Here is a 72,089-nt window from a genome sequence, read left to right as displayed (position 1 = left end):
TTATCGCATTATTTGGTTTGTGTGATGCGCTAGGCGTCGTGTGTGTTCATGTTAGAGCTAAACTTCCATAGTGGGAGTTCTATTTACTCAAGTTAGTGGTTTGTGTGTTTAGCATCCCATACCTCACTGAGTAACTCCCCTGTTACTCACCCCCTCTTCTTCCCCTTAAAGGTGAGCTTGCCGAGTGTTTCGATATCTGGACGGTTTGGTGTCTTGGAATCATTGTATTTTATTCGGTTTTAATTAACTTTTCGATTTTATATATTTGGTTTTAAATTATAAACTAGTTTTACTTGGAAATTATTTGATTAAAAGGTTTGACATTTTATTCGGTTTTATAAATCGGTTTAATTCACTATTTGTTTGGTTAGTAGCACGATGTTCTCGAGAGAGGAGGAGACGGGTGTTACAAATTTATTCTTTTTTGGATACATGCAAGATCAAACATAATTTTCAATTTTCGAAAAGAAATTTTGACAAAAAAAAAATTCAAAAAAAATTATAAAAAAGTTTGAATTTGAAAAAGTATAATTCGAAAACATTAAAAAAATTATTTTTTTTATTTTTTATTTGATATATATATATAGATAACAAGGGTACAAGAGTCTTTTGCCACTTAATGAAGAAGATATTTTTGAAAATGTCTATTTAGTGGTGGTAAGATGAAAGTGGTACCATGAAAGTGGTAAACATAAATTTTCTCTAAGGAAAACCGTATTGATGCAACAATTGACAGTTATCTTTTACAACACTGATTTTAGAATTTTATAAAAAAATATCATGGCCATATTGAATATATTGCAAAAAAGAGTTATAACACTGCAACTAAAAACTTATAAATAAAACCTTAATTAAATAACATAATATAAGAAAAACTAAAACTAATAAAATATTACTCAAAATTATTGTATTTTAGTTTTGAAAAAATACAAATGCCCGCGCATGGGCGCAGGTGAATCACCTAGTGAGTCACCTAGTATTATTAAAAATTGAATTACAATTTTTGAAATCCTCTTTATTTTGGTAATATTTACAGGAGTGTCCTCCTAAATTAATGGTAACTAGATGTTTACCCAGCAATTTTGCGGATAGTTTTATATTATATAAATAAATATATATTATCTTTACACTGTTATAATTTTTGAATAATAATTAGAAATTTAAAATTTTAATTTTTAGTTTCAAATATTTGGATAATCAAAAATTCCAGTATATATTTTTAGAAGATATGTGAAATTTCAAATAGTTTAAAAACATAAACCTTAGTCATTAAAAATCTTTATTTTACAGAAAAGAATATTATAATTAATTGAGATAATTGGTTGTAGAATTACTTTATATTTTAGTTTAATACATGAAAAACTAAAAATACCCTAGCTCTCAAGAGAGAAAAAAAAAGTGTTTTTTTTTTGTGTAACTCTAATATGACCAATACAATGATCAGATATTTTTTTCATGAAAGATCTTTTGTAAACTGTTTTGTGTGGGCTTTAAGAACATAAAAGTTATAATAATTTCTTACCTACAAATATAATTCTTTTATATAATAATACATAACCATTAAATTTATTTCTATAACAATCCTAAAGTATTTTATTTAATTATATATAACTAATTGATAAAAATAAAGAAATTGATAAAACATATATACTATTTCTCTAATTCTACAATTAGTTATCATAAATCATTATTTATAATATCATTTGTGTTATTTGTTAATCTGTATTAATTAGTTATAGAATTACCATTTATTTTTATATGTCATTAAAATAATAACAAATAAATGTTAACAACCAATCAAATTATAACTATTTTTTAAAACTTAACCTATTAAAGACACATATTCAAAAGTCAATTAAATGGCTTCTCAACTAATATATAGTAGAATTTATCTGTTTAAAACTAAGAATAAATTTGGTTAAGGTAAACATAAAAACATGTAGTAGAAAAATAGTAGTTTAAACCATTTTTCTCATAATTGTTTTCCAAATTACACTTTCTCACTCATTTTTTAAATTTAGTGTTTAGCATAAAACTCAAATGGGTTAAGAAAACAAATTCTTCCTTAAATTATCTCTGATCATCACACTATTTTATCAAACACTAACTCATTAAACCAAAAGTTTTTAATTAAAACTAATCATAGTTTACATAGCTTTTAAAATTATTATTTTTAATTTATTTTAAATTAAATTAAAACATACATATATTAATTAAATCTGATTAACTAATAAGAAAAAATAATATTTCAATTTTTAAATAACCAATGTCGTTATTTTAGGCATATATACTTAATATTAATGTGAGATCTATTCATATAATCTAATATTATATGAAATAAAATGTTTTTATTTGTATAAATTTTATAAAAAAAATTATTATCATACATTTTAAAATTTTATCATAGCGTAAAAATACATCTCATTAAGTTTTAAATAATTTTTTCTTACTTTCAATTTACATTATATTTTCCATCTTTGACTTTAACAATTGTAGAGATGGTCATTTTTATTGAACTTCTTTGCTAAATTTATCTTAACATTTTTAAAACACATAAAACTAATTAGTTCACATTTATAGTAACCCAAAAAAGTACATGTACCTCGACAAACCAATAAAAATTAAATACATAAGCATATAAAATACCAAGAACACAACAAACATATTTTATTATGCTTCCCTCTTGTTCTTTTTATTTATATATGTTTTTTTCCTATGAAAAATAAGCATGCTAATAGAGTATTAATAGAGTATCAAGCTATATGAATTATATTAATAGAGTATTAACTATAGAAAAATCCTGTGAAAAATACTTTGATTAATATAATTTAATGATGTACCATATAATAAATTAAATTAATTACCAAATAATATAATTTTAAATGACTTACCATATAATAATGTTAATTCATCTGTTTGTATTAATAGATGAATTAAATAAAAAATTTCTTGATCAATATACGTTTAAATAACTTACCATATAATTTTTATGTTTTAAAAAATAAAAATATTTTAATCATTTTTAAAACTAATAACGTATATATGACATCACATTGTCATTGGAAAATGATTGAAATTTTTTAGAATTATATATTTGATTGTTTTGCATTCATTTGACACATTTTTATACTATATATATAGTGAATGAGTGAATTTAATTAATATTATCAAGTTTAGATTAATTAGTTTTCTAAAATCTATGATTTATTTTAATCACTACTAATATAAACATAATAAAAACTGTTTTTATAATTATTTATATAGTATCATATGTATTTATATGTATCTTGTCAATTTATATATTGTAATCTAGATATTTAATTATTTATATAAACAAATTATGTTAATTCATCTATGTTTAAGATGCTTAATTGTTTGTATATTTGGAAACATATATTAGATTAGATAATTCTATGAATATTTTTCTTTTAAAAATTTTGATTAAATAAATGAAAAAGAAAATATAATCAACCAATCAAATCATAACAATTAATTGGAGAGCTTTTCTATGAGTGACACGTCAGTATAAATCACTAAAATGACTTCTCAATTAATATATAGGAAGATATTATTTTTAATTATTTATTAAGAACCATTAAAGTTAGTTTAGTCAATTTAATACTCTAATAGTTAATATAAATATATTTGTCGAATATATAAATACTTGAACATTAAGTAAAGCATATTCGTTTGTCGAAACTATATCCAATTCTAACGATTTTGTTAAATTGAGATTAACCAAAATGTCATCAGTTTGAGTTCGGCATATGTATATTGACAATGATCAGATGGATAGTGTGACTAAAAACATAATTTTTTTGGTAAAAAAAGTGTTTTCACCTCTTTACCGGGAGCTAAATCATTGTAAATAGTCTTTTCAAGTACGAATCGAATACACATGGTGGAAATTACAGTCACAACTCTCCTTTACCACCAGAGCTGATTCGTTCTCGTTAAAAAAAACATAATTTGTCAACTCAAATTTTTATATATGTGTTTATATATCTAGGGATTTATAAGCAAGCAGTAATATCAGTTTTTATTTTTTCTCAAATAGTATGTCTCGAAAATGTTGGAAATTTCTTTGACAAACATTACGATGGAGTGAAACTCATGGTATTTGTAATATTTATATGCCTACAAATATTGATTATATTTATATCTGATTTTAAAATTATTAAATATTCAAATTACTTATAAATTAAACTATTCAAAATGCCGGGTTATCCGATTAAATATTTAATTTGTTTAAATTTTCTTGAAAAAAATTATCCGATTAAATATTTCAAAACTTTTTAAAAGTCTAAATCTGGTTTTTATACTCAAACTATCCAAAATTATCAAAAAAGTGGAAACCAAGCTAGAATCAAATTAGACCCAAAATTATTTTGAGTTCCTAACATTATTATTCGAACCAAAACGAAAACCAAATAACCATATCGGAACCAAACCAAAATTCATAAATAACCGAATTATTCATATATCTATATAACAAAAAAATCACAATCGAATTAGAACCGAACCAAAAACAAAAAAAAAAGTTGAAACTAAACCACATTCCGAGGCTTGAACATATTAAACAAACATACGAGTTAATAAGTGTGTTAACAAAAAATAGTCCCGCCTTTTAAAGCGCAGATCAAAGTCTAATAACGCTTAAAACTAAAACCATCTGCATCCGCTAATCCGCAAACTCTCGTAACCAGTAGCAGCACCCGGAGACCCTAAGATGATGGCTTCAGGTTTCTTATTGCAGCAGCCATAATCTGAGAGATACCCCATGTAAAACTAAATTAAGTAGAAAAGAAATAAAATTATTCCAGTGAGAAGCACTTTAGTATAAATAAATATACGTACCCGGGCAGTTCCAGGATCAAACCTTCTTTCACCAACACTCGTGTTCCTGTCAGCTCTCCTTGTGGCTACACTTCTTTTACTATATTCTACACTGTAGTTCACTGTCGATTTTGTGTGATCTTCCACTTTGTTGCAGTTTCTGCTACATCCTTCTTCCATATTTGTGGTATGGTCAGAACCATCAACCGGGTTATATAGAGACTCTGCATCGTCTTCAGTAGCTATGCTCTGGCTTTTAGTTATGTAGTCACTGGTATCATCGGTTCGGGGACATTCTCCCTTGTTAGAAAATTGTGTAGCCGCTGCTCGTGCGCCCGCAATTGCAGCTGTGAGACTGTGAAGCTGTTCTGTGTTAAGTCTTTTCTTCAATTGTGTTGTAGAGGAAACAGAACCCGGTTTTAAAGAAAAGGTGCATGTTGGGTCTGGAAGCGGGAATTTCACCGCAAAAGGAGTTTGGGAATGCGTAAGACCTCTCGCTGCCGCGGCATGAATCTGTTTCATTAAATAAATAAAAACAGCAAGTAAATGTTGCTACTCTACGCACCCCAAATCGTATGCGTTAAACTTAGTTTATTACCTTATTTTCTAAGTTATAAACTCCCTGGTAGCCGCGCATCTCAAACGGAATAATCAGTTTCTACAGACATGGAAACAAATGATCGATAGCTTATCAAAATAAAACTGTAAAAACAAAAGATGAAGTGAGTATTCACCTGTGGCTTCTCACATAGCCAACAAAAATCGGTTTGTCCTTCAAGCCTCACCTGTTATACAGAAAACATTTATGGTTTGCTCATTATACTATTGAAATATCGACAAGGAAGGGATTTAATATTTAAAGAACAGAAATACAGTAAGAAGACAACAAAATTGTTCTACCCCTTGAGATAAAGCGTCCCAGTTCTTAAGTTCATCGCAGCTGACACAGCCAACAACATCCACACATCCTATACGAGCAAAACCGAATCATATAATATCCATGCGAATCTGGCCCACCTTAGACTCAAACATTGACCTATGCAATTCAAATACGCAAGATCTAAACAAGAACTTATTAATCTTTAGTAAAAATACCTATTAATCTTGAAACTGGGTAATGCTGGGGAAATTGAATATCGGTGATCCCGTCAAGAGTGTAAATTTCTTGATAAAACGCTTCCATTGCTTTGATTGTAGCTTCATCAGGAACTTTACTAGCAGCATGAATCCATAGACGACCTATAAAAGGTAAAAAAATTCCATCATTTTAGAACTGATTAACGTATCCAATCAAACAAAAATTCTTTCATACAAAGCTCAATTTCTGGGTGAAGTTTTTATTCTAAATTCAAATTATTGAAACCCTGTTTCGAAATTCTGAGTTTTATCTTACATCACAAAACGCAAATCCCAGACACAGCCAGCAAAATTCAGAGTTCAAAATCAGGGATAGGATTTTGTACTTTAGAGACATAAGCGTTTATCAGATTCAGATTCTCGTAATATCGGTGTATATAGTTTTATTCTGATCCCGATTATCTCAACAGCAACTCTGAAACCTGTGCTGTTACGGTCGGCGTTGATGCAACTAAACAATACAAAGCTAAATCTAATACGAAACACAGAGTTCAAAATCGGGATATGATTGTTTGAGATAAATTCAGGTTTCTACCTCGAATCGGCGCAGGCCAGGACCTGCCTTCGATGCGCTTAATACCATGGACTAGAAGCGAAGCCCATGGCTGATGCATAGTCAAACACGGGTTCTTGTAATTTCCACGACTCATCGCTGGATTTCTTTGCTGCAAAATCTAATACCTTAAACTTTCCCTAATTGGAGGAATCTAGGTTATGCTGAGAGCTTTAAAGTAATGTTCAGAAGTTGAAGGATCAGAAGTTAGGGTCCAAAAAAATCCGAATTAGACCATATCTTTTTCTTTTCATTTTATATTTAAATTTAAAGAGAAATTACCAAATATGGCAACTTTGAGCCTCTAATTACTAGTTGGCTCACTTTGAGTTTGAATTGAGAAATTGGGCAAGAGAAAATATTTGGCATACAATGTTAACTTTTTTCCCAATAAACTTGATAAGTTGTTGGTGGGACCCGCAGAGATTTTGCCAAAAGAAACATGGTCGTTTTATTCCGACATGCGCGCGCGACGAGCACGTGTACACCATGCAATTTTTTTTTAAAAAGCAAGTTTAAAACGAAAAAAATGAGTTTAAGCTTTTATTTTGGGCCAAATTGCCCAACAAATCGACCTACTTTCACTGTATTTTGCCCGGGAAATATGAGTGACACAATGGCGGAATGAGTAAAATTGAGTGCTTGGTTTGGAGAGCATTAATTGTGGTTAATTAAAAAAAAATATTACAGTAATTTGGCTAATAAAAAGCGACGAACCCTATCTCTTTGGGAAGGTATCGATTTTGCTATTGTTACAGACATCAGAGAAATAAGGTTGTAAAGTGGCATTGGTGGTATGATTAGCTTCAAAAATTATGACGAAGAAGGCAATTCGAAGGCGGATACATGCTGCGAAGACAACCAAGGTAATGAATCCAACATGCCATACACCACATCATTTATTACAATGTAGTAATGGCGAAGTTCATTTATTACAAATTTTGTCTTCAGATGTCCAATGTTTGTTTAAGGAATCTTCATTTATTGCGTCTTTTGCTTAATTTGGTTATAGTAAAGTTGGGTTTTGTTGTAGGTGTTCATCATTTTTATATCGTTGTCATGGCTGGGAGGTGGATTCAGTACGACAATGGTGATTGGGATTTCAAGATTGACAACGACAGAATGGGTAGGGCAATCGATGTGGAGCTTATAACCGGTGTAGATATGCTTAAACAAAAAAACATAGAGGAATACGGCCTCATAGGAGCGTCTCTTATGGTTGAGCTCTCGGATTGGCTTCATGGCGCTGTATCTGCTGTGACGGATGAAAGCCAATATCCACTTCAAATTTCCAACCCTGAGGACTTCCAAATATTTACTTCGGTCCGGAAGGTAGACAAGTCAGCAATTTTTTTTGTTACATTTAGGGAGATAGTTGATGGGAAACTGATATTCCTAAGGCCGAGGGGATGCGTTGGCACTGGTAATGGAGTTGATGACATGAATGAGCTGCGAGTTGGAAGTACATCAGGTGTTGTTGTAGGTGAGGTGGATGCCGTCACTGGTAATGAGATGGAAGAGTGTGAAACAGATGTGCTTGACGATGGTACTATTATGAGGCATGTTGCAGAAATAGAAGCGGTTTATGCTGCGAAGTCTTTCGAATTGTCGAACAGGGCTGCGACAGCCAGCAAAGTCGAGGAGAAGGTGGACAACAAAGATTGTGAGGTTCAGGAAGATGTTGAAGAGGAGGAGGAAGACAATGAAGACGAGGGTGAAGAGTATGAAGAGGATGAACAGGATGAATAGGATGAGGAAGATTATGATTGCAATGGTTGGAATGATTTTGTTTTAAGAAACTGTGAATGAGACGATGGGAAAGATGGGGAAAGAGGGGCAGATGGGCGTACGAACACAAAATATGTAGGTATGCGTGGTGAGATGGCTCCAAAAACGGGAGTGGGAGCAAAGTCAGTGGACAAATCTTCGAGAAAAGGCAGTGGGTCAGCTGGAAAGAAGCAGTGTACTTCAAATGAGAAATCTACATCATCATTTGAAGATTACATAGATGATGGTAGAGATTACATAGGGACGTCGAGGAGCGTTCCCGGCGGTATTGAAAAAGGTCCGAATAATAAGAAGGTCCGAAGAAAAAGAAACTAAACAAATGTATCAGGTGTTCCACAACAGGTCACAACAAAAAGTCACGTAAAGAACCCCTACCATGATGGGTTTTGAAGGGAAGAATATACTTTGTTTGATAACAAAGAATCGTGTCGTATGAACTAATTTATTTTGCGAACGGTGTACATATGCATATTGTCACTGTGGGAGTTATTTTGTAGTGTCAGTGTTGGAACTTATGGTGTTTATCTTTTCTAAATACTTATGGTATTTATTGTCTAATGGTGTACAAGATAAGGTGTACAGACGGAATTGTGTACACCATTAATATGGTACACAATTAATATGGCACACCATTTTATAATCAATAGTATTGATCTGGTGTACATGACTTGGTGTACAAGATCTGATGTACATTACTTGGTGTACAGACGAAACTCTGTACACCGTTATTATGTACAGCATTAATATGTACACCATTTTATAATTAATTGTGTAGAGATATGTACACCATTTATTTTGTAATTAATAGTGTAGAGATATAGTGGAGTGTTCTATAGTTGAACTTTACATATATGTTACTATCGATGTAAATAATAGCTGTTACCAGATCATGTATAAGAAGACCTGGTATACACGATCTTGTATACAAGACCTGGTGTACAAGATCTGGTGTACATTACTTGGTGTACAGACGAAACTCTGTACACCATTAATACCTGCACCATTTGATAATTAATAGCGTAGAGATATAGTGGAGTGTTCGATTGTTGAACTTTACATATCCGTTACTCTCGATGTAAATAATATCACTTATTATTTAAAAATTTAAAAATTTTAAAATGGTTCTAAATAGTGGAGTTTTCTATAGTCGAACTTTACATATCCGTCAGTATTGATCTAAAAAATATTGATTTTAAAAATAGCCGTTATAGCCGTTACCCAAAATTTAAAAATTTAGCCGTTAGGCACAATTTGAAATGTAGCCGTTACAACATATAGCCGTTGGGATCGGTGGCAAATATAGCCGTTAGGAGCAATGACAAACATAGGCGTTAGACATTCGCCTATTTAAGCCGAAAGGGTTGAGTTGTTTAAATCAAGCAGACATCTATTTCCATAAGCACAAAAAACAATTTCTCGTTCTTTCCTGTACTCAAGAATCGGCAATGGGAGATCCTTACTATGCTGATGTGAGCTGTAGAAAAGGGACAGCGACTGGCATGAGTTAGTCCTCTATGCTCATCATTGCATACCATAACGTTGTCCTTGAGGTGAACCGATCACAGTGGAAACCGACGTTAAGGGAAGGAGTTACTACGTCTGCAAAGATTTTAAGGTGACAATCTCATTAACTAAACAATGTTTTGTGACCATCTCACAAACGAAACAATCTCATAAACTAAAACAATTTTTTGTTCTCTTATCCAGGATGATGACGAGCACATTCGACATGACTGTATTACAGCCTTCGAGGAAGAGATAGATGAATTAAAGGAGGTGCATGAAGAGCTATAGACTAGAAGGAAGATGCAGCATGAAATTGCTCAACTGCGTGAAGAGCTGAAACATCTTAAGGAGTTACTTAAGGGTTTAGGTATAGGGTTAAGTTTAAGGGTTTAGGGTTGAGGGTTGAGGGTTGAGGGTTAAGAGGTGAGGGTTAAGGGTTGAGGGTTAAGAAATTTCTGAAATTATGTATTTGCTTTCCTTTTAATTAACTTTTGTTTAACTATGTTCGTGTCACGGCAAAAAATTATGTAATTGTTATCAGATTAGTGTTTTAAAAAATAAACAACAAATAAACAAACTGATTTGTAGCCAAACAACAGCTTATATACAACAAACATTATATAATATTCCGAGACATTGAAATTTATAAACAACAAACAACTGATTTGTAGCCAAACAACTGATTTATATACAACTGATTTGTAACCAAACAATTAGGATCATGCGTCCATTTCAATCAAACATTATAGATAGACAAGATTTTGTTATCTCAACCCTGTGTTTTAAATTAATCAAAGGAATAAAACCGGAAATGTGATAAGTTAAATAAACAACAAATAGGAATAAAACCAGAAATGTGATATGTAAACAATTGTAAATAGTTAATTATTAGTCCGATTCTGCACTAGACTCAGAACGTGACTTGTGATTATTCTGAAAGTATTCCTGATAGTCCTTAAGATCTACCTCATTGTCGGACGCCTCCTCACTCCCTTCTTCCAGCGTATTTGGTGTACACGACCCGCCAGCGTCATAGGAATGTTCGTCTTCTGGGTCCTCGTTATGCTTGTATTTTGTTCTAGTCTTCTTTTTCGGGCATTTTGACGAGTCATCTGATTCAGTCGGAGAACCCTTCGATTCAGACGAATCCTCACCTTCTTCAACTTGTAATGCTGCATGCATGATGTCATCAATGATCGAGAACTCAGATGAACTGATCGTCGACCGTATGTCCTCCCTTAAGCCATCTCGATACATCTTCACCAACGTTTCATGGTCGTGATTTTGAAGAAGACCCCTGCAAGAAACGATGTATTGTATTCTCGGACAGACGAATCTCCATGCTTCATTTTGCTCTCACCTTCTTCAACTTCTAATGCTGCATGCATGATGTCGTCGATGGTCGAGAACTCAGTTGAACTGATCGCCGACCGTATGTCCTCCCTTAAGCCATCTCGATTCATCTTCACCAATGTTTCATGGTCGTGATTTGAAGAAGACCCCCTGCAGAAACGATGTATTGTATTCTCGGACAGACGAATCTGCTTCATTTTTGCTTGTATTGAAATCTGTTGTGTAATATAATGATAGTGTTAGCGGGTATTTATATAGGGAAATAATATGGCGGAGCGATGAATATATGCGACCATTGGGAAAACTGAAATTCTTAACTGACATTGTCAAGGGTTGCGAACGGTTTATGATAACTGTTTTTGACTATTACATAAGTAACTCTCATTTTGGATACTTTACAAGCGGTGGTGTACAAAGTTATATTTTCTATGACAACCGGAACCATATATTTTCTCTATATTTATTAATTATTATATGTGTTATTAATCGTGGTGTACAAAGTTTACGCAAAACGGTGTACGAAAGGAGTTGTACACCACATTTTGTACACCGTAAGGTGCATAACTCGGTAAACAGGTTTAACGCATACATATAGGATAAAGAGGATTCTCAGGTACAAAAGAACCTTGCAAAATGTAACTTTTACAGCATGTGCGAAATATTTAAATAGATCCAATGGAGCCTGCAGTGTTTGCAAGTACCTTCAAAAGCGAAATTGATATCATGCACAAATTCACATGTAGGTGTCGGGTTTACCTCATCATCCGGAAATTTGAAGGTCGAAGCATATTTGTTCAGTGTCGGCGCATGTAACAATGACAATCTAAACTGTAGCTCATATGCCATTTCAAATACGTCGTCCACATAAGCACATTGTTATTGGGTCCAAACTGCTGAAACACATTGTTGGCTTCCTTATCTCGACCAAGTCATACATATAATATGCCCACCGCTAGGGTTGACAATCCATGCGTAGGAACATTGGTCTCCAAGACTTGGATACCCTCCTCAAGTCCGAAACTGTTGCTCAATGGAGCCCTTCGTAGTAGACGGCGGTTATGTTACCATCATTAACGCATTTGATGAAAAATTCCTAAACTTACCATATTTACCGATTTGACAAGAAGTGAAATCGAGCATAGGACTCACGTTGCACGTCTGTAATATAGATTGAGAATGGACAAGTCCGTATCCGACTTTCCCAACCCACATGAAACCTCCAAGGTAGGAAAAGGATCCCTGTCCAACAAGTTGAATAATTTTCAATATGACTTCGTGGGGAACATATGGGAGTTGTCGCTGTGGCATACTGTTTTCAAGATGAGAAATAGTTTTCTATGTGTAGATAGCGTTTATGAATCTACCTACTTAAATAGAGGAATAACTTAAAGATGTTGGGAGAGTTAAATACAAAATTTAATGTTACCACCAATACAAAAGTAAAGTTGGGTGACTTATTTTATAATAATATTTGGTGTACAGATCCTTATAAATGATAATATTGTTGGTACATATGTCTCGAATACGGTGTACAGATTTATAGAATACGGTGTACAAAGTCGTACACCCTAATATACATTATACGGTGTACACCCTAATATACGGTGTACAAAGTCGTACACCCTAATATACAATGCTTTACGGAGATATCATTAAAAGGGAGATAACATTTTCAACATTAAAACAGATATAACATTAAAACGGAGCTAACATTAAAACAGAAACTTCCTAAAAGGCTTTGTTTAAAGCATATGAGAAATATTGAAACATATCCAAAATAGCCTGCAGTTTTTGCAGATTCCTTCAAAATCCACCATGTAATCATGGCCATAGAGGCAGCGTGGAGTCTTGATAACGTCATTATCCGGAAATTTGAATGTTGCATCGTGTGAGTTCAAATATCGCACATGGAACGAAGACAATCTGGACTCTAGCTCATCTCCCATCTCAAATATGGCGTCCGACCTAAGGTCAACATGATTCACGGCGAACTGCTGAAACACATGGCTGGCTTTCATATCTTCACCAATGCATACATAGAATATTCCCACAACTAGGGTTGATAGTCCATGCGTGGGGACATTGGGCTCCAAAAATTTGATTCCCACCTCGACCCCTAGGCTTGTTGATCGGTGGAGGCCTTCATAGTACACAGCGTCTATGTTTCCAACTTCAACGCACTTTAGGAAGAACTGGCGAAACTTACCATAATTGCCGATTTCACAGGGAGTCACGTTGACCATAGAAGTCACGTTGCTTTTCTTTAAGATGGATGGTTTATGGGCAAGTTTCTATCCGCGTTTACCAGCACGCATGAAAGCTCCAAGGTACCATGATGATTCCTCTCCAACAAGCTCAATTATTTTGGACATGATTTCGTCAGGGAGATTTGGGAGTGATGGATTTGCCGGCCTGTTTTCATGTGGGGGAGGGGGGAGTGTTTTTGTTGTCTGATAAGTTTTATTGTTATTTGATATTCCCTACTTAAATAGAGGACTTTGTTAAATAAATTTTGTGAGTTTAATACAAAAGTTATTGTTCCACCTAGATTTGAAACCTATCCACGTACCTTAAAGCATGGCTAGTGTAATGAGGTTTTGCTTCCCAAGAAGGCAAGAAATACTTTGGTTTCACATAATAAATTGCCATAAAGTAAAGACATTGGCAGCAAATCAATTTTGTCCCAAATAAATTGCCATAAATTAAATGAAACTAATGTTGGTTCATCTACTTTTGAACTTTCCCTTAATTTTTTCAATATAAATAGATAATTTAATAAAAGGGCAACAAATCTACAACTACTTCCGGATTTGCATTAAAGGGAAACTTGTAATTGTACTGAGAAAATGGCTAAAATTAAGTTCATGATAAACATTACTTTCCCCCTCACCAAAGCCTAGTATCCCTAATAGGGTGCATCGGTTGTAAATCACAGAAGAAAAGACCAACCTCCTTGATACAAAGGCAGCGGTTGCACATGTTCTCGCCCTTGATCTTCTAAATATGCCATAAAACCCAATCTGTATCCCAGTGAGGAGTGCAGCAGCAACTGTAGAACGATGGTAAATCATTCGACATAAACTTGTCCCTCTTTGATACAAACTCATCATTATGAGACATACCCCAACCCCATTGTTGATCTCGGACTGCCTTCCCAATCCTCACAAGGAAATCCCGGCTTAAAAGCGATAAATAATCTTCGTCATCCCAATATATCTTCGTGTCACAGCGTATGTATACACGGCTCTCTCATACCCTCCATCAGCTGATCGCTTAATGTACACAAGTCCCTCGTCTTTAAGGTCAAACGTATAAAATAACTGAACCCCCCGCATGTAAAGTGTGCTGAAATTTCCCTCCTCGAAGAAAGTTTCCAACATATTTGGTGGCATAGAGACCCCCCATGGAAAGTTTAAGACATCGGAAAAATGATAAACCCTACGCCGCTCTGACAATGCCTTCATTGACATGTAGGTCGCTCTGAGTCTGTAATGATCTCCGAATGAGTTACCTTCAACTCGTTCAACCACCAAGGCTTGAGTTTCTTCCGGCAGCGCTTGAATAGGGAAATACAACATTTTCTCTCACTAAATGGTGATTTTTATCTTGTTAAGTTGCAAAAAATATGATTGAAGTTGTTAAGTATAAATAAGGATTCGAAAAGGTATAAATAAGGACAACAAAAAGGTGTTTTGTGAGAGAAGCCATCATAACACGTCTTTAAGATCTATTTATCCTTATCCTTACACGTAGCGCATCCTTATAATTACTTTAACCTTATCCTAACACGTTGCCCCAACTACCTAATAAATTAACAACACCTACACTATGCCAAAAATGGGTGTACACACCTACGTACTCAACTAGGTCTTCAATGTGTGCGGTAAAAGGCGTACAACTTAAGGTAACTTTATCCTTACTATTATTTTAAGTTTATACATGGACAACAACTACATATGACCATTAAATTAGGTGTAAACTTATAGGTGTACATGTGCATATGTATTGTACACCCCTGATAATATGTGTGTATGTATTGTACACCCCTAATATTAGGTGTCTATGTTGCAAAACCCATTAATGGTAGAACGTTAACCCTAAAACCATTAAAGTTTAGAGAGATTTATTTTGAGTTATAAGTACACCTTGGGTATTAAAACATAAACATAGTTTGAGTTTTAGTTTTAAAACATAAACATAAACATAGTTTGAGTTTTAGTTTGAGTTTGAGTTTGAGTTTTAAGTAAAACCTTAAGCATTAAAACATAAACATAATTTGAATTTTAAGTACACCCCTATTGCCAATTAAAGTCACTCTGCCTGACCCTGGTTAGCAACCTCAGGGTTCCCAATGAATTCTTCATAGGTGTCCATCGCGTATTGCTGACGGAATTTATCAACCATTGCGTCATCGATCTGCCCCATGTCTTGATAACTACATCCCGCTACATGCATTTCTAGGAATTTAACAGCGCACGGCCACAGTCCCCAGATCTTTCATTTTGGTAGATATTTGCAGGCCGAATCCAGGTAAATTCTCCATCTTCATCTTCAGGTGGAGTCCAGACGTTAGGAGGCAGATACGCAGATAAGACATATGGCAATGAACGTAGTAGAGGACTCATGTGCTCCACAACAGCTGCATCAGACTCGTTGTGCGTTATTTTACAGTCAAGGATCTCCACCTGTTTGGAATGTAGGTTGATAACAAGTCCCTCCCAATGATCCAATCCCCACAGCATCGGGACGTACACCCTGTCAATATCGCGAAATAACTCCATCTTCCAATTCCTCCGGCGGGATTTTCCGGTAACAAAGCATTTGGCTGGACCGCCCCAGTTGAAATTTCTCTTGTCTGTCGCCTCCTCGAACTTTGCGACCTTTGACAGTATGCACGATATGGGGTAGTAGTCCATAAGTGCGCACCGCTGATTCAGGTACGAACTTCCATGCCGTCTCCACATCATATTCATTAGAACGTGAATGTGCCTCATATGATGTGTAAACAATCTATCATTAAGTATTTAAAAAGAATGTCAAACAGAGCAGGTGTACAAGTGCATCTGAATACCTCGTTGGTGACCCAATTTGTTGGCCTTGCCAACGAGAGGAAGAACTGATTTGAAACAGTTGGCCCAGTCACAATTTCAAATACCCTACAATTTTACAGTTTAACAGAATGTTAACAAACAAAATATGAAAGGAAAATTTAACAATACTCTGCAAAATAACTTACTGTTTCGGGTTCTCTTGGAGTACTTTCCGTAATTCTTTAAACTTCTTTACATCAACGTCAGCTAAGGGCGTATACTTTGGTTTTTGGCAACTCTTGAACAGCTCTTTCAGTTTCTTGTCTGGGGTGTACACTCCTCCAATCTTGGTTGACCTCTTCTGAATACGCTTTCCTTTATCCTTCTCCACTTTGGTTGACCTTACAGATATACATTTCCATTCACCCTCTTGGATTTTGGTTAGCCTTGTCGAATAACGTCGATTTAGAACATTCCCACCTTCGGGTGTACGTGATTCAGCAGTTGGACTTTCCTCTGGCGGTGTCTTGTAATCCTCGGAATTTGTAGGTGACGCTGTCTCTTTGTTTTCTGAATTTGTTTCATCTGGTACAGATGTTCCAACTTCGTCTGACTCAACAAAATCCTGCTGATAACACACACAATGTCAACCTCAAAATGTTCATAGCCATTACAATCTGAGAAACTACCTGGGATGGGAGGACGAAAGTTTTAGGTTTCGCTAAAACTAGCGCCAAAGTGTTGTCCACCAACTCAGAATCCTCCTGATCAACCCCACTTGCATTTTCCACCTCCTGTGCTAATAAATTCAGCCCAGTTGTCATCGGAGCCTCTTCGACTCTTGGGAAACCACTATTTTCACCAACGGACATATGAAATACAGCCTTAACCGCTGTCGCAAGCTACATATTTCAGATAACAAACAATTAAGAAGTTAAATTTGTAAAAATTTAGTCAACCATTAAAACATCAAATGAAGGTGTACACCTATTTGTCTATGTACACCTATTTGTCTCTGTACACCTATGCATGGCTGTACACCTATGCTGAGTCCAATATTATTACCTGATCAGCCTCCAATATTGTTGCTTCAGGTGACAGTGTTTGAACAGTTGGTACATCATTGGCGACAACGGTAGGTGCATCATTGGCGTTATTAAAACAAACGCTGACTCTTCTCGCTCACGGAAGTTGTCGTTCATTGTCGTTTCTTGGTCGTAAAACCCATGTACACCAGGGTCCATCTGCTTTTCAGTGTAAGACCCACCATTGTCCTCCTCCTCAAACCCATCACAGCTGTTGTCTTTTTTTCTTTTTTGGGTTACGAGATCCCCCAACTTCGTTCTCAGGACTGCTCAATTACCGTTTTTTTCCACCTGCTTTGCATTTTCGATCCAAACTTCTGCCTCTTCTATTATCAGGATTGGAACACCTTTCATTGGGGTGTAACCAACCATAAATCTTTTCACGCAAAGTTCAAATACGTGTGCTAAGCTCACCACAGATCCATGCTTTCAGCTCCTCATTAATTTCTCCACTGTCTGTAGATTCAGGCTCTACACCAACACCACGCCGGGGACGAAATGGACGACGCTGCGGTTGACTCGAACACCCTGGTTCTTCAATTTTTTTCCGAAATCGTCGTCTCTCCTGTGGACACTCTTTTGTAACACCAGGCCCTGTCACTTTGGAAGTACCAATAAGAGGCGGAAGGGAGGAATCACCACCAACGAAATCCGAGGTTTGAAACTTGTGGCCTCCACGCATCAAACCAACTAACTTCTGAACTGTGGGGTCTTCGATTTTGTCCTCCCACTTGAAATCACCACCTTCATCTGGTAACAACCTAATCAAAACATCAAAATAAATAGTACATCAGACGTCAATACCATCCCATTTTAAAACATCAACACAATGGTGACTTCAATAAATCGTACCTCGGTTTCGGTTTCAACTTCAATGATGTCTTCGAAATGTAGAAGTGTATTTGTTGTGTTGCATCCCTCAGGATCTTCCAAAAAATTTGTCATCTTTTCAGCTTGAGGAATTCTTGCCAAAAGTGCTGGGATTGTTTTGAAAGCCAACAGTTGCAGCGCCAAAGGGAAACCAGAACATGCTGTGGTTTTCTGTTTGAGCCGCTCTCGCATGACCTCAAGGGATTTAGCCTTTTGTGCAGGAGATGCAGCTGCAGGCGGGGTCAATCTAAACAAAGTCGTGAGAAATGCTGCTCTCCCCCAACTATATTGAAGAAATTCTTCGGGGTCTTCAACCATTCTGACGTACGACTGCTTGACTCGTATCTGTTTGTGACCACAGACTAACAGACCATCTACAAGAGCAATCAGAGCCAGCGGCAAACGCTTGTCCACAGGTAACTCTGGCTCTGCAAGCATTTGAAGCACTTCTGGTACTCGCACGTCTACATCTTCAGTTTCAAATAGATCTTTCCATATTTTGCCAACCCCTGATTCATCTTCAAAGACGGTAAGGGCTGAAAATTCATCCGCAACGTTACCAACCATCGGGTCGCACTTAAGGCCTGTTATGTCACCAAATTCACGGAGAGAGAATCAGAGGGAGTTATCTATAAATAAGAACCACAGTTCATATTTGAGCAACGTTACCAATTGACGGCTAACGAGAGAGTGTACGAGTTTCGCAGAGTTTAAACACCGCGAGACTGGTAAGTGGAACAAATAACCAAACTGACTTCCAAGCAGTTTCTTCAGTTCCGATGTTCCTTTCAGCGACTTCACTATCGAGCCAATGACTATTGCCATTGAATAAATGTTCAGATGAGGTTTATTTGGATAGCAGTACCGTGCGAACAGTCTTACCGGAAGCTGAGGCGGAGGTGAATGTGACGTTTCAATAAACTCTGCTCCGGACGTCGATGTCGGCATTTCCTGATCTGAGTTTTCCGGTTCTGTGCTGTATTCTGCAATCGAATAAAAAAAATTTCGGAAAAGATAGCAAATCGGGACTCACCGCATTCCAAACTAAAGCTATAGTCTATAAAGGTATCTAACGAGAAAGGCAAATTGGTCCGAAACGAAGCTTATACTTGCATAACGCGACATCTGTTTAGTGGGTTTTCTACTTCTACCCTTTCTTTCAGGTTTACTTCCGGCGGATTGTGTGCGAGTGACCCTTCTCCCCGCCGTCTAACTACGCAATTGAGAAACCATGTTGGAAACTCGAAGGTCGATACCCGAAAGACTTTCCGATTCCTAACGTTCGAACTGCAAATCGAAAACCCATTTCACGTTCGAACTGGGTTTCGCAATTGGTAACTGTTCTTAATTGGGGTTCTTTAGAATTTTGACAAAATGATTTTCATCCGTGTGTTTATTGGCCACAGTAGAGGCAAGTTTCTTTGGGTAAGTATTGTTATTCATATTTTCAAATTTTAGTTTTCTTCAAATTTTTCTATTTTTGTAAGAGTAATGGCAGACCTGTAAATAAAATAATAATGACAATCCATGGTTGACATTTCACATAGACCGAAAAACAGATTTGCCCAAAGTCCCAATTCAAACTACGAGTTGCCCAATTTGCCAATTACAAACTTAAGAGTTGCCCAATCTGCCAGTTTTCCCAAATTTAAATGGCAATCTAACTAAAATAACTAAAAAACCTAAGAATTTAAACATATTTACTAACCCATGCCATTATTATCCGATCCAGAATCCGATCCACCAGAACCCTGGCCCAACTAACCTAAATCTTCCTCCCTTTCTTCCTCATCAATACTAACCCATGCCATTATTACGTTTTTCAAAAAATTTCTTCAACTATCCGTCGTATTTAATCAATTATAACTTACCCATAATCAAATTTCATCTTTTACGTACTAGTTTCAAGATAAAAAAGAACATAAAATATTACTAGTACAACTAGTACAACTCAAATTAGTACAATTAAAACAAATATAACTACTACAAATAGATTGAGTATGACCAATATAACTAGAACAAGTACAACGCGTATAACTAGTACAACTTTGCAATTAATATGATGATATTTGGCTTTTGTTTTCAGCGTATCAATGATGCTATTGAAGATGATGATGTATAACCAATAAAAATGTTGATATAATCCTCCTGCCTATATGTGTCAAAATATGTTAATAGTCTGTTTTCTATAATATTTAATTTAGATAATGATTTTGTTTTACTAGTTGTACTATTTAGGAAAAAAATTCATCTTCATTCTTTTTGCTCTCATAACCAAAGAAGGCAGCTGCAAAGTATGTTAATAGTTTGTTTTCTATAATATTTAATTCAGATATGTTTTGTAATACCCTATAGTACTACTAGAATGAGTATAACATGTATAATTATTAAAACTGAAACGCGTATAACTAGTATAACTCTGCAAATAATATGGTTATATATATTTTTTTTCCAGCTTCTGAATGATGCAAGAAAAGAGAATTATGTATATAACAAATAAACATGGTACTCTAATCTTTTCTTGCATGCATGTCTTAAAATACGTGAATATTTGATTAAAAATATATTTACATAAATAAACAATGAATGATGATGATGATATTTTAGAATTGTATCAATCTATGTCTAACATATTTTAGAATCATTAGTTTACATAAAAATATTTAGGAATATTACAACTAATACAATTGCTTGATTTAATATTCAACCATAATGTTTAAAACATGATAAACGTTTAATACGTGATTCACAATTCAAAATGAAAGAACATAGTTGTACTAGTATTCGGGTTGTACCGGTTTGTACATAGTTGTATTTGTTTTTGAGTTGTACCGGTTTGTACATAGTTATACTTTGGTAGTAAAATTGAAAAAAGTAGCTGAACCACATAAAATTTAAACTTATCTGAGTAGTACCACTTCTTTATGTGTACATGCCTTTGCCCTAATAGAATGAAACCATCAATTTTGTTAAAATACATTTCATTTATGTTTTTCAAAAGTTATGTGGACAAACAAGCTAACAAACCTTAAAAGTATAAGGTAGATCATGTAAACTTATGGAAATGTTTAATAATTTTTAAGTTTTTTTGCAAATTGGGATGTTTGGTTGTTTTCTTATATAGAATACCAAATTAGTTTTGTCAATCATTGAAATATCGAAGTTGTATCAGTTGTACCATTAATACTCGTGTAATCTATAATAAAAAATTATATCAATTATTTATATGTCTAGTTATAGGGGTTGTACTTATATTTTCACATTATAGCTTTGTAAAAATATGTTTGATGTTTGTTTTATTTTGTTTTTTTTTCTTCAAACGACTATTCTATTACTCAAGCTTGAGGTGGTCCGGAGAACTAGACCAGAACAGAACAACCAATGTAATACAATACCCTATGAAAGGATCTGATTATCTTAGCTAATGAATCAGACAATACATTTTCCGAACGAGAAATAAAAACAATCGAGAACTCCGTGAATCTGATCTTCAACTTCATAAACTCCTCCAGCTCAGTAGAAAATCTCGGCCATGCTCCGGGGTCTTTGATCTTCGATATTAAGTCCTTCCAGTCGGTCTCAAAAGATTGACATGTTGATACCTGAAGCATACACTCCATTGCCCAAGATAAAGCCTCTAGTTCTGAATGCAATGGCGAGATTCGTCGGGGTTGATTCCTTGCTCCCAAAAGTTGTGTCACTCCTCTTGAGTTTATCCATGTCCACCCATAGCCATTAAAGAGTGCGTTATGTGTCCATGATCCATCTATCATGCATCTCTCTGAGATTGGAGCCCGTTTTGGGTTTTGTGCTTCCACCATTTCTTCTGGTCTTTGATTTGCTTCAAACAAGGCATGGCATTCTGATTCCGCGTGTCTAACAGTTTCCAAAGGGTCTCTGTCTATCCTTCTAAAGAGTTTTTCGTTCCTCGCTTTCCAGATGTACCATATGATCCAAGGATATGGGTCCTTCTCCAATTTTGGATCTTCAATATCATTCTTTCGCCAGAAGAGGTAATCTATATTTGTGTATTGGCTTCCACTTGGGAATAGTGTTGGCGGTGTTGGTGTTGTCGCGTGTGCCCATGTCTGTAGGGCCGGAGGGCATTCGAAGATGGCATGATTTATAGTTTCATCATCTGCACCACACCGAGGGCAATGATTATCACATCTCATATGACGATGAATCAGATTACTCGTTACTGTTAACTATCCAGATATTATCTGCCAAATGTGATGTCTATCTTTAAAGGCGCTTTTATTTTCCAAGCAAAGGCATAGAGCTTTGAAATACTAGGTTTCTGCGCCTCCAATGTTTCCTCCTTAAGCAAGTTAGTTGCCACCCAATAATCTGATTTGACAGTGTACATTCCATTCTTCGTATAGCTCCAGCAATATCCATCTCGATGATAATCCTGGCTTATGGCCAGCGATTGGATCAATGGGATGTCATCCTGATGGACTTAGTTTTCCAGCATCTGAGTATTCCATATCTTCGGGTTCCCAATCATCAGGTCCCTTACTGGCTACATTGGGCGAAGCACCGGTGCAATTGGCCTAGCTGGTCTTGCCGGTATCATTGGGATCCAAAGATATTCCCAGATCCTAATTTCATTACCAGAGGTACCTTTTGTCTAATCCCCAAATCTATTACTGGATTTGCAGCCATTATACTCTTCCACCCAATGAGGGATTGTTCACAATGTTTAGTCACAACGGCGAGCTACATCGGAAATATCGTCCTCTCAGAACCCTTGCCAATAAGGAGTCAGGAAATTGCAATAATCCCCATAACTGTCTCCCAAGTTATGCGAGGTTAAATTCATGAATCATTCTGAATCCTATTCCTCCTTTATCTCTTGATTTGCAGAGTTTCTCCCACTTAACACAGTGAATTCCTCTTTTAGGAGGGTTTGAGCTCCACCAGAACTGTGCAATGGCACTAGTTAAGTTCTCGCATGTCTCTAAAGGTAAAAGGAGGGTTGACATTACATATGTAGGCAGAGCAAACATTATAGACTTTATGAGCACCTCCTTTCCTCCCCTTTATAGCCATCTTCCTGTCCAGCCATTAACACGGCCTTGTAGTCGTTCCTTCAGAAAGGCAAAGAGCCTTACCTTTGAATCGGTAATATCTTCAGGGATACCAAGATAGGTACCCATTCCCCCCTCATTTGCAATCCCATTTGAAGTTTTTAAAGTATCCTTAACATGTCCAGGTATTCTCTTACCAAAGAGTAAGGAAGATTTTTCAAAATTAATGCATTGTCCAGAAGCTTTTCCATAGGTCTCAAGTGCTTTCATGATTTCATCGCATTCACGTGGCTCTGCCTTGCAGAAGAACAGGCTATCATCAGCAAAGAGAAGGTGGGATACCGGAAGGCTAGCGCGTGAAAAGCGCATCCCCGTTATCTTTCCTTGATTCTCTGCATGATTCAGAAGGCTTACGAGCGCTTCCGTGCATAAGATGAATATGAAAGGAGACAAAGGATCCCCCTGTCGTAATCCCCGTTTTGGGATTATATTTCCTCTTGACTGACCATTGAAAAGGACATGGTATTTCATTGATGATACACATCGCAATATCCACTCAATCCAAGTATCTGAGAACCCCATCTCCTTCATGACCGCACTGATAAAATCCCACTCTAACCTATCGTAGGCCTTACTCATGTCAGTCTTTATTGCCATTTGCTTCTCTCTTCCCCCGGAATTCGTGCGTAGAGCATGGAACATTGCCTGTGCTATCAAAAACATTATATGTTATCTGTCTTCCTTCAACAAAGGCTGACTGAGTTTCAGATATTCGATCCGGTAGAAATTTCTTCAATCTTTGGCATAGGACCTTAGATATTATCTTGTAGCTGACATTACATAGGCTAATGGGCCGAAATTATGAGATTTCATTTGGTTTCTCCTTCTTAGGTATTAGGCAAATGTTTGCATCATTGACGCCATTGGCCATTGTTCCATCAAAAAGGAACTCATTAACCATACGAGTTAAGTCTTCCTTCACAACGTCCCATAACTTTTGTTAGAATAAAGCAGTGAAACCATCAGGACCCGGCGCCTTTTCTGGGTGCATTGCAAAGAGGGCCAATTTAACTTTCCATTCTGAAACAAGAGCTGTAAGATCCGCGTTTAACCGGTCAGATATGGTTGTAGTAACATTTGCCAAAGTCTCATCAATGAGTTGAGGGTTGGATGACTGAAACAAGTCTCTAAAGTAACTAGTAGCAATGGCTACTAATTTTTTCCTCCTCCTCTACAAGGTTTCCTTCTGAGTCAATAAGGCTTGTGATCTTATTCCTGGCTCGTCGTTTTTTTGTAATGGCATTAAAGAATTTAGTGTTCAAGTCACCTTCCAAAAGCCAAAGAATTCTGCTCTTCCGTTTCCAGAATTGTTCTTCTGCCTTAAGAACATCAGTTAGTTCTTTCAAAGCCTCCGCTATCTCTTCGGTTGTGGCATCATTGTCCGAGTAAAGATTATCGACCTTAGCTTTAAGGTCCTCAACCAATTTTGCAGAGTTCAAATCCCGTTCTCTCTTCCACTGAGCTAGTGCTTTCATGCAGTACGATATATGATCCATTATATTTGCATTAGGAGAAAGTTCGGGGGAGTTCCATCCATCTAAGATTACTTGTTGTATTTCTTCACTTTCCAGCCAACGTTTATTAAATTTGAAAGTCCTCTTCCTGGTTGGTTTGGATAGTATATCTACTAGAACCGGACGATGATCCGATCCCCACATTCGTAAGTATTGAGCCTTGGAATGTGGAAACTTCTCGTGCCAATCTTCATTACCAAGAGCTCGATTTAGTCGCCAACAAACAGTGCCATTAGTACGTTTTCCTGCCCATGACAGTTGGTTCCCGATACATGGGAATTCTAACATCCCACAATATGATATCATTTGATTAAAAGAAAGAAATGAAGTATCAGATCGTTTTCTTCCCCCTTCTTTCTCATGGTGTCCTGTGATCTCATTAAAGTCACCTATCATAAACCAAGGTCCATCTTTAGTTGTTGAGAAACGCGTAAGACGTTCCCAAGCTTGGTCTCTTTTTTCTAACACAGGATCCCCGTAAACAAACGTCATATAGACGTTTATTCCATTAATGACTGCTTTTATATCAATCATTCGATTAATAGAAAATAAAACATCAACTTGAAATTCATCCATAAAAAATAAAGCTAACCCACCACGTTGGCCAAGAGCCTCAACGGTAAACAATTTATTAAAACCTAAGTCAGCCTGAATGTCTTGCAACAACAGCTTCCTATTCTTAGTCTCAGAGAGGAACAAGAGTCTTGGGCGATGCTTCAGACACATCTCCTTGAGGCGTCGAACTGTGAGGTCGTTCCCTATCCCTCGACAGTTCCAACTGAGTACCTTCATTGATCAAGGTGGGGTGGATGTTTGGCATCCACCATACCTTTCTTGTGAATGATCACACCTGTCTGCGGCTTCCGCGTTGCTGATACTAGCTTCTGTCCCCTTCGGACCTTAGTACCACTCTCGCCTGACGGTTTCGCATTGATTCTTGGAGTGGCTCGTCTTTGATTAGGACTTGCGGAGAACAATGAGCGAGTAGCGCTTCTTGTAAGTGCTTTATCAGCCTCCTCATTTCATTCCTTAGCCTCAATCATAAGAATTGAGTTATCAGTTTCATTCCCATGCAATGTCCTGTCGAAGCTTTGTCCATCGTTAGAGGTTCAAAGCATAAGTGAAGAAGGCTATACAAGAGGATCTGGGAGCAAGAGTGCACCAACATATCCCCGGGTAACTTTCATAAAGTCATAGAAAATTGTAGAAAAGCTCTATCTAGGTGGAGAAGCAAAAATAATGTTGATGCTGAAAAGAAATTCATCTGCTTAAAGAGCAAATTCAAAAAGCTTATGAGCAATATAGCATTGATTACAATTACTTGAATATGCTCAAAGCTGAATTGAATTTGGAGTATAGACTTGAAGAAGAGTACTGGAGAACAAAAAGCAGGATTCAATGGCTAAAAGCAGGATATAGTTGTTAGGGGATTTTTGTATACAAGCGATCCGTGCTCAGTTCTACGGAATGATAGGGAGAAGGAGACATCTCATCGTAGTGTATTCTCCCGCCTTGATAGTTGATGAACCCGGAAATCTTGTTCTTGGGATACTGCCATCTGGATATGGGCCAGTATATACCGTCGGTGCCTTAGTAGCAGCGGGGAAGATTGATCGTCAGGCAGGAATTGCCTATCTATGATGAAGGCCGCGAGGTCTTCTGGGTCTGTAATTGATGGTCCCGATTCCAGGGTCGGTCCATGGGTGCCTCCTGATTTGTAGTTGAGGGTTCCGGTTACCAAGGTTGGCCTTTGAGGAACCGAGGAAGGTGTTTGGGATTTATAGCTGCATCCTTCATGGGGGATTGCCTACGTACCCTTCAGGGAGGGATCAAGCCGTTCGTAGTTCATGTATTAACGGAGGCGCGGAGCCTAAGTGGGCGCGTAGCCTAGTGGGCAATTGGCCTAAGGAGCACGTAGCTCTGATGGAGGCGCGGAGTCTGGATGGGCACGTAGCCTTGATGGGCACATGGCCTGATGAGCACGTAGCTCTGTAGGTGATATGAGCCATCTGTTCTAGGGGGCGCATGGCCGGAACAGATGGTGGAGTAGTCGATATGCTGAAGGGAGAATGGAGCTTCGATATGCTTTGATGAGCATGGAGTATCCATGTCGGTGAGCTGGTGATCGTGGCCTGAGCCATTATATGGAGTTGCAGACGTGCTTCCATGAATGTAGAACTTCATCTTGTTGGTATTAATTGCAGGGATTCATCGGTTGTAAGCATGTTGATGAAGATGGCTTTCTAGGTCTCGAATCTTGCCTTGGCAGCTATGGAGATGATGAGCTCGTGTCTCTCTCTGTGTTATCGACCTCTCCCCCCTTTCTTTAGGTTTAGAAGCCTTATATAAGTCGTCCTTGAGGCGGTTAGATTAGGTTAAACTCTTCCATATTCGGAAATATGAAAGGTTCTCCTTTTCAGAAGTTTTCCATTTTTCGGATGAGGGGGTGGTCCCTGGGACCGGTCCCGGGGTTCCTATTAGCGGGGACCTGGAGCGTTCCCTTATCGGGGGTCCGGGGTTCTGGGTCCTGCCTGGAGGCTGGAGGAAAATGATACCGGAGTATTTTTCCCCAACAATAGGAATACTAAGATCTTTCATTCCAAGACAAAACAAAGAAGAAGCTATAACATGATTCTACATCTAGTGGATGAAGAGGGTGTAGAATACACAGATCCGAAAGACATCCAACATCAAGTAAAGAGGTACTTTCAGACTCTTTATACAAGTAAAGGATGTAATGCAACGATAGACCTACTCCAACGAATCCCGAACATAATAACCCCTGATATGAATGCTTGTTTAACAAGGGGGGTGACAGAGTAAGAGATTGAGGATGCAGCCTTTGCTATTCATCCTGACAAATCCCCAGGTCCATGGGACAAACGCATGCTTTTTTAGGCATCACTGGAACATCATAAAACTAGGTGTGTTCTCTCATGTAAAGATGTTCTTCCAGCATAACCATTTAGACCCTGCCATAAACCACACCCACATCTGCTTAATATGAAAACGGATTCTCCGAGCTCAATTAAAGACTACAGGCCTATTAGTCTTTCAAATGTGGCTTATAAAATAATTTCTAAAATTTTAGCTGAAAGACTAAAACCCTGGTTAGACAGAGTTATTTCGGAGAATCAGTCAGCATTCATTCTTGATTGACTTATCACTGATAATGTGCTTATAGCTCATGAGCTTATGCATTCTCTCCATACTAAGAATCTAAAAACAAAGTTTATGGCTTTAAAGTTCGAAATAGCCAAAGCTTTTGATAAGGTGTAATGGCAGTTTTTAGACATAGTGTTGAGGAGAATGGGCTTTAGTGATAAGTGGTGTGGATGGATTCGAAAATGTATATCAACTGTATCTTATTCAGTGCTACTAAATGGTGAACCTACAAAAACAATTTCCCCCAGAGAGGAATTAGACAGGGTGATCCTATATCCCCATATCTGTATATTATATGTACAGAGGGTTTGACAAGTCTAATAAGGCAATGCATCCAAAGAAATCAAATACACGGATATAGAGCATCTAGAGGAGGACTCCCGATATCTCACTTATTGTTTGCTGATGATTCCTTGGTATTTTGTAGAGCAACAGAGGAGGAGTGCAACAAGTTAATGGAAGTCTTGAAAACATACCAAGATGCATCTGGACAAGAAGTGAACTATACGAAGTCAGCAATCACATTTTCAAAAGGTATTCCTCTAGCACTCCAAGATGCTTTAAAACAGAAAACATGAATAACTAGAGTAGGAGGTTTTGGGAAATATTTGGGTTTGCAAGAAAAAATAGGACGCAAAAGAAAAGATACTTTTGAATATATCAAGCAGAGAATCATGAATAAGATAGATAGTTGGTATAACATGTTTCTTTCTCAAGCGGGAAAAGAAATCATGCTAAAATCTGTAATCTCTACACTACCGACATTTACTCTGTCTTGTTTTATGTTACCAAAGGTTATAATTAAAGAGATTACAAAGGCAATGAGAAAATTTTGGTGGTCATCGACGAATGATAGACATAGTATATGTCGGAATTGGTGAGTCTGCATAGACTTCACAGACCTCAACAAGTCCTGCCCAAAGGACCCTTTTCCTCTGCCTCACATCGACAAACTGGTCGACGCCACGGTCGGCCATCAACTAATGAGCTTCATGGACGCGTTCTCCGACTATAATCAGATACTCATGCATCCAGAAGACCAAGAAAGGACATCCTTCATGACTTCCAGAGGGATCTATTGCTACAAAGTCATGCCTTTTGGCTTGAAAAGTGCCGAGTCGACCTACCAAAGGCTGGTAAACATGATGTTCGCAGTTCAGATTGGGCAGACCATGGAGGTCCACATCGACGACATGCTGGTCAAATCTCTAGAGGCCGAAGACCACATATCTCATCTGCAGCAAGCCTTCTCCACTCTCCGAAAGTACAACATGAAGCTCAATCCAGCTAATTGCTCATTCGGTGTCAGTTCTGGGAAATTTCTCGGATATATCGTGACCCACCGGGACATCAAAGCCAATCCAGAGCAAATCAGGGCCATTCACTTGATTTCTTCCCCGAGGAACGTCAAAGAAGTCCAAAAGCTAACTGGAAGAATGGCAGCCTTGAGCAGGTTCATATCCAGGCTCTCCGACAAGTCTCACGCCTTTTTCGGAACCAGCAAGAACCCAAAGGATTTCCAGTGGCCAGAAGAATATGAATCCACTCTTCATGAACCCAAGGCTTACATCACCACTCCTCCTCTCCTATCCAAGACATTGCTCGGCGAGGTGTTACTGCTATACCTAGCAGTTTCAGAACATGCAGTAAGCGCCGTACTGGTGCGCAAGGAAGGGAGCAAGCAGCTACCAATCTACTATGTGAGTAAGGCCCTCCTGGACGCAGAAACCCATTATAGCCATCTGGAAAAGCTGGACATAGCTTTGATAGTCGCTGCCTGCAAACTACGGCCCTATTTCCAGGCTCACCCCATTGTGGTCGTCACTTCCTTCCCCATAAAACTGGTCCTCCACAAGCCTGAGGTCTCTGGACGCCTAGCAAAATGGGCTGTGGAATTGGGGGAATATGACGTAATTTTTCGACCAGCTACGGCTATAAAGTCACAGGTCCTAGCGAACTTTGTGGCTGAATTCTCTCATACCCTGCTCCCTACTCTGGAGCAAGAAGTACGCCTCAAGAGCAAAACAGGAAATACAGCCTCAAGAGCCGTAAGGTGCAACTTCAAGGCAACCAGCAATGAGAGCGAGTATGAGGCCTTAATCGCATGGCTAACACTCGCACACCAAATGGGCGCAGAGAACATCCAGGTCCTCATCGATTCCCAGCTGATAATTAACAAGGTGCATGGAGAATATCAAGCAAAGGACGACACCATGATCCAGTACCTGGCGGTTGCCCAACGCCTCATCAAGAATTTCAAGAGCTGCAAGCTCATGCAAATTCCTAGGGAGCAGAGCTCTGAAGCCGATGCTCTGGCTAATCCAGGGTCCACTGTCGAAACGAATAGCCATATGAGCATCCCTTTGCTTGTGCTTCAATGCCCAGCCACCCTGGAGGAATCACAACCCGAAGGGATCTATGCTATCGAAGAGGACGAAACCTGGATGACCCCCTTAATCCGATACTTTGAGAATGATATTCTCTCGGAAGACCGCAAGGAGAGCAGAAAGATCAAGAAGCAAGCCACAAGGTACTGCATCTCCCAGGAGAAGCTATATCGAAGGTCCTTCTCCAGCCCGTACCTGAGATGCGTCACGCCCCAAAAAGCTGCTAGGATCCTCGTAGAACTACATGAGGGAGACTGTGGATCCCACTCTAGCGGCAGAAGACTGGTGCTGAGGGCCAGAAGGGCTGGATACTATTGCCCCACGATGACCCCAGATGCCAACAAGCAAGCTAAACACTACGATCAGTGTCAAAGGCATTCTCCGGCTTCCAAACTCCCTCCAGAAAACCTCAAATCGAAAAGCTCACATGGCCCTTCAGAAAGTGGGGCATGGATGTAGTGGGGAAATTCCCTACAGCGCCAGGGCAGAAGGTCTTCCTCCTGGTAGTAACTGACTAATTCTCGAAATGGGTTGAAGCAGAAGCGTTAAGCTGAATAACCGACCATCAAATCAGAAAGTTCCTGTGGACAAATGTAATCACCCGCTTCGGGGTTCCACAAGAGATTGTCACCGACAACAGACCACAGTTCACAAGCCACAACTTCAAAGAGTTTTGCAAAGATTGGGGCATAAAGCTAAACTTCGCCACACCCCGACACCCTCAGTCCAACAGACAAGCCGATTCCACGAACAAAACCGTGGTTAATATGCTGAAAAAGCGCTTGGAGGGTTCTCACGGGAAATGGGCGGAAGAACTACATGGAGTCCTTTGGGCCTACCGGACCACTCCCAAGACAGCGACGTAGGAAACTCTCTACTCGTTGGTCTACAGCACTGAGGCCACAATACCCACGGAGATGCACGTGAGAAAAACGGTCTCAGAGTCTACCTCTCAAGAGGAGAATGACGAACTGATGTCACTGAGCCTCGAACTACTCGACGAAAGGAGAGAAGCTGCTCGACTAAGAAACTGGTCCTACCAGCAAGATGTCGCCAAGAACTACAACAAGAAAGTTAGAACCAGGACCTTCCAGCAAGGGGATTGGGTTCTGCGACGAGTAGGCGATAACACCAAAGATAAAGCAGCAGGGAAACTTGCCCCCGGGTGGGAGGGACCTATAAGATAATCGAGGTGTAGGGAGAAGGAGCCTACATGCTGCAAGATAGCAAAGGTAAAATACAACCTAACTGCTGGAACGCCCCACACCTCAAAGCTTATCATTTCTAAAAACGATCTCCGGATCATGATTTCTATTGCTTTACTATATACTATTTAAGCACTATGGTTTCCTACTCCTATGTATGCTAAACGTCTAAGGACAAAGCTTTTATAATAAAATAGTTTTGACTATAAGAGTAGAAGGAAAACCACTATACTTAAAGGGGCATACGAGCTGGATCAGGTCCCAGGAGACCTCTGATCCTGGCCAACCCTTACCAAAAAAGTGGCACGTCCATAGAAAAACAAATGGGCATGAGACATGAAGCAGGAATGGGTATGCGCAAGCCTGAGTATGCTGTCAAAACTACCTAAAGCCCCATTGCAGTCTAAAGCGCATCAGGGTCCCTAGAGTACCACATGTGAAAAGTACCTGTATTAAAACGGCACGGGCTACACAATACATGGAACACATGGTATAATTGCAAAAGTACTGTGAAATACAGGGAGCAAAAGTGCAAAATTCCGGGAGCACATTAAAATCCCTGCTTCTCAAGATGTGGAAAGCAGAAACGTCTGGCGCTTGGATCACTACGCCAGGTAGATCCACACCAGCACCCCCTAAGTCTGTTAGTGGCTTCCTGCAGAAGAAGCATGCAGCATAAGAACTCAATAGTGGCTAGCTTTCGAGCGGCAGAATGCGAGATCCGAACAAGTACCGGTAGTAGACTTGCCTAGGAAGGCAGAGTACGGTCCCTGCAAAACCAAACATTCTGAGTTCGCACGGGAACTCCGGGCCAAAATACGATCCCAGGATGTAAAGGAGAACCACTGGGTTCCCCTATAACCTCCGGGTTCCGAATATGATCTCAGGATCTAAAGGAGAACCTCAGGGTTCCCCTATAACCTCCGGGTTTCGAATATGATATCAGGATCTATAGCAGAACCTCCGCGTTCCCTTATAACCTCAAGGTTCCAAGTACGATCTCAGGATCTAAAGGAGAACCTCCAGGTTCCATATACAATCCCAGGATCTAAAGGAAAAACTTCGGGTTCCTAAAACGACCTTCGGGTCTTTACATTGCCTCCGGGTTAAAGAGCAACCTCCGGGTTCTAAGTCCGTGTTATAGAAAGCTTAAACCTCCGGGTTCATAGGTAACCTTGCAGGTTCCAACTAAAACCTCCGGGTCCAGGTCCACCTCATAAACTTGAGAATAACCTGTTAGGGGATATTTGTGTAGGATCTTTGTGAGTACTACAGAACGATGTACAAGCCTTGATTTCGTATAGATTTGAACATAATAAGACTTGAAGAGATGTTTTATTGAGTAAACAAGCCGGAACTACAATGTATTGAGTAAGAACCCTAGTTCCAGCCGCCTAGCTCTAATATCTACATCTCGAAGCGTTGATCCCTTGTTCTAGGGTTTGAGCTCCCCTTATATAGTTGTCTTTAGGTCGGCCTGAGTCGGTTTGAGTAGGTTAAAGTCTTCGATATTCAGAAATATGGAAGGTTCTCCATATCGGAAGTTTTCCATTTCCCGAAGGAAGGGGTGGTCCCTAGGACCAGACTCAGAGTGCTTCCTAGCGGGGACCCGGAGCGTTCCCTAACGGGGACCCGGGGCGTCTTCTGGCGGAGACCCGAATACATATTGATTGTTCCAGCTATCCCCGAAGGGATAGTTGCCCCTGATACCCCTCGAAGGTTCCTCGATTAAAGGAGTGCCATCGCGGGATCAGAGATGATAGAACTCTGCTTTGTTCACCAGAGGGGCAAAATAGTACTAATTTAGAATCTCGTGTACTCCATGTTAGGGGATTTTTGTGTAGGATCTTTGTGAGTACTACGAAACAATGGACAAAGCTTTGATTTCGTATGAGTTTGCAAGTAATAAGGTAGAAAGAGACGTTTTATTAGATCAAAGAGCTGGAACTACAATAGATTGGTGTATAAACCCTAGTTCTATCCGCCTAACTCTAATCTCTAAGTCTCCAAGTGTAGATCCCCTTCTTTAGGGTTTAGGCTCCCCTTATATAGTTGTCTTGATGTCGGCTTTAGTCTGTTTGAGTAGGTTAAACTCTTCCATATTGGGAAATATGGAAAGTTCACTCTATCGAAAGTTTTCCTTTTTCCTGGAGGAAGGGGGTGGTCCCTGGGACCGGACCCGAAGTACTTCCTAGCGGTTACCCGGGGTGTCTCCTAGCGGGGACCCAGAGGCCGGTGTCCTGCCTGGGGTTTGGAGGAATTCAATACCTGAGTATTTTTCCGCAATAGTTTTCCCCTTCTTGCTCAATTTCGTCATCGAACTCGGGGAATAACCTGTGCACTCAAATCAACCGGAGTTGCTCATTTTCAGCAGGCTTCCCTTAGGCAGGACATCGCTCCAGTAATACTGCTATCTTGGTTCCTCTCAGGCCGGATCCACACTCTGAACCCGGGGGAGGACTGGTTCCCTAATAATAGACCGGGGTCTGACGCTTTCTTCTTGAGCCGCTGATTTCTTGTTGAAGACGGAGAAGCTCGAGGCTTTTGGCGATGCTTTGGAGATGGCGGAGCCTGGAGCTCTTGTGATTTCCAAAGAAGAGGTCTGAGTGCTTGAACATGATGCATAGATGCAGGTCTGGAGGCTGGTACGAGACTTTGTCGGAGGTTCCGGATGCTTCGAAGGATACTCCGGTCGACTCTTCTTTTGGAGGTTTGTACCTTTTTGCGAAACTTCCCTTTTTAAGGAGGATTTCTCTTTCTCTTCAAGGACCAAGTGATGTGCCCCAGTCCATGGACCAGTCCAAGGAATCAGACCAGCACGAAGATCAGAACGTTCCAGACATCCCAATCGAGGTTCACTCTTCCGATCGTACCAGACAGACTGATCGAGCCATGCACCGGATCGACCCGCGAATGTCCGGATTGGAGCTTCGGCCAGATCAACGACCAGATGAACGAACTGACCGAACTGAAGCTTGTCTTTCCCGAACAACTCAACAAGCTAAGGCTGATGGTCAAGCCAGAATCAACTTAGGACGACTCAATTCTGATTCAGACCGCGACTTCTCTTTTTTAGCTCGTTTGGCTCGTACCGCATGTGCCAACAACTGTGCTGATGATCTTGCTTCCTTGTTCGATCCGATCATGGACTTTTCCTTTGGATATTACTCTAAGGAAAGGATCCTTAAGCTCTCAGAAGACTTGGGCCATGCTGGAACGCAACTTTTCTGATCCGAACGTCCCGCGGACTTTGCAGAACGTCCCGCGGCCTTTGCAGAACGTCCCGCGACCTTTGCAGAACGTCCCGCGGCCCTTGCTGATCGTCCCGCTCATGTGCTGATCCTTTCCGCCTTGGACACAGCCAGCTCGGATGAATCTGGACAGAAGCCAAGCGGTCATCTTGACTAGTCTGCTCTAATTTCCGTTCCTTGACCAGATCTAGTCAAGTTTACCTTTTCTATGTCTTGTTTTCCTACAATTTTATTTATTGTCTTTGACTACAAAACTCTATAAGTATGTAATCTCTTCTAAGGAATAAAGCAATCGATTTTGTATGAATTTTCTGAGTTAAAACTCTTTGTTCTTTGTAAGAACTTGTCTTGTTGCTTGGTGAGTCATATCCAAGTAAACACTTCCTCAAATCGTTGGACTTGTGAGTCATATCAAGCAACGACGAGAGATCCTTCACATGGTGGTCTTGTGAGTCATATCAAGCATCATTTGGAGTTGGGAATATCGGAGGCTTTCGCAACCTTCGTGCGACCCTTCAATCCATTCAGTTCTCCATCCGGAGTTTATATCCAAAACAGAACCAGTAGAGTGATCCGTTCCAAGGGTCCTTCACCAAGTTTCCTTGTTTTATGCTTGTTGTTTATGACAGGGATTCGCTGGAATATTTGGAAACATCCCTATTTCCTTTTCTGGCTCTGCGAAGAGGGATGATCCGGATGTATATAAGAGCTCGCGATATCCTCTAATTGGTCTCAATCCAATTCCAACGCTGACTTCCGGTTGAGAAAGATGAATCCCGAGCTGCTTGTGTTTCCGTCCTCACTCGTGGGTGCCCGTCCAAGGCCACGTCGTCTTTTAACCGATCCTTTCTCATCTCCTACTCCTTCTTGGGGAGATGTTCCAGAGGCTGACAGTGAGGCGGTCCCGATGGCACCCCTGAGACGGCGCCGTACCTGTTTCTTTGATGATGGTCTCCGTTCCGAGATTCGAGAGGGAGATCTTGCTAATATGCGGACGAAGTATGCGATTCATCCTTCAGGGGGATGAGGAGCCCATCTGAGTTCAAGGGGGCTCCAGATGGAGGAGCAAGTGAGGTACCTATCTATGAGGCATATCTGGAAGCAGGCTTCCAGGGTGTTATCCCTTCCCTTATAGGCGAACTATCCTCTTTCTTCGGTTTCTGTCCTTCTCAACTTACTCCCCTTACTTGGAGGACTTTAATAGCTATCCAAGTAGTTGGGGAACTTCATGGATTTCCGTTGGGGTGTTGGGAAAAAATACTCAGGTATTAAATTTCTCCAGACCCCAGGCAGGACACCAGCCTCTGGGTCCCCGCTAGGAGACACCCCGGTTCTCCGCTATGAAGTTTCCCGGGTCCGGTCCCAGGGACCGCCCCCTTCCCCCGGGAAAAGGAAAACTTCCGATAAGGAGAACCTTCCATATTTCTAAATATGGAAGAGTTTAACCTACTCCAACCGACTAAGGCCCGCCTTGAGAAGACTATATAAAGGGAACCTAAACCCTAAAACAAGGGATCGACACTTCAAGACTTAGAGATTAGAGTTAGACGGCTAGAACTAGGGTTTATACACCAATCATTGTGGTTCAGGCTTCTTTACTCAATAAAACATCTCTTCAAGTCTATTTCTCTCAAACTATACATGAAATCTATACAAAGAACAGTCTTGTCCATCATTCTGTGGTACTCACAAAGATCCTACACAAAAATCCCCTAACAGTTTGGCGCTAGAAGGAGGGGGGTAATCTAAACTACGTGACAATGGCGGTGGACGAGCAGAACGAACTACCCGAAGCTACCCAAAGAAAATTCGAACTCTAGAGGCAAATCGATGGTCTGCAAAGTAAAGTAACCGAGTTGCCTAAATCTCGGGAGGAGGCTAATCCAGAGCTCTCCTCGAAATTCCAGAGCCTGAAGGAGAAGCTCCAAGCAACTGGAGCAGAGCGCCAAAAAGCTCAGCCAGCTCGAATCGAATACGAAACTCCGAGACGAGAACCAAGCCCTCAACACGGCGAGTAACAAGAAGCGTTGATTCCGGGCTCAGATCCGTCCTATGCCGACTCTGGAGACACCCAACTCTGGAACGGGTGTGAATCTCCCACCTACAGTGTCGGGAGGAGACACATCAGCACGCGAAAAGGCTAAGGATGCTCAGACCTACGACGTGGAAGACATCGAATCTTAGCCGGAACCCGATAAGGAAGCACCATACGGAGCAACGAAAGCGGAGTCTCTTATGGTCGCTTACCAAGAGCAGATGTTCTCCAAGAGACTTGATGCCATGCAGTCCATGGTAGAGAGGCTCCCAGAAGTAGCTCCCCCCATCCGGACGAGCAACCACGACTCTTATGCTGATACTCCTTTTACGGATGAGATCACCTTGATCGAGATGCCCAGGAAGTTCTCCTTCCCCAGCATAAAGCCGTATGATGTCACCACTGATCCGGACGACCACTTTGCCCAATACAGATAAAGGATGCTCGCCGTAGCACTCCCAAAGTAGTCGCGTGAAGTTACCATGTGCAAAGGGTTCGGCTCAACCCTAACCGGACCCGCTCTACAATGGTACATCAACCTACCCTCCAGGTCCATAGCCTCCTTCGCGATTCTCAGCGATAAGTTCGTGGAACAATTCGCTGGCAGTAGGGAACTGGAAAAAACCTCTGCTGACCTCTATGAAATCCTCCAGCACCGGGCGGAACCCCTACGAGGCTACATAGCCCGCTTCAATTAAGAGAAAGTGGCTATTCCCGAATGCAGTATCCCCACTGCTATCTCTGCCTTCAAAAGAGGCCTGCTCCCCGACGGGGACCTCTACAAGGATTTTACCAAATATCAGTGCAAAACCATGGAAGAAGTCCTATCTCAAGCCTGGGCGTAGGTAAAATGGGAGGAAGATGTCGCCATCCACGCTAAGGCATAACAAAAGCAAGATCCCAAGATGACCAGATCAGACCGAACCGAGCGAGATGAGAAACCCTCTCAAAGACCAGCCAGGGACTCCGAAAATCAAAACCGGGGCAGATACCAGAACCGGTGGATCGAGAAGGCAGGAGGGATGGCAATGTCCACGTGGCCAGACATCTCTCACCTCTCCGTCTTAAGGCCGGAGCTGATCAATGTTCTGAGGCAGATGGGCCAACAGGTCAAGTGGCCTCAGAAGATGAAAGCATCCGACTCTTTCTGGAACCATGGTTTCTGGTGCGACTTCCACCGAGACCACAGTCACAAAATAGGGGACTGCCTCGCACTGAAGATCAAGGTCAACGAGTTGCTTAAGGAAGGACACCTCAGGGAGTTCCTTTCCAAGAAGGCTAAGAGCCATCTAAACAAGGAGACAATGGGAAAGCCCACTGAAGTTGCTCCCGTCTCGCCACCTCGACAGGACCGAGTGATTTATGTCATATCAGGCGGTTCGGAGATCAGCGGCATAAGCCACGCAGCCGCGAAGAAAAGCACATGGACCGCCAAGCACGGCCTAAAGGCAGCCAAGCCAAAACTTCTGCTCCTAGGTACGGACGAAATAAGTTTCAAGGGCAAGGAGCAGGAGAAAGTTCTCACCCCACATCACGACGCCCTGGTCATATCGCTCCCTATAGCGAACTGCTTGGTGAAAAGGATACTGGTAGATAATGGAAGCTCCGGCAACATCATCTTCCAGGCCGCATACAAGGATCAGGGCTGGAGGAAAGCGCTCTAACTCAAGGGATACCCCCACTTATAGGGTTCAACGGAGAAGTCAAACAAACCGCCGGAGAGGTAACCCTCCTTGTATACGCTGAAGGGAAAAACATATCAACCAAGTTCCTTGTTGTTTACTGCGACTCGTTCTACAATATGATCATAGGTAGGCCCTGGATTCATGGCATGGGGGCCGTCCCTTCGACTCCTCACCAGATTGTGAAATTCCCTACACCCTGGGGCATAAAGGCGATCAGAGGGGATCATGAATATTCCCGCTCTTGCTACCAGACTACTCTGAAGGGAAATACTAAGTTCTTATCGTAATTACAGAGTAAGCCTCTGGCTCATCACACCGAGGAACATGAGGTAGAGGAAATGGATGACATGCCATTAAGCAAAGGAGATCAGACTCGACATCTCAAGATCGGCTTCAAGCTGACCGAAGGATTGAGGAGGAGATTAATAGACTTCCTCAGGTCTAACTCCGACTGCTTCGCTTGGTCCCACGCAGATATGCCTGGGATCGACCCGAAGATCATCATGCACATGCTGCAGGTTGATCCCCTACATCAACCCGTCAGACAAAAGAGAAGGAAGTTTGCCCCCGAAAGGGACGTGATCATCAACAATAAGTCGGAAGCCTGCTCGGCGTGGGGTTCATTCGCGAGGTGCAATATCCGGAATGGTGAGCCAACGTCATCTTAGTCAAGAAAATGAATGGGAAGTGGAGAGTTTGCATAGACTTCACGGACCTCAACAAGTCATGTCCAAAGGACCCCTTTCCCCTACCTCATATCGACAAGCTGGTCGATGCCACCACGGGGCATCAGCTAATGAGTTTCATGGACACGTTCTCCGGAAACAATCAAATAGTTATGCATACGGAAGACAAGGAGAAAACATACTTCATGACGTCCAGAGGGATCTATTGCTACAAGGTTATGCCCTTCGGCCTAAAGAACGCAGGATCAACCTACCAGGGTTTGGTGAACATGATGTTTGCGGACCAGATAGGGCGAACCATGGAGGTCTACATCGACGACATGCTGGTCAAGTCCCTAGAGGCTGAGGACCATATATTTTATCAGCAGCAACCTTCTCGACCCTCCGGAAGTATAACATGAAGCTCAACCCAGTTAAATGCTCATTCGGCGTCAGTTCTGGCAAGTTCCTTGGGTACACTGTAGCCCACCGGGGCATCGAAGCCAACCCGGAGAAAATCAGGGCCATTCATTCAATCACTTCCCCGAAGAACGTCAAAGAAGTCCAAAAGCTAACATGAAGAATGGCGGCCTAGAGCAGATTCATCGCCAGACTCTCCGATAAATCTCATGCCTTCTTCGGAACCCTCAAAAATCCAAAGGACTCCCAGTGGACGGAAGAGTGCGAATCCGCTCTCCATGAGCTAAAGGCGTATCTCACCACTCCTCCTCTCCTATCCAAGCCACTATTCGGTGAGGTCCTGCTGCTATATCTAGCAGTCTCGGAATACCCCGTAAGCGCTGTCTTAATACACAAGGAGGGAAGCAAGCAGCTACCAATCTACTACGTAAGTAAGGCTCTCCTGGATGCGGAAACCCGCTATAGCCATCTAGAGAATCTCACCTTACCCCTGATAGTCGCCGCTCGTAAGCTACGACCCTACTTCCAGGCTCAGCCAATCATGGTCGTCACCTCTTTCCCTACAAAGTTGGTTCTCCACAAACCCGAAGTCTTAGACGCCTAGCTAAATGGGCTGTGGAACTAGAGGAGTACGACTTAATCTTTCGACCAGCCACAACTATAAAGTCACAGGTCCTAGCAGACTTCATGGCCGAATTATCCCCTGCCTTACTCCCAGCTTTGGATCAAGAAGTACGCCTTCGAAGCGAAGCCAAGGAAGAGGGAGAATGGATCCTGCACGTTGATGGATCCAGAAACGTCAGAGGAGACGGAGTGGGGATAGTGCTTACCTCGCCAACAGGGAACACGGCCTCAAGGGCCGTGAGATGCAACTTCAAAGCAACCAGCAACGAAAGTGAATATGAGGCCCTAATAGTAGGACTAACTCTCGCCCATCAAATGGGGGCAGAAAACATCTAGGTCTTCGGTGACTCCCAGCTAATAATCAACCAGGTGCAGGGAGAGTACCAAACAAAAGATGACAGCATGATCCAATATGTGGCGGTTTCCCAGCGAGTGATCAAGAAGTTCAAGAGTTGCAAGCTCACTCAAATTCCCCGGGAACAAAACTCGCAAGCCGATGCACTGGCTAATTTGGGGTCCGCCCTCAAAACAAACATCCAGATGAGCATACCCTTGCTTGGAATTCAATAGGCAGCCACCCTGGAGTAGCCCCCGCCAGAGGAGGTCTCCACTGTCGAAGAAGGCGAAACCTGGATGACCCCCCTAGTCCGGTACCTGGAGGGCGACATTCTCCCGGAAGAGCGCAACGAGGCCAAAAAAATTAAGAAGCAAGCCGCAAGGTACTGTTTCTCCCAGGAGAAGCTATACCGGAGATCCTTCTCAGGCCCATACCTAAGGTGCGTCACACCTCAAGAAGCCGCTAGAATCCTTGTAGAACTACATGAAGGAGACTGTGGGTCCCACTCTAGCGGCATGAGCCTGGTGCTCAGAGCTAGAAGGGCATGCTACTAGTGGCCCACGATGGCCGCCGACGCCAACAGACAAGCCAAACACTGCGACCAGTGTCAAAGGCACGCTCCAGTTTCCAAACTCCCTCTGGAGAATCTCAAATCCATAAGCCCACCGTGGCCCTTCAGAAAGTGGGGCATAGACATAGCGGGGAAATTCCCTATGCCGCCGGGGCAGAAGGTCTTCTTTCTGGTAGTCACTGACTACTTCTCTAAGTGGGTCGAAGCAGAAGCACTCAACCGGATATCAGACCTCCAGATCCGCAAATTCATGTGGACCTATGTAATCACTCACTTCGGGGTCCCCCATGAAATTGTCACCGACAATGGACCCCAGTTCAGGAGCCACAACTTCAAGGAGTTCTGCAAGGACTGGGGCATAAAGCTAACCTTCGCCACACCCCGACACCCCCAATCTAACGGACAAGCCAAGTCCACGAACAAAACCGTGGTCAACATGCTTTAAAAGCGACTGGAGGGCTCTCACAGGAAATGGGCTGAAGAACTACACGGAGTCCTCTGGGCGTACCGGACCTCTCCCAAAACGGCAATTGGGGAAACTCCCTACTCGCTGGTCTACGGCCCTGAAGCCATAATACCTACAGAGATGCATGTGAGAACAACGGTCTCAGGGTCTACCTCTCAGAAGGAGAACAACGAGCTGATGGCGCTGAGCCTTGACCTGCTCGACGAAAGAAGAGAGGCCGCTCGGCTAAGAAACTGGTTCTACCAGCAAGATGTCACCAGGACATACAACAAAAAGTCAGAACCAGGACCTTTCAGTAAGGGGATTGGGTTCTACGACGAATAGAAAAAACAACGGGGATACTCACCCCCGGGTGGGAAGGACCCTATAAGGTCATCAAGGTGCGGAGAGCAGACGCCTACAGGCTGCAAGATAGCAAAGGTAAAATACAACCCAACTGCTGGAACGCCCTGCTCCTCGAAGCCTATCATTTTTAATATGGTCCTCGGACCATGATTTCTATTATAGTACTATATACTATTTAAGCATTATGATTTCCTACTCCTATGTATGCTAAACGTCTCCGGACAAAGCTAATAATAAAATAGTTCCGACTATAAGGGCAGAGGGGAAATCATTATACTTAAAGGGGCATACGAGCTTGATCAGGTCTCCTGAGACCTCCGATCCTGGCCAAACCTTGCAAAAAGTGGCACGTCCACAAAATCAAAACGGGTATGAGACATAAAGCAGGAATGGGTATGCGCAAGCCTGAGTATGCTGTCGAAACTACCTGAAACCCCTGTGCAGCCTAAGGCGCATCGGGGTCCGTAGAGTACCAATGTGAAAAATACATGTATTAAAACGCTACGAGCTACACAATACAAGGAACACATGGTATATTTATTGCAAAAGTGCTGTGAAATACATGGAGCAATCAAAATCCTGCTACTCCAGACGTGGAAAGCAGCGAAGCCTGGCACTTGGGTCATAACACCCACACTAGCACCCTCTAAAGCCTGTCAGTGACTTCCTGTAGAAGTAGAATACAGCATAGGAACTTGATAGTGGCCAGCTTCCGAGCGGCAGAATGCGAAATCCAAGCAGGTACCGATAGTAGCCTTGCCTTGGAAGGCGGAGTACGGTCTTTGCGAAAAGCAAAATATTACGGGTTCCCAAGGAACTCTGGGTCCTTATGGAACCCCCGATCTAAAGACGAAACCCACGGTTCCCCATACAATTTTGGGTCCTATGTGTAAAATCTAAGGAAGAACCTCTGGGTTCCCATATAGCCTCTGGGTTCCAATCAAAGATATCAGGATCTAAGGAAGAACCCTCGGGTTCCTAGATGGCCTCAGGGTTCCAAAGATAAAAAAGAAGGTAGAACCTCTATGCAGCCTAAGGCGCATCGGGGTCATTACAACATCAAGAACTTCCGGGTTCCAATCAAAGATCTCGGGATCTAAGGAAGAAACCACCGGGTTCCTATACGGCCTCAGGTGACTAATATGATTTTAAGAAAGAGGATAGAACCCATGTGCAGCCTAGGGCACATCGGGGTCATTACATCCCTAAGAACCTCCAGGTTCCCATGCGACCTCAGGGGCCAAATACAAACACCAGGTTCCCGATACGGTCTCCGGATCTAAGGGAAAATTCTGTATTCTCACATGACCTCAGGGTCCAACTGCGATCTTAGGATCTATCAAAGAATCTCCGGGTTCCTATACCGCCTCCGGGCTCCAGTCATGATCCCATGATCTATAAAAGGACCTCCGGGTCACAAATAAGACCTCATGGTCTAGGGGAACCTTCGGGTCCCGAATACGATCTCAGGATCCAAGGAGAACTTCCGGGCTCCTCCACGACCTTTGAGTCCTCAGACGACCCCCGGGTCCCCACGCAACCTCCGGGTTACGTGATCAGTCTCTAGACTCCAAGAGTCTATATTTTAGCTTGAAACCCTCGGGTTTATAGCCCATCTCTCTGGTCATAACCATAACCTCGGGGTTCCCAGTCTATCTACTGATCCCTGCGTAATCTCCAGGTCCAGGACAACCTCAATACAAAGGCTGAGCTCAACAAACAGCTAAAAAGTCTGGAAAATGATTAAAAAGAAGGCCCCAGTAGGACCGAGGTTCAAAGAAAAACCATTATTCGAAAAATAAAAGGGGGCTACAAAGAGCCTTTATTCGAAAAGGCAACAAAAACAAGAGTCTTAAAACAAAGAAAGGAATCATTTAGAAAGAAGGCTCCTCCGAGAATCGCGACCCCACAACGGATCTCGGGGTGGCAGCCTGGGAGAAGCTCCCCGACTGATGGTTGATCCCTCCGGATAGGATAAACTGACGCCGATACTCTTCTTTCGGATTCCAATGTTCCACACACTTCTCCAGCCATTCCTTCACGAGCTCCCATCTGGCCGAGGCTTTTGTTAGGGGATTTTTGTGTACAAGCGATCCGTGCTCAGTTCTAAGGAATGATAGGGAGAAGGAGACATCTCGTCGTAGTGTATTCTCCCCCCTAGATAGTTGATGAACCCGGGGGGTCTTGCTCTTAGGAGACTGCCATCTAGATTTGGGCCAGTATATGTCGTCAGTGCGTTAGTAATAGCGGAGGAGATTGGTCGTTAGGCAGGGACTGCGTGTCTATGGTGAAGGCCGCATGGTCTTCTGGGTCTGCAATTGATGGTCCCGATTCCAGGGTCGGTCCCTGGGTGCCTCCTTTTCTGTAGTTGAGGGTTCCGGTTACCAAGGTTGGTCCTTGAGGAACCGAGGAAGATGTTTGGGATGTATAGATGCATCCTTCAAGGGGGATTGCCTACGTACCCTTCAATGAGGGATCAAGCCATTCGTAGTTCATGTATTGGTGGAGGCGCGGAGTCTAAGTGGGCGCGTAGCCTAATGGGCACATGGCCTAAGGAGCACGTAGCTCTGATGGAGGCACGTAGCCTGGATGGGCAAGTGGCCTTGTAGGTGATAGGAGTCATCTGTTCTATGGGGCACATGGCCGAAACAGATGGTGGAGTAGTCGATATGCTGTAGGGAGCATGGACCTTCGATATGCTTTGATGAGCATGGAGTGTCCCTGTCGGTGTGCTGGAGATCGTGGCCTGGGCCAGTATGTGGAGTTGTAGGCGTGCTGCAGAGAGCATAGGACGTCATCTTCATGGTAGTAAACACTGGGATCAGCCTGTCATAGACCTCTCGTAGGAGAAGGTCTTCTAGGGGTGAAATGTAGCCTTGGCGGCTGTCGAATTCGTGAGCTCTGGAGCTGGATGTTTTCTCTCATAGATGGACGTCTTCTTTTTCATAGATGGACGTGTTCCCCCCTTCTTTAGGTTTAGAAACCTATCTTTATAGTGGAGGTGGTGCCTTTCTCTTAGAGTTTGGAAATATTCCATATATCCTTAGATAATAGAATCTTTCCATTCTTCTCAAGGGCGGCTTATCAGATTGGAATACTTCCCCTTTCTCTTGGATTTAGGAAGATTTCTTCTTCTCTAAACTGGTTACATGGCTTATCATATTGGAATACTTCCTCTCTCTCTTAGATTTAGGAAGATTTCTTCTTCTCTAAGCTGGTTACCTGATAAATGGAAGATTTCCATTTATCTTACGGCAGGAGAAATCACTTGGCATGGAAGACGGAGGAAGTTCCCAGACCTGGGGGCCGGGACCTGTGACCGGATGCAGGACCCAGACCTGGGGGCAGGGACCCAGACCTGGGGGCAGGGACCCAGACCTGGGGGCAGGGACCCAGAACCCAGAGGCAGGAACCCGGAACCTTGGGGCAGGGACCTGGAAGACGGAAGCTGGAGTAATCTCTTCATGGAATATTTTTTCCCAACAGCTTTCACTTGCTGAACTAGTAGATCCCGGCGAGCCACCATGTCCTGCATCTGCCCACGAAGAAGGAATACCTCGCCGAACAATCTCCGGTGAGCAACCACCAAAGGATCACGGTTAGGCCCAACCTCAACACTTGTTGATGAGGTGGAAGATAGACCATTAGCCGATAGAGCAGCCCTCGCCAGTCTTGGCAGAGGAGTGTAAGAAGGACGTCGCTTCCGTGCTTTAGCCTTCTGATACTCATCATAGACAACCGATACCGGGAGCCTCGCCACGTTCCCTAGAAAAAGATATGTAAGAAATAAACGAGACAAAGTCTTACCAAATAGAAAAAGGGAAGGCTTACCCCAAACATGACTACAACGCAAGGTTTCCCTGCTCACCAGAAAGGTCATCCATCAGAATCGTCAAGGAATTCCCATTATAAGCTTCGCTACCGCTTCTCCAGCAAAGGAAACCGGGCGGGAAACATCTGACAAGCGAAAGCCAAACATCAAATCGGGCTCCCAAAGGAATGGTAAAATTCAAAGCCCAAAGGAGAACTTACCAACAGTACGCCAAGACGTAGGATAACCAACCGGCTCCTGGATCTTCACAAATACGTACCGGCTGTTCCAACCATCCCCGAAGGGGTAATTTCCCCTGACACCCCTCGAAGGTTCCTCGACCAGAGGGGTGCCATAACGGGATTGAAGGTGACAGAACACCGCTTTGTTCACCAGAGGAGCAAAGTAATAAGAGTATAAAATCTCATGCAGAAAATCCATGGAGTTTCCCAAGTAGTTGGATGGCCATTAAAGTCCTCCAGGTTGGAGGAGTAAGTTGGGAAGGACATAAACCAAAGAAAGATGATACTTCGCCTATAAGAGAAGGGATAACGCCCCAGAAGCCTGCTTCCAGATACGCCTCATAGACAGCTACCTCACCCGCTCCCCCATCAGGACCATGTTCGAACTCGGTCGGACTCCTCATCCCCACTGAAGGATGAATAGCATACTTCCTCCTCATGTTATCCAGGTCTCCCTCTCGGATCTCGGAACGAGGACCGTCGTCGAAGAAACAAGAACGGCGCCTTCTCAGGGGTGCCATCGGAACCGCTTCACTATCAGCCTCCGGAACATCTCCCCAAGAAGGAACAGGAGATGAGAAAGGGTCGGTGAAAGGACGACGTGGCCTTGGAAGACCACCCACAAGTGAGGATAGGAACATGAGAAACTCGGGATTCATCTTTCTCAACTAGGAATCAGCGCTGAGGATGGGTTGAGGCCAGTTAGAAGATATTGCGAGTCCTTATATACATCCGGATCATTCCCTTTCGTGGGATGAGAAAAGGAAATAGGGATGTTCTCAAATATTCTAAAGAATCCCTGACATAAAGGATAAAAGCAGCAAAAAGGAAATCCGGCCCTTGCAGGAAAAAGGGAAATCCTACCTAAAAAAAAAGAAAGTTTTGAGAAAAGATAAGCGCTTTTGAAGAATAAGAAGAGCATCTAGAATCATCAACAAAATGTCCACCAGCCTCCTGATCTATTCCCACGCATCAAGCCTTTAAGCTCCTCTTCAGGAAACATTAGAGCTCCAGGCTCCTCCGTCTCTAAGACGCCATCAGAATCCCAGAGTTTCTCCATCTTCGACAAGAAGTCAGCGGTTCGATAGCACCAGACCCCGGTCTGGAATAAGGGAATCGGTCCTCCCTCTGGTTTAGAGTATGCTTCCGGCCTGCGTGGAACCCGGGATCGCAGGATTACTGGAGCGATGTCCTGCCTAAGGGAAGCCTGCTGAGAATGAGCAACTCCGGTTGACTTGAGTGCACATGTTATTCCCCGAGTTCGATGACGAAATCGAGCAATAAGGGGCAAACTGTTGGGGAAAAATACTCAAGTATTGAATTTCTCCAGACCACAGGCAGGACACCGGCCTCTGGGTCCCCGCTAGGAGGCACCCCGCTATGAAGTATCCCGGGTCCGGTCTCAGGGACCACCCCCTTCCCCCGGGAAAAGGAAAACTTCCGATAAGGAGAATCTTCCATATTTCCGAATATGGAAGAGGTTAACCTACTCCAACCAACTAAGGCCCACCTTGAGAAAACTATATAAAGGGAACCTAAACCCTATAACAAAGGATCGACACTTCAAGACTTAGAGATTAGAGTTAGACGACTAGAACTAGGGTTTATACACCAATCATTGTAGTTCCGGCTTCTTTACTCAATAAAACATCTCTTCAAGTATATTTCTCTCAAACTATACACGAAATCTATACAAAGACCAGCCTTGTCCATCGTTCTGTGTTACTCACAAATATCATTCACAAAAATCCCCTAGCATGGGGTACACGAGATTCTAAATTCGTACCATTTTACCCCTCTGGTGAACAAAGCAGGGTTCTATCATCTCCGATCCCGCGATGGCACTCCTTCAGTCGAGGAACCTTCGAGGGGTATCAGGGGAAACTATCCCTTCGGGGATAGCTGGAATAATCGATATGTAATCGTGAAGATCCAGGAGCCTGTTGGATATCCCACGTCCTAGCGTACTGTCGGTAAGTGATAGACCATTGAATTTACCCACTTTTAGCCATGTTCTATAAGTGTTTTAATATATATTTACTACTATATAGAGTCTATTTAGAGTATTTACAGGTTCATGAATGATTTGGAGGAATGTGGTGATTTTGGTGTCCTTTGGAGCCTTTTGAGTGTAGAGCTGCACAGACGTGTCAGATGTCTAGCCATGGATAGAGACCTTACCACCGTTAGATTGATCCCATCGTTCGAAACAAGATAGATCTTTGAGTTAGCTTTCCAATGCCACCAGTTTGAGGTCAATCAGCATCCAGTAGCAGAAGTTATGCCCGTTTTACCGAAGAGTGGTCAGTCTGCCTCGCAAGAGGAAGCTGTCGAGGAGTGAAGGACTATCGATCGATAACGCAGAATTGGTGTCGATCGACAGTGATTCCAGAACGTGGGCCAAACATATTTCAAGACCTTTTGAAGCCCAGAAGCCACACCAAGTTACCAAAATACTCATGGACGACCAGAAACCCTATTTATGTATTTATAAGCCATTGTTGACAGCGACAAACTTTCTATTATCCTATTCAATTGTTTTCTATTAGGTTTGAAAAGAAGATCAATTCTCCTTCAGAGATTGATTGGAACTCCATTGGTTTTATCATTGATTTATCTATCTATTATTCAGACTATGATTTGTGTTACTGCTTGCATGTCTGAGTAATTCATCATGTTAGGTTTAGGGATTTCATGAGGTTAATGTCAAACTGATAATCAATTAGGATTGCTAGATTATATATAGATCTCTACACCAGGATGATTTGTAATACTAGGATCTGGAAAAATTAGAATAGCACGATAGTGTGACTAGTTGTTTGAACCTAGAATCATAGGATAATTGAGAGGCACGAAAGTGCAATCAATTAACGGAACCCGAACTCTGCTGGATTAGATACCTAAGCGCATACGAGAGTTGGTCTAGGAATCTAGTTGAACTAAATCGATTAGGTCGTTAATGCTTGTCTAAGGAAGCATCAATCGACGCTCTGGCCATAGCATCGATCGACGCTCGCGCCAAGTCAACAAGCGACAGCTGAGACTGGACTTAGACATTTGATTAGCAATTGCATGCGAAAGCTGGATTGCTTACTTATTAAAATCGAGTTCTAGAATTGAATCGATAAACCATTAGCATCCTTGAATTGTAGTTTTGAATCTTTTGATTGATAAATCCCTAGGTCTAGCTATTTGTCCCTATTGTTTACAACCTCAATCAACCAATTGAGCAACTACTTTGTTCACCTCGCTTTCATTGATTTACAGCTTTATAAACTGTTTCCCTAGCTTAATCTTGATTTCTATAGTCTATTATGTGCCCTAGCTCTCTGTGGATTCGATCCCTAAGTTCTACAATTGAACCTCTTATTTGAGTGATATCAAATTTGGCGCCGTTGCCGGGGAGCTTTGATCGCCAATAGACTTGATTTATAGGTTTAGTCTAGGTTTTATTTACTGTCATAGTTACTTACTTAAAAAAATTTTCTTGTCTTTCATGTACATGCCTATCAGTACCAGAAGCAGCAAGGAGAAATTACTTTTCTTCTCAGACCCAACACTTTTGGAACGCTCGATCTGCAAAGAGAAACACACATCATCGATCGACACTACCTCTACTACGTCGATCGACACCACCTCTACTACGTCGATCGACACCATCTCTACTATGTCGATCGATACTTGTGACAGAGCAACGATCGACAGTTCAACTCGAACATCGATCGATACCAATCCACGAGCAGACATGGTCGCGGCACTTGTGCTACAGAGGGATGAGAATGGAGACATGCATGACCATGGAGGTCATCTGTGTAATGCAGCAGGCCAGAGGATAGATGGACAAGGGACTGCAATCCTTGAGCCATCTGCTGCCACCGAGGATACTAAAGTTCCTCTTCAGAGATCGTTAGCAGATTTGACCAGGCCTAGTCAGTTCTACACAAACAGGTCTGCGATTCAACCCCTACAAATCCAGGGATTTGAAATACGCTCCACACACTTCTCTCATGTGGGTCAGCACCCTTATCATGGTCTTCCTGATGAAAATCCCTCGGATCATATTGAGACACTCTAAGACTCTGTGTCTTCCAGAAGGATGAAGCAACCAAAGATTACATCATCTGCAAGCTGTTCAAATATTCTCTCTCTGGGAATGCTAAAAAGTGGCTGAGATGCCTTCCACCCGGATCTCTTACTACATGGAATGATGTCAGGACTGCGTTTATGACTGAAGTTTTAGATGATGCAAGGGCTGAAGAGATGAGAGATAAAATTTGGACATTCTCTGAGGGACCTACAGAAGCTTTCAAAAGCTCTTAGGAGAGGTTTAGGAGATACCAAAGGGACTGTCCACATCATGGTTATACGGAGATTCAGCTGTTGAAAAAGTTCTGCAAGGGTATTGATGTGCGATATAATATGATACTGGATGCTGCAAGCGAAGGAAACTTCAAGACAAGAACCCTAGAGGAAGCTAGGAGACTGATTGAAAACTTGATGTCTAGCAAGAGTTCCAAAAATATGGATATGCACATGATAAAATCAGCTGCAATGGATAGTGACAAGATGTTTGAGGGTGCGATTGGTTCTGTACATGAAGTCTTGTTGGTAGAACATGTTGTAGAGAAGGATGAGGATCAGAGCTACATAGAAAAGATGGAATCTATGATCGAGAAGGTCCTAAAAATTCAGTAGAAGACGAGTGCATACTTAAATCTGAGGTTGGATGTTCTCTACAAAGAGCTGAATGGAAAATTTGAAACTTTAGATGCCCATGTCATGATGCTAGATGCCCAGGTTTCTCAGACTGCAGAAGCTATGAAGAAGCAAGAAGCTCTAATCAAAGGGAAAGCTGTGGAAAGTGAGAGGCACCAGGTTAATGCCATCTCAGATAATGACTTTGGGGAGGTGCTCGAGCAGGAGAAGCTGGAAGAAGATGCTTTCCTAGTCGAAAGCTCCATGTCCATAGGCAGATCGTATTGGTGTCGACCAACACCAAAAACTGAGCATCGACCGACACCAACAATGAGCATCGACCGACACCAACAACTGAGCACCGATCGACTTCACCAGCCGAGCATCGATCGACTTCACCAGCCGAGCATCGATCGATACCACTTTTGGGATCAGATAAAACTGTTCAAATTCAGAGCCACTCAGATTTCGCCGCTCGACACCCGCATCCTCCCACCCTAACTTGAGTTAAAAGGAACAACATCGATCGACAACATCGATCGACAACAATACAATGGAATCGATCGACAACAACATGGGAACACCGATCGACAACAACAGAAGCGCAGCGATCGACAACCACCAATGCCATACCGAGTACGTTTACCAGATCTTGATGCACACCGCTTGAAGGAAACTCGAAATCCATATCAGACCTCAGTTTGCTTGAAGACAACAGAGAAGATAAGTCAGCAATCTGCAGAAGCACCATAACAAGAGCAATCAACCCTCGCTGAAACCTCTTTCGTTGAGAGTGTCGATCGACGACATCTACCAGTTATCAATCGACGACATCTGCCAGGTATCGATCGACACCAAACCGACGGATATGAACCGGCCATGGAAAGGCAGGCAACGAAAGAAGAAATTCCAGTTGAGAAGAGAGTGAAATCTAGGAAACCCTATATTCCCAAACACCTCAGGAAAGAAGTTAACAATGAGGAACTTGAAGGATTTCACAAGAGGGTGAAGAGGGTTCCTAAGGATATGTCTTTCATGGATGCATATGATAAGTATAGACTTGGTAATTTCTTCAGAGAGAGCAGAGAGACTGATAAGGACATTGAGCTCCTATTCAACAAGGTCAGCCATAAACCCAAAAGGACACTAAAGAAGGAACAAGATCCTGGAAAGTTCGTGATTCCATGCTCTATACATAGCCACCATTTACCAAACGCCCTATGCGATACTGGATATGCAGTCAGCATCCTGGCCATAGACACTTCTGAGCTATTAGGACTGAAGATGGAACCTTCTAAAGATAGTTTCACTTTCGTGGATAGCTCCCGAGTAAACTCAGCAGACATGATCAAGAATGTTAACGTGGAGATAGGGAATGCATTATCCCTGTGGACTTTCATGTTATGGATATGAAATCAGGCATGACATCTCCACTTCTTTTTGGAAGAGCCTTCATGGCTAAAGTGGGGGCAATTTGTGATCTTAAGAGAAATAAGATGTGTCTGACTAATGTTGATGAAACTGTCTTCTATGATCCCATGGAAAAGAAGAAAAGTGAGGAGATTATTTCATGCATAGAGATGTTTGAAGATCCAGGACCTACAGCTGATTCAAATCACGAGCCTGCAGTACCAGAATCAGAGTCGGTCGATATTAAAATTGCACCATCGGTCGACTTCCAATCCTCAGAATCGATCGACAATCAGCCTTCAGCATCGGACGACTCTCAGTCTTCAGAATCGATCGACACGAAGCCTTCAGCATTGGTCGACACCCTTCGAATTTCAGAACAGCTCGAGACTGAAAAGTCTAAGTCTGGGGGAAGGACTAGGAATAGAAAGAAGAAAAAGAAAAGGAATGCAGACTCCCTATCAGTAGTTCCTTTGCAATGTCAAGAGGCAAGTCTTGCGTATAGAGTGCGCTGCAAAGGAGGTTCTGAATCCTTTATCAAGGTCAGAGTGCTATGTGATCCAGAGCTGAGAGACAAAGGGGAAGCTTCTGCAAGGGGTTTTATCAACAACATCAACAAGATGAGAAAGAGAGACACTGAGACTTGTTCCGGAGCAAGTTCACATCCTCATGCAGACTAAATCAGATATCCAAAAGTCAAGCTAATGAGTAAAAATAAGCGCTGAGTGGGAGACAACCCACTACTAGGTAATTTCATTCGGTTTATGTTAGATTGTTACTGATTTTTTTTTATTTTTATGCAGGTCAAAAAAAAAAAGGAGAAGAAGAGATCCAAGTAGACGATTGCCCAGCATATCGATCGATGAGAGCATGTCGATATCGATCGACAGTACGTTACCTACAGCGACCAATGGTAACTCCTTTCCATCGATCAACACTTAATCCGGTCAGGTATATCGTTCTAACTTGTTAAATTGGGTACTTATGATTTCTTTATCACCATATAACTCTACTGGGGGGAGGTTTACTGATACTTAGTTTATTGTGAGTCTTATCAAATGTTTTCAAAAAAGTTTCGTTGAGTCAAGAAGGGGATAATGAACTTATTAGATTTTTGTTTGTTATCTAACCACTCTTTAGCACCATTCTAGAGTTACTGATTGCATACAGTACTAAAGATACTAAAGTATATCAACCTGTCAACTATTCACACTTGCTGAGATTGTTTGAAGGAACCAAAGCTGACCTCCAACACTAAACCTTACACAACTGCTTATCTTGGGGCTTTTTATACATGGGATCAGATTCTTCAAACAAGTTTGGAAGGTAAAGCCTTGTGTAGATTTATCACCTTTTCTCTCTCTATTTCGACCCTAGATTTATAGGTAGAGATATTTATTTTCAAAAAAAAAAAAAAAAACAAAAAAGAAAAAGAAAAAAAAATAAAGAAAAAAAATAAATATATATATATATATATAATAGGTGTTAGTTAGGTGGAATCCGAACATGACTAGGTGGCTACAACCACTAAGACTTGCTTCATAAGGATTCCAACAAAAAGAATTCGAATGGGATTTGGTGGCGGCAATCATCAAGGTTCGATTCATATGAATTCTTGGATATATGTCAAAAAGAAGTGAACAAGACTTGGTGGCAGCCACCATTAAGGCTTGATCCATGGAAGCCTGTCCAATCTTGGTCAATGATCCTGCAATGGAAGCAGACTTTGACTAAAGAGAGAAATTAGTAGAGAGAAAAGATAGGGACTAACTTTACATGCAGATCCAGATACTTGTTTGAAAATCCTTGAATCTTGTGATCGATACTCCCATGTTAAAGCCTGCACTTTTATTTATGCTAAGAAATGAGGTTGGTAGAGGGGAATGTCAGACAGGAGTTGCGAAGTTGTTGGCTAGATGAATTTGGTTGCTAAGCTAGGATATGGTATAATGTGGTTTTGTGATTAGGACTTCGTAGATGTGGATTGCAACATTGCAGAGGTGATGATTCTAAGTTTTAAATCATGTGAGTCCCTGCTGTTTTCAAATCTCTTTCAGAGAGATTGCCCGTCTGTTTTGCTTGAGGACAAGCAAAAGGGTAAGTTTGGGAGAGTTGATAGACCATGGATTTTACCCACTTTTAGTCATGGTCTATAAGTGTTTTAATATATATTTACTACTATATAGAGTCTCTTTAGATTATTTACAGGTTTAGGGATTATTTGGAGGAATGTGGTGATTTTGGTGTCTTATGGAGCCTTTTGAGTGCAGAGCTGCACAGACGTGTTAGATGTCTAGCTATGGATGGAGACTTTCCCACCGTTAGATTGAGCCCATCTTTTGAAAAAAGATAGAGCTTTGAGTTAGATTTCCAATGCTACCGGTTTGCGGTCAATCAGCATCCTGTAGCAGAAGTTATGCCTGTTTTACTGAAGAGTGGTCAGTCTGCCTCGCAAGAGGAAGCTGTCGAGGAGATGAAGGACTGTCGATCAATAACACAACATTGGTGTCGATCGACAGTGATGCCAGAACGTGGGCCAAGCATATTTCAAGACCTTTTGAAGCCCAGAAGCCACACCAAGTTACCAAAATACCCATGGACGACCAGAAACCCTATTTATGTATTTATAAGCCATTGTTGACGGCAACAAGCCTTCTATTATCTTATTCTATTGTTTTCTCTTAGGTTTGGAGAGCAGATCAATTCTCCTTTGGAGATTGATTGGAACTCCATTGGTTTTATCATTGATTTATCTATTTATTATTCAGACTATGATTTGTGTTACTGCTTGCATGTTTGAGTAATTCATCATGTTAGGTTTAGGGATTTCATGAGGTTAATGTCAAACTGATAATCAATTAGGATTGCTAGATTATCATAGATCTCTACACCAGGGTGATTTGTAATACTAGGATCTGGAAAAATTAGAATAGCACGATAGTGTGACTAGTTGTTTGAACCTAGAATAAAGTGCAATCAATTAACGGAACCAGAACTCTGCTGGATTAGATACCGAGGTGCATACGAGAGTTGGTCTAGGAATCTAGTTGAACTAAATCGATTAGGTCGTTAATGCTTGTCTAAGGAAGCATCAATCAACGCTCAGGCCATAGCATCGATCGACGCTCGCTCCAAGTCCACAAGCGATAGCTGAGACTGGACTTCGACATTTGATTAGCAATTTCATGCGAAAGCTGGATTGCTTACCTATTAAAATCGAGTTCTAGAATTGAATCTATAAACCATTAGCATCCTTGAATAATAGTTTTGAATCTCTAGATTGATAAATCCCTAGGTCTAGCTATTTCTCCGAATTGTTTACAACCTCAATCAACCGATCGAAAAACTACTTTGTTCACATTGCTTTCATTGATTTACTACTTTATAAACTGTTTGCCTAGCTTAATCTTGATTTCTATAGTCTATTGTGTGCCCTAGCTCTCTGTGGATTCGATCCCTAAGTACAACAATTGAACCTCTTATTTGAGAGAGTATAAATCACTCCTTAGGGTTATTTGAGTGATATCAGTAAGTTCTTCCTTGAGCTGTGCCGTTCCTTTCGGGTTTTGTTTTTTTATTGACGCTTGGTTCTTGCTATCAGATGTGTCTCGTCCGGTTTCCTTTGCTGGAGAAGCGGTAGCGAAGCTTATAATGGGAGTTCCTCAGCTATTTCGATGGGTGACTTTTCTGGTGACCAAGGAGGCTCTCGGTGTCAGCCATCTAAGATGAGCACCAGAAGGCTAAAACACGAAAGAGGCATCCTTTTCATACTCCTCCACCAAGATTGGCAAGGGCTGCTTCATTGGTTAATGGCTTATCTTTCACCTCGTTAACAGATGCTGAAGCCGTATCTAATGATGACCCACTGGTGGATGCTCACCGGAGGCTAATTGGCGAGGTGTTCTTTCTTCGTAGTCAGGTGCAGAACATGATGGCTCGCCGGGATCTGTTGATTTAGCAGGTGAAGGTGTCGGCCAGATGGGAACTCATGAAGGAATAGCTAGAGATCCTGTCTGGGGGGATCAACCAGCAGTCAGAGAGTTTCTCCTGGGTCGCTAGCCCAAGATCTGTTGTGGGGTCGCAATTTTCGGAGGACCCTTCTTTCTGAATGATTTTTCTTCTTCTTTTCTTTTTTGTTTCTGAAACTCTGGCTCTTTTTGAATCTCCTTGTTTTCGGATAATGGCTCTTTGTAGTCCCCTTTGGTTTTTGGAGTAATCGGCTTTTCATAATTCTGTTTTTACGCACTCTCTCCTATTGCTTTGCATGCTCTGATGGTAGTACTTCGAACTTTTAAGAGACTCGTATATGATTGCTCCTTATCCTCTTCATAGGTTAGATAATAGGATCCTGGAGATTATGCAGGGACCAGAAAATCGTCTAGGAACCCGGAGGTTACAGCTAAGACCTGAGGGATGGGCTCTAAACCCAGAGGTTTCAAGCTTTTTAGAATATGGACTCTTGGAGTCTGGAGATCATTTTCGTAACCCGGAGGTAGCGTAAGGACCTAGAGGTCGTCTGGGAACCCATAGGTTTTCATAGATCATGAGCTTATATTTGGGACCCGGAGGTCGTAGGGTAACCCAGAGGTTTTCATTTAGATCTTGAGATTGCGTTTGGCACCCGGAGGTCATAGGGGAACCCGGAGATTCTTCGTTAGATCCTGAGATCATAGTTGGAACCCGGAGGTTCTTGAGATCGTGATTGGACCCTGAGGTCGTGTGAGAACTTAGGGTTTCCTTTAGATCCTGAGATCATAGTTGGAACCCGGAGGTTCTTGAGATCGTGATTGGACCCTGAGGTCGTGTGAGAACTTAGGGTTTCCTTTAGATCCTGAGATCATAGTTGGAACCCGGAGGTTCTTGAGATCGTGATTGGACCCTGAGGTCGTGTGAGAACTTAGGGTTTCCTTTAGATCCTGAGATCATAGTTGGAACCCGGAGGTTCTTGAGATCGTGATTGGACCCTGAGGTCGTGTGAGAACTTAGGGTTTCCTTTAGATCCTGAGATCGTATTGGGACCCTGGTGTTTGTATTTAGACCTTGAAGTCATATAGGTTCCCGGAGGTTCTTAGATAAGTAATGACCCCGATGCTCCTTAGGCTGCACAGGGGTTATATCTCCTTTTAAGGATCGTATTTGGAACCTTGAGGCTAGATAGGAACTCGGAGGTTCTTCCTCAGATTCTGAAATCTTTGCTGGGAACCCGGAGGCTATCTGGGAACCCTGAGGTTCTTCCTTATATTTTATACATGGGACCCGAGATCGTATGGGGAACCGTTGGTTTCCTTTTTAGCTCGCGGGCTTGTATATAGGCCCGAAGTTCCCTTGAGAACCCGAAATATTTGTTTTCGCAGGGACCATACTCTGCCTTCCTAGTAGGGTTGTTAATATGGGCTTTTGTCAATAGGGTTAGCCCAGCCCGCATCTAATTTTTTTAACCCTAAACCCGTTACTTTTTGTATGGGTTAAAATAGGGTCGGCTGAAATAAGACTCGGGCTAACCCTAAGCCCGTTACTGTTTTTTATGAAAACAAAATTCACTGAAACGACGTCGTTTTCATTCTTCTCCATCTTTTTGCTGTTTCAATTCAAAATGGAGAAACACAATCTCTCTTGCTAGACCTTCCAATCGAGAGAAACGAGAAACGAGTTGATCCTGACTCCTGAGCTTGATCCTAGATACGTTCTTCTAGGTCCTTTCTGTGACGATTGAAGAACTTTCTGGGTTTGTTGAAATCGATCTCTAGGTATGTGGGTTTGTGGGTTTGTTGAAATCGATCGCTAGTGTTTGTGGGTTTGCTGAAATCGATCTCTAGGGTATGTGGGTTTGTGGGTTTGTCGAACTCTCTAGGTGAAATTTGTATGCTTAAAGGTTTGTGGATATGGTCTTGAATTTGTACCGTTTGGTTATATTAGTTGTTCATAGTCTAAGATGATGAATGTCAAATTTGTAGTTGAATAATATTTGTTCTTTTCGTTTGTGTCACTGTCTGATCTTACAACTCAACTCTCTGTGGTGTAATTGTCTTGCGTGTGCCTAGCTTGTGTTCTCTTAGTGGTTAACTTGTGTTCTTCTATGTGTTCAATCATATTTGCTTCAAAGAATCCCAAAGTAATAATAGAATTTTTATTTTTTGTTGCAGGCTGCAGCATGGACTGACAAACAGTACAAAGAATGGCAGCCCTTGAGGCAGAAAACAAATTGATGGACTTGGAGTATAATGAAGATAAAGACTCCCAAGAAGAGCAACATGACATTAGTGTCAATGAACCTGCTCGGTCAACACATACTCAAAGTCCAAAGAGACACACTCCACGAGCTTCACGATCTCCACGAGCTTCACGATCTCCACGAGCTCCACGATCTCCACGATCTCCACTAGCTCCACGATATCCACTAGCTCCACGATCTCCACGATCTCCACGAGCTTCATGATCTCCACGAGCTTCACGATCTTCACAAGCTCCACGAGCTCCACGAGCTCCAAGAGCTAAACGGCCTAGACAGGTACGTAAAAAACTTCTAAGTGTTGGCTACACTTTACATCGGTAGGCGTAGAGTCTGATGGTAAAGAAAGGGCTAAGTGTCACTTATGTGGTATTAAGTTAGGTATAGATAGGACTCATGGAACATCAACAATGAATCGCCATTCACGCTCTTGTCCAGAAAAACCTGAAACCGAAGTTGTTGAATATGATCCCAAAGTTGATAAGGAAATGGTTTCGGAGATTATAATTTATCATGACCTTCCTTTTCGCTATGTAGAATACGAAAAGGTTAGGGAGAGAGATAAATATCTTAATCCAGAATGTGAGCCTATATGTAGACAAACCACAAGTAGGGAGGTGTATAAAAGATATGAAATAGAAAAGCTGAAGTTGAAAGAAGTGTTTGCAAGTTACCAAGGTCGAGTGTCTTTCACTTCTGACTTGTGGATGAGTCGTAGCCAAGTGAGGGGTTATATCTGCCTCACTGCTCATTATATTGATGAGAAATGGAAGCTACACAGTCACATCTTGGCATTTTGCGGTGTCAAACCCCCACATACCGGTGAAGCAATGGCCAAGAAGATTTTTGATATCCTAAATGAGTGGGGGTTAGAGCGAAGAGTGTTTTCCCTCACCTTAGATAATGCTTCTGCTAATGATAACATGCAAAAGATCCTTACTCATCGTCTGCAGAGTGGGAATGGCTTGTTGTGCGATGGAAAGTTCCTCCATGTAAGGTGTTGCGCCCACATTTTGAATCTGATTGTCAAGAAAGGGTTAGAGTTAGGTTCTAGTCTTTTGGTGAACATTAAGGAGAGCGTTAAGTATGTGAAAGGTTCTTATTCAAGGAAGGATTCTTTTGCTACGTGTGTTGAGAGCGCTGGTATTGAAAGCAGTGCTGGTTTGTCTTTGGATGTGGACACACGGTGGAATTCCACTTATGAGATGTTGGTGAGAACTCTCAAGTTTTGTAAAGCCTTTGATAATCTGCATTTGTATGATAGAAACTACAAATGTTTGCCTTTTGAAGAAGAGTGGGATCGTGGTGAGAAGATTCAAGACTTCTTAAAGCCATTTAGTACAATCACAACATACTTCTATGGAGTCAACTACCCCACAGCCAGTTTTTATTTCATGATAGTATGGAAGATCGGGTTGTTGTTGAGGTGGTATGCAAGGTGTAAGGATAATGAGATAAGATTAATGGTTGTGGATATGCAAAGTAAGTTTGCTAAATACTAGGACAAGCACAGTCTTATTTTAGCTATGGAAGCAGTACTAGACCCAAGAATTAAGCTACAGATGCTTAAGGAAGTTTATCATAACCTGGATCCTAGAACTTTTGAGAAGAAGGTTGAAGTCGTGAGGAAGAGCTTGGAGTTGCTTTATAAAGAGTACAGTTCAAAGTCATCAGAAAATTCTTCCAGAATTCCAAGAAAAACTCCACAAGAGCTCCTTCCAGAGTCTCCTCTTGAAGATGATTTTGATGATGTAAGTATCTGACAAAAAGTTCTTGTTTATTTTGACCTCTTAATAATTTGCTAATTGCTTCTTTATCTTTGATTTTGTTTGAATATAGGATCTGATTGAGCTTGAAAGGTGTATCCAGTTTGGTTCAAACAACGAAAGGACAAATCTGGACATGTATTTGGCTGATACTAATGTTGATATTTCGGCTTTCTCAGATATGGAGGTGTTAGAGTACTGGAAAGATAAGCAACACAGATATGGTGACTTAGCTTTGCTTGCCCGTGATATTCTTAGCATCCCTATAACTACTGTTGCGTCTGAATCTGCGTTTAGTGTGGGAGGTCGGGTTTTGAGTCCTTTTAGAAACCGTCTCCTCCCTAAAACTGTCCAAGCATTGATCTGTACGCGAAACTGGCTACGCGGGTTTGCTGAGAAGGTAAACTCCTCGTCTTGAATTAAGTGTTCTAAGAATTAGTATTGTTGTTGGTTAACTCATTGTTTGAATGATTTCTTTGATTACTTGATGTAGGAGACATTGAGGAGTACTTTGATTATGATGATGAGGATCCTAATAAAAGAGCAAGTAACTCAGGAAATGAAGATTCAAACATGTGGTAACTTCCGTGCATTTAGCTCTTTGTGTAACTTGTAAACTGATTTAGCTCGCCTAATAAAAGAGCAAGTAGCTCAGGAAATGAAGATTCAAACATGTGGTAACTTCCGTGCATTTAGCTCTTTGTGTAACTTGTAAACTGATTTAGCTCGTTTCAAGTTGATATATTGATACTGAACTACTGGTACACCTTATCTTGCTGTCTGTGATTGTATCTTGCTGTCTGGTAGACTATAGGCTGTATTGTGGGAACCGAAATTCGCACTGTCGACTTCCGTTAAAATAAGGAAACTAGGAAAACCCTAATTTCCCAGAGGTCCCGGATATCTGCTAATACCACACGCCAAGCAATCAAAACACGAGATAACAACGATAAAGTATAAAAAATCGTAAAAAGAGAGCAAAGAGAAGTCTTATTCCGAATTTGCGTATGAGCATTTACAACAAGGTATAAGCCTGGGCTCGAGAGCTGTCGGCGAGATTCCTAGTTCTAAAAACTCTAAGACGGCTAAACCTAATTGAGTCGCAGCTCGAAATAACAAAAACGGAAAGTTGCCTAATTGTTCTAAGTGCTAAGTTTGTTGTGAAAAGTCCTCTTCAGCCTCTCGCCTAGGACTCCATATATAATCGCTCATAGGTCGGTTTACGCTTTTCCCCTTCTGCCCTTAAGCCGTCATAGCTCAAAAATGGAGATGTTCCACTTTTCCCGATCTTCGTGATTATCTTCGGAAAACTTCACAATTATCCGCGGAAACTTGACATTTATCTTTCCTTGCGAACCAAGCAAAAACCGTCATACGGATCATGGGCTTTTGGTTAAGAAATCGTAAGTGAGTTTTGAGTCACGTCTTAGGTCTCTTTGGGACGTCTTTTGACTCGAAACGTTTATCACGGTTTCTTCGATAAAAACAAACTTTCCGCGGTTTTTATCGTAAAGTTTGATCGATAACTTCGAATGACGCGAAACATGAAATAGTTCAGCTACTGTCTTCGGGAGATAGCATTAAAGAGTAGACGAGAATGCATGGATTCGCGTCATATCGATGTTTTGGGAAAGCTCGATCGCTTCAAAACGTGCACAAGATCGGTCACTACGTAGCGACCAGGCTTGGTTCCAAGCTCGGTCGCTACGTAGCGACCGAGCCATACGTGTGCTCGGTCGTTACGTAGCGACCGAGCCATGTGCGTGCTCGGTCGCTATGTAGCGACCGAGTTTGGCTCGAGCTCGGTCGCTACGTAGCGACCGAGTTTGGCTCTAGCTCGGTCGCTACGTAGCGACCGAGCCGTACGTGTGCTCGGTCCCTACGTAGCAACCGAGCCGTACGCCTGCTCGGTAGCTACGTAGCGACCGAGCTTGGCTCGAGCTCGGTCGCTACGTAGCGACCGAGTTTGACCGAGCTGTGGGCGTGTTCGGTCGCTGCATAGCGACCGAGCTTGGCTTGAGTACGTAGCGACCGAGCCATATGCATGCTTGGTCACTGCGTAGCGACCGAGCTTGGCTTGTCCGTGGTCCGATTTGTCCGCGGCTGATTAGGATACGTGTCCGTTGCCTTGAGATAATCGGTACTCGGCTTGATCAAGATTACAACAAAATTTTACCGCAAGATTATTTGTAAAGACATCTTTTTACGAAGTATAACTTTCGTAAAAAATGTTCATGCTGATTTTTACGGAGATTTGGATGTTAACTTCGTCGTGACCGTTTTTGACCCCAACAGTTAGCCCCCTAGCCCGTTAGAATCGTGGATCGTTGATGAGATTATAGTGTGCGGTTAGGCGAGTTAGGCAAGATAGGCATGTTGGACGAAGTTCGTATCCGAAGATCTGTAGACACTACAAGAAAACATGTATTTTGCGACTGATTTTACCGACTGATGTTGCAGTCGCTAAATTTAGCGACTGATTATCGACTAATTAGCGACTAAATTACGACCCATAAATTTTAGTAGCGAAACAGTCGCTAAATAAAGACTAAGGAAAACAGTCGCCCTTTAGTCGTAAATTAGCGACTAAAGTGCGACTAATATGTAGTCGGTAAGCAGCAGTCGGTAATCAATCGCTACTTTAACTACTGATTACCAACTATATTATTTTAGGGCTTAACAGTCACCTTTCGGTCGCTAAATTAGCGACTGCTTTCCTACTGAATATATCCTTCGAAAATCAGTCGGAACTCTGTAGGAAAACAGTCATTAAATATTATCCTAAACCTAAATATGATACCCTAAACCCTAAACATGCTTTAAACCCCGAACTTTCAATATAAACCTTAAAACTTTTCACAAAATTTTAACATTAAATCTTGACTTTAAACTTAAAAACTAATCTTTTTTAATAATTAATCTCAAATCTTAAAACAATAACTCAAATACTATACACCAATTCCTATACTCCAAATCACAAATCTAAACACCAAATCTAAAATTTCAAATTTCAAATTTCAATACAGATCTAATCTTTTAATATTGTTATTTCTACACTTAGCCTTAATTTCAAACCTTATATCATAAATACTAAAATTTAAATGTAAGTTTCAAACAAAATGTTTTCAAGTTTTAGCTAAGAACTAAACTATAACTCTTATAAAGATTCTAGCCTTGAAATTTACCTTTTCAAACTTTAAATCTAAGTTTTAAACCTAGACACATACCATTAATCTAAACTTCAATCCTAAAACCAATATAGATTTATAATATATACATATGAACTTTAAGTTTATAAAGTTTATAAAACTACTTATTTCAAATCTTAATCGTAAAATTTAAACTTTATAACAAATTATATCCCCTAGGCTTCTAAACTCTATACACCAAATCCTTCCCTTTATATTTCTCCTTGCGAAAGTCAAATAAAAATATTAAACAAATTTGCTCTAAAATGTAAATTTAGTGAATTAATTAAAGTAATACTATACCATACAATAATAAAAGTGAAGTCTTTTCATTGGCCAGTTGTGAGACACACGGATTGACATATCTACCGTTGATATGTTATATTCAATGGTTCAGATTTCTTTTATTTCTGTTTCTACTCCTCCTCTTTATCTCTAAGTCATGACATATCACAGAGAGTTTATCTTCCTCCATTTTACCTTTACTTTCAACTTCGACGTCTCTCTGTTACTTTTTTGCCATCTCTATTTTTTATTCTCTTCACCTTCCTAACAGAGCCAGAACGTGTTGTGTTTCTTCCTCTCATCTCTCTTTCTTAACATCACAGATCTATAATCTATATAAAAAAAAAGAAATACAGATCTCATCTTCTTCCTCGTCGTCACCAAAGATCTTCTTCATTCCTTGACTTCAATGGAAGCGGTGAAGCGGAAGCTCGGCGGAGGCGGCGCTGAAGCCGGAGGCGCGGGAGAGACGATGACGTCTCCGGTCATCAAGTTATTCTCAGCCTCTCCTTGCCATGAACCTCGCCGATCAAGCTCTCTCTCTCAGACTTTGTATTGCTCGTAGACAGAGGAGTTACGACGTCGTGGTGCGGTGGTGGTGCAAGCCGCCTCTGCTCAGTTGAGATGAAGACGAATCTTCATTGTCGTTTCCGTCGGAGTTATCAGCCAGGACCGGGGAGAACAGAGAAAAAGCGAAGACAATGGCTGGTGGATCTAAGGGTCACCGGAGAGCATGGCGGCGGTTTGAGGACCATCACATCGTCCGTTATCTAGGGCTTCTTTTTTCGGTTTAATTGTCTGGTTTCTTATTTTATCTGATTGTACCTGATTAACCATTAACCATTTTCGGTTTGGGACAAAATTAATAATAATAATTTTTTTAAGAAAATTAGAATAATAAATTTTAAAGAAAATAATAATAATAATTTATTTATTTTCAACTATTTTTGTATTTGGTAGGAAAAATAGTTGTAAAATTAGTCACCAATTAGTAGCAATTCAGTAGCAAAATTTTGCGACTATTTAGTGATTGAAGTTACAACAGTTTAAATTAGTCGCGAAACAGTCGCAAAATAGCGACTGAATTACGACTGTATTATTTAGCGACGAGCACTTTTCCGACCACCGAAATCAGTCGCTAGATAGTCGCTACTTCCGGTTTAGCGACTGTTTTCCTACTGATTTTGCAGTCGGAAAATCCATGTTTTCTTGTAGTGAGACAAACATTGACGAAGAAAAACTTAAGCATATAAAGAAAAGTTTTTGTTTTTTTTATTTTTTTCATTGGGACTGCGCCTTATGAAGGCTGCCTACGTACCCTTGTCGAAGGGATCAAGCCTTTCGTAGTTTGTCTTGGAGTTAAGATGCTTACGATATGTTTTCCAATAAGACATTTACGGTTTAGTTATGTGTCATGTAGAGATTATCAGGCATGTTGCTGCCGATGGCATTTTATATGGGCGTAGAGGGAAGACTACGAGTTGTCATCTCGTAATCTAACTCTGTGTGAACTGCTATATCCGTGATCTGTTTCGAGAGTTTTCCGCAGTGTGTAAACTTGCGGGATTTTTGAAGACTCTCGAATATTGGTCAAGAGACAAATTTTGGGATCTTGTATCAGGGTGTTTGATACTATGCCTAGAGATGTTAGAGACTAGTGCGCTGGGTTTAGGGCAAGACCTAGGTCTAATCACGACTTTATGGGGTGCGATGACTACTTCGACTTACGTTTCCCATATCGTTTTCGTCCTGATTCCATCCCGCTTTAAAGTCCGTGATATGTTCTCGGCTTACGTGACTTGTTTGGTAGGAATCGAGCATCTCTTCGAGAACAATTTCTAAGTCTCCCGAAAGTGCTGACCAAAATTTCGGATTTTTTTTTATATAGCGCTTTTACCCTTGTGTCGGGTGTACGACAGCTTTCTCTTCGAGACGGCTAAGTCTGTTTAGGGCGTTAAGAGTTTGTTGTGATCAGCAACAAACTTATCGGTAGATACTACCGTTTTTGAGTCTTCGCGAAGAATACCTGTTTGAGAAGATGTTTAGTATGTATGACTGTTTGGTCTTCCAAGAAGGTGCCTTTATCGAAGAAGGAAATTTTGTCAAAAAATGGTTCTTCAGGCATCTGTGACGTCTCGCAATGCTGAAGATTGATTTTTTTTTTCTTTTGTATGCCGCGTTTCGTGCTTGAAATGTTCGCGGGCTAGAAGCTTTGTTACAAATTTTTCCTTAAATGCCGCGTATTATGGGTAAAACGTTGCGGGCTTAAAGTGAATTGTGGAGCGTATTGAACTTGGTCAATTTTCGAAAAGTTTAGATTTTCTATTAACCGTTTGGTTGTTAGGACTGAGTTTCGTTACGAAGAATTTATCATATGATTTCAGACAGTGGGCTATACGATAATTATTCTCTTAATAGTTACACGACGGTTTTAGACAAATCGTAGATTTTTGTTTAGCCGTTAAGTAATGGAGCGATGGTTTCTCAAATAGTTTGGCTTGGCATGAAGGATGTATTCACTCAGATAACCAAGGATGTTGTAGGTCAAGGATTAGACAATGGTAATTTAACGTTTAAGGTCTTGTTAGTTTACGATCGTCTTTAAAAGGGATGAAAAATTCTGGTTTGGACCTTTACCGGAAGGCGTAATTGACCAAGGGCCAAAGAGCGCTTGTCGAGATTGATAGGCCAAGTTTGCCAGAGTTATTCGTGCTAATATGGCCGATAGTCGTAGAAATGATTCTCCGCTCTAGGTTTCAGTTATACGACGAATATTTCGTATAATGTGACCTATAGTCTTATGAAAATCGAGTCTTTTTTGTCTGAGGAAGACGAAGCCCAAGAGGTTTGCTACATAACCAGTGTGGAGTCAGCGGCGGGATTACTGCCTTCTCGGATGTGACCGAGGGAAAAAAGAGGCAGAAGCCAGCGAGCCGCAGGGCTAAAAAATGAGATCTATTTGATCGTAATGCGAAGAGATAAAGTTTAGATTGATCATCGAAAATCAGATCTTACATGTTTGTGTTTGCTATACAAAACATACTTCTTCATAAAGCCTGTTATGTTAACTTTATAAAGTTTCTTCGTAAGACTTGGTCTGATTGTATGAAGGATTTTTCGCGTAAGTAATGAGAACCGGTTTTACGAAGGTTGTAAATTGGTGATATGTATACATATGTCAAAGTAGTGTTGTTTCTGCGGGTTTTACGAGAAAAGTTTCTGCTGTTATTTTGATCTTCGGTGAAAGTTGCTTGGAGTTACTCATGGAGTGTTACCGAAGTTTATTTCATTTCGATCTAGTCGCAGAATCTTTTTCATAAGTTTTATGAGAGGATTCTCATGACACATTCATTTCTGGAACAAATTGGTCAACCAGAGGTGGATCTACCTAACCATCGGGAGGAAAGTGTTCCTTTTAATGTGCACTATGCTACATCTTTTCCCGAGTTTTCTTCGTCGCAAATTTTTTCGAAGCTTTTCCGTGACTCACTTGGTACAACGGAAACTGAAAGAAATGCTTTGGTGATTGGAGATTTCTCGTAAAAGTTTTTGAAGTTTGGGAGTATACGAGTATAGTATACGTACCTACTCCCCTTTATTTTACGAAAGAAAACGGGTGAACCGATACTTTGAAGGGTTGTGTACGTTTCTTCTTCTGAGGTTTGGAATGATCGATAATCCGGGATGATTTAAAGACGATGCTTGGACTGTGATTTGGTTGTTTCCACGTTAACGACTTGGAATATGTCGGTTCCGAGAAAATTGCCTAAAACGAAACGGTTGTAAGACGACGTTCATGTCTTTAGTTTTTTCTCTCCTTAGGAAGCAAGCTTGATATGCGTGGCGATCGTTTCTCGATTTTCCGAAAGTTTAGATCGGTTTGCAAGATCTGGATGAACAATTATGGAATAATATATCGAGACAGGAAAAATTGCCTAAGACTTAGTTCGCTAGACTATCAGATTTGAAGGAGAACACAAAGATGGAGGCAACGGCGAGTAGGAGCAAGCGAAGGAGTTTAGACGAGTCTTACTTGTTTTCGTCGTAAAATCTCAACAGAAACTCCGATTGAGACGAGATGAAAAGCATTTTGATGAGGATTCAAAAGAGAACACAAAAGAGGATCTTTCTGAGGCCTGACAGGTCGCTATGTAGTGAGTGGAGGTCTGACAGGTCGCTACGTAGCGAGTAGAAGCAAGCGAAGAAGAGTCCTACTTGTTTTCGTCGTAAAATCTCAACAGAAACTCCGATTGAGACGAGATGAAAAGCATTTTGATGAGGATTCAAAAGAGAACACAAAAGAGGATCTTTCTGAGGCCTGACAGGTCGCTATGTAGTGAGTGGAGGTCTGACAGGTCGCTACGTAGCGAGTAGAAGCAAGCGAAGAAGAGTCCTACTTGTTTTCGTCGTACAATCTCAACGGAAACTCCGATTTAGACGAACGAAAAGTGTTTCAATGAGGATTCAAAAGAGAACGCAAAGGAGGACCTTTCTGAGGCCTGAAAGGTCGCTATGTAGCGAGTGCAGTCTGACAGGTCGCTACGTAGCGAGTAGAAGCAAGCGAAGAAGAGTCCTACTTGTTTTCGTCGTACAATCTCAACGGAAACTCCGATTTAGACGAACGAAAAGTGTTTCAATGAGGATTCAAAAGAGAACGCAAAGGAGGACCTTTCTGAGGCCTGAAAGGTCGCTATGTAGCGAGTGCAGTCTGACAGGTCGCTACGTAGCGAGTAGAAGCAAGCCAAGAAGAGTCCTACTTGTTTTCGTCGTAAAATCTCAAAGGAAACTCCGATTAAGACGAAACGAAAAGCGTTTTGATGAGGGTTCAAAAGAGAACGCAAAGGAGGACCTTTCTGAGGCCTGACAGGTTGCTATGTAGCGACCGAGCCGTGTGCGTGCTCGGTCGCTACGTAGCGACCGAGCTTGGCTTGAGCTCAGTCGCTACTTAGCGACCGAGCTGTGTAATCGATTTGTTGCACTTCCATTTTCCGCGATTAACCTAGTGGTTTTCTGCGGTTTTTGGGAGAACAAGTTTTACCCTTCCAAAATGTTTTCCGAAAACGTGTTTTGGAAAAACCCTTACGCATTGAGATTTCTTTTGTTCGGTAATGAGCCAAACTTACGGGGTTTGATAAGATTTATCGTTTCCCTTTATGTTTAGAAAGAGAAATCGCGAGCTCGTTTCATTGCACTTCCTGTGGCGAAAAGTCGCAGCAGGGTTTTCGATTTTCTCAAGAACTATGGTGTTTGCGTAGGCGTTGGCCATAGGCTCAGTGGCGGCTGGGATTGTCTTACCAGCGTTATTGCCAACCGCGATTTTGTCTTTCGTATTTCCAGACATTGTTTTGATCAAGCGTTTTGTGGCTGATAGTTAGATTGATCCGTACCTCCCCTCCTTCTTGCGCCAAACTGTGGGAACTAAAATTCGCACTATCGATTTCCGTTTAAATTAGGAAACTAGGAAAATACTAATTTGCCAGAGGTCCTGGATATCTGCTAATACCACACGCCAAGCAATCAGAACACGAGATAACAACGATAAAGTTAAAGAAATCGTAAAAAGGGAGCAAAGAGAAGTCTTATTCCGAATTTGCGTATGAGCGTTTACAACAAGGTATAAGCCTTGGCTCGAGAGCTGTCGGCAAGATTCCTAGTTCTAAAAACCCTAAGACGACTAAATCTAATTGAGTTTCAGCTCGAAATAACAAAAACTGAAAGTTGCCTAATTGCTCTAAGTGCTAAGTTTGCTGTGAAAAGTCCTCTTCTGCCTCTCGCCTAGGACTCCTTATATACTCGCTCCTAGGTCGGTTTATGCTTTTCCCCTTCTGCCCTTAAGCCGTCATAGCTCAAAAATGGAGATATTCCACTTTTCCCGATCTTCGTGATTATCTTCGAAAACTTCACAATTTTCCGCGGAAACTTGACATTTATCTTTCCTTGCGAACCAATCGTAAACCGTCATACGGCTCATGGGCTTTCTGTTAAGAAATAGTAAGTGGGATTCAAGTCACGTCTTAGGTCTCTTTGGGCCATTTTTTGACTCGAATTGTTTATTACGGTTTCTTCGATAAAAATGAACTTTCTGCGGTTTTTATCGTAAAGTTTGATCGATGACTTCGAATGACGAGAAACATGAAATAGTTCAGCTATGGTCTTCGGGAGATAGCATTAAAGAGTAGACGAGAATGCATGGATTTGCGTCGTATCGACGTTTTGGGAAAGCTCAATCACTTCGTAATGATCAAAACGTGCACGTGCTCGGTTACTACGTAGCGACCAGGATTGGTTCCAAGCTCGGTCGCTACTTAGCCACCGAGCCATACGCGTGCTCGGTCGCTACGTAGTGACCGACCCGTATGCGTGTTCGGTCGCTACGTAGCGACCGAGCTTGGCTCGAACTCGGTCGCTAAGCCGTGGGCGTGTTCGGTTTCTGCATAGCGACCAAGTTTGGCTTGAGTACATAGCGACCAAGCTTGGCTTGAGTGCATAGCGACCAAGCTTGGCTTGTCCGTGGTCCGATTTGTCCGCGGCTGAAAAGGATACGTGTCCGTTTCCTTGAGATAATCGGTACTTGGCTCTATCGAGATTACAACAAGATTATTTGTAAAGACATCTTTTTACGAAGTATAACTTTCGTAAAAAAATGTTCATTCTGATTTTTACGGAGATTGGATGTTAAATTCGTCATGACCGTTCTAAGACTGTAGCTTGCTGTCTGGTTTAAGTATATGTTTTTGGTGTTGTTGTGTCATCCTGTATCTATGCGTTTATGATCTAAGTTCTTGTGTCTTAGCTTGTGTCGTCATGTATAGCGAATGTATAACAGTATAAGTGTGTTCTTTGACTTTGTTGAAATCGATCTTTAGTTGTCTCATGTTTGTTCTAGACTAGAAATTCTAGTGACTGCCATCTCTCTTGTTTTTGCAGAGTGGAGTGGACAGTGGAGTGGAAGTTGAAACGAGTGTTAGAGATTTGGAGAGTGGAGCTTTGCTTTACATGACTTATTGACTACCATTTCTCTTGTTTTTGATTTTTACACTTTATAAAGTTAAGTTGGAACTTTGATTTTTACACTTCATGAATAAAAACATGTAAACTTTGGTTTTTCCAATTTCATACTTTGAATTTGAGGACAAAAATGAATAAAAGAGACTTTTTCATTTATATAAACATATTTTGAGTTTTTAAAAACATGTAAAATTTGATTAAATTTGATATACAAAACATTATTACATTGCATAAAAGTTAATTGGGCTAACCCTAGTACCAGTCCTAACCCTATAATTAAAGAAGGGTTAAAATAGGGTTGGGTTAAAATAGGGTTGAACATATATTACACTAGAGAGGGTTGGGCCCTAACCCATGACTTAACATCCCTACTTCCTAGGCAAGACTACTACCGGCACCTGTTCGGATTTCGCATTCTGCCGCTCGGAAACTGGCCACTGTCGAGTCCCGATGCGCCTTAGCTGCACAAGGGTTTTAGGGAGTTTTGACAGCATATTCAGGCTTGCGCATACCCATTCATGCTTTATGTCTCATACCCATTTTGATTTTCTGAGGACGTGCCACTGTGGACGTGCCACTTTTCTGACAAGGGTTGGCCAGGATCGGAGGTCTCTGGAGACCTGATCCGGCTCGTATGCCCCTTTAAGTATTGTGGGAACCAAAATTCGCAATGTCGGTTTTCCGTAAAATAAAGAAAGTTAGGAAAATCTTAATTTTCCAGAGGTCCCGGATTATCTGCGAAAACACACGAAAAACGAAAGAGACAAGAAAAATAGAATATCGAAAGTAGATTGCACAGAGGTGTATTATTGATTGATAAGAACAAAGTTACAGGATTTTCGAGAGACAAGACAGACAGAGTTTTGCTTTCCAGATTTAAGACGAAAAGAGTCTAAGTAAAAATCGAGCCGCCTAAATTCTAAGTTTTCCTAAGCTAGCAGCGTTTTTCTAGGTCTAAGAATCTTTCTCTTGCGTCATCGGCTCTGGCTCCTCTTATATATACCTTCTAAGTCGGTTTTCGCTTCCTTCTGTGCCCATGGGTCGAGTTTATCTATTCGCAGAAATATTCCTTTTCTTTCCGATCTTCATCATTATCTTGGATACTTGACATTTATCTTCCGATTTCGCGAGATTTATCTTTTTCTGCAAGCAAAGATAGGCCGTCATAGCATCATTTGGCTTGGCTTTGTTTACGAAATCGTAAGTGGGCCCTTAGCCGCGTTCTAGGCCTCTTTGGGTCGTTTTCCGACAAGCGTTTTGTTTACGATTTGTTCGAAATAACGTCTCTTGATGCGACGTCGGTTTGCCGAAGAAGTTCATACTTCTCTTATAGTTAGACGAGTATGGTGTTAAGGTAACGAGAGCCATGAACTTTATTCGGGAAAACGAGTTCTCACGGTTCTTATTATAAAGCTCCAATGGTAACTCCTATCGATACGAAACGAAAGATTAATCCAGCGAGGCTCAGTAAAAGGCATGAGGTCCAGTCCACGACAACAAGAGTTGGTCCAACTCGCCAAATGGACGAATTGGA

At 41.4% G+C, this 72,089-nt stretch overlaps 4 protein-coding genes across 4 annotated transcripts; 1 reads left to right on the top strand and 3 right to left on the bottom strand.

Moving 5' to 3' along the window:
• Positions 1-4,538: 4,538 nt before the first annotated feature.
• LOC106342012 lies at positions 4,539-6,758 on the bottom strand. Its single transcript, XM_013780788.1, has 7 exons — positions 6,509-6,758; positions 5,932-6,075; positions 5,737-5,804; positions 5,571-5,621; positions 5,435-5,494; positions 4,858-5,349; positions 4,539-4,766 (listed from the first exon to the last, which is right to left on the bottom strand). Exons 1-7 carry the CDS (start codon positions 6,621-6,623, stop codon positions 4,725-4,727), a joined length of 972 nt encoding a protein of 323 aa, XP_013636242.1. The 5' UTR covers positions 6,624-6,758; the 3' UTR covers positions 4,539-4,724.
• A 10,921-nt stretch (positions 6,759-17,679) lies between these two features.
• On the bottom strand, positions 17,680-18,725 carry LOC106335828. Its single transcript, XM_013774456.1, has 2 exons — positions 18,109-18,725; positions 17,680-18,049 (listed from the first exon to the last, which is right to left on the bottom strand). Exons 1-2 carry the CDS (start codon positions 18,723-18,725, stop codon positions 17,680-17,682), a joined length of 987 nt encoding a protein of 328 aa, XP_013629910.1.
• Positions 18,726-23,203: 4,478 nt separating this feature from the next.
• On the bottom strand, positions 23,204-24,747 carry LOC106335821. The gene is made up of 3 exons (XM_013774444.1): positions 24,519-24,747; positions 23,698-23,901; positions 23,204-23,583 (listed from the first exon to the last, which is right to left on the bottom strand). Exons 1-3 carry the CDS (start codon positions 24,745-24,747, stop codon positions 23,204-23,206), a joined length of 813 nt encoding a protein of 270 aa, XP_013629898.1.
• A 4,454-nt stretch (positions 24,748-29,201) lies between these two features.
• On the top strand, positions 29,202-30,776 carry LOC106335812. Its single transcript, XM_013774431.1, has one exon. It carries the CDS (start codon positions 29,202-29,204, stop codon positions 30,774-30,776), a length of 1,575 nt encoding a protein of 524 aa, XP_013629885.1.
• Positions 30,777-72,089: the final 41,313 nt, after the last annotated feature.

This window comes from Brassica oleracea, chromosome C1 (genome assembly GCF_000695525.1).
Source record: "Brassica oleracea var. oleracea cultivar TO1000 chromosome C1, BOL, whole genome shotgun sequence".
Classification (NCBI taxonomy): Eukaryota; Viridiplantae; Streptophyta; class Magnoliopsida; order Brassicales; family Brassicaceae; genus Brassica; species Brassica oleracea.
The sequence above is the reverse complement of the archived record's forward strand: the minus strand, read 5'-3'. Positions and strand labels throughout refer to the sequence as shown.

What these genes read in the sequence shown, in the direction of transcription:
- LOC106342012 (XM_013780788.1), bottom strand. Translation starts at nt 6,623, where the DNA reads ATGAGTCGTGGAAATTACAAGAACCCGTGTTTGACTATGCATCAGCCA. An exon ending in CTGGCCTGCGCCGATTCGAG is followed by an intron (nt 6,076 to 6,508) that starts GTAGAAACCTGA and finishes TACCTTTTATAG; the next exon opens with GTCGTCTATGGATTCATGCT. An exon ending in TTGATCCTGGAACTGCCCGG is followed by an intron (nt 4,767 to 4,857) that starts GTACGTATATTT and finishes GGTATCTCTCAG; the next exon opens with ATTATGGCTGCTGCAATAAG.
- LOC106335828 (XM_013774456.1), bottom strand. Translation starts at nt 18,725, where the DNA reads ATGGTTGGTAACGTTGCGGATGAATTTTCAGCCCTTACCGTCTTTGAA. An exon ending in GAAGTCACCATTGTGTTGAT is followed by an intron (nt 18,050 to 18,108) that starts GTTTTAAAATGG and finishes TGTTTTGATTAG; the next exon opens with GTTGTTACCAGATGAAGGTG.
- LOC106335812 (XM_013774431.1), top strand. Translation starts at nt 29,202, where the DNA reads ATGAAGCTCAATCCAGCTAATTGCTCATTCGGTGTCAGTTCTGGGAAA.
- LOC106335821 (XM_013774444.1), bottom strand. Translation starts at nt 24,747, where the DNA reads ATGGATCATATATCGTACTGCATGAAAGCACTAGCTCAGTGGAAGAGA. An exon ending in AATTCTTTGGCTTTTGGAAG is followed by an intron (nt 23,902 to 24,518) that starts GTGACTTGAACA and finishes TGTTTTTGATAG; the next exon opens with CACAGGCAATGTTCCATGCT. An exon ending in ATACCATGTCCTTTTCAATG is followed by an intron (nt 23,584 to 23,697) that starts GTCAGTCAAGAG and finishes TGAATCATGCAG; the next exon opens with AGAATCAAGGAAAGATAACG.